This window comes from Bidens hawaiensis, unplaced genomic scaffold, assembly GCF_021521415.1.
Source record: "Bidens hawaiensis isolate Kalapana, Puna unplaced genomic scaffold, B.hawaiensis_p1.1 tig00010387_1, whole genome shotgun sequence".
NCBI lineage: Eukaryota > Viridiplantae > Streptophyta > Magnoliopsida > Asterales > Asteraceae > Bidens > Bidens hawaiensis.
Window position 1 is genome coordinate 13010 of NW_027491790.1, and position 60948 is coordinate 73957.

General features: G+C 38.1%; 4 protein-coding genes, 2 non-coding genes and 1 pseudogene across 7 annotated transcripts; 6 read left to right on the forward strand and 1 right to left on the reverse strand.

Annotated features, from left to right (window-relative positions):
* Positions 1-4076: 4076 nt before the first annotated feature.
* On the forward strand, positions 4077-5485 carry LOC143535134 (uncharacterized). Its single transcript, XM_077029478.1, has 4 exons — positions 4077-4268; positions 4355-4583; positions 4813-4864; positions 4957-5485. The coding sequence occupies exons 1-4, from the start codon at positions 4077-4079 to the stop codon at positions 5483-5485; spliced, it is 1002 nt and encodes a 333-aa protein (XP_076885593.1).
* An 18896-nt stretch (positions 5486-24381) lies between these two features.
* Positions 24382-25603, forward strand: LOC143535086 (protein TIFY 9-like). Its single transcript, XM_077029418.1, has 4 exons — positions 24382-24568; positions 24653-24991; positions 25095-25152; positions 25399-25603. Exons 1-4 carry the CDS (start codon positions 24499-24501, stop codon positions 25451-25453), a joined length of 522 nt encoding a protein of 173 aa, XP_076885533.1. The 5' UTR covers positions 24382-24498; the 3' UTR covers positions 25454-25603.
* Positions 25604-32417: 6814 nt separating this feature from the next.
* On the forward strand, positions 32418-32506 carry TRNAI-UAU (transfer RNA isoleucine (anticodon UAU)). The gene is given in 2 exon segments: positions 32418-32455; positions 32471-32506. It is a non-coding gene; the product is annotated as a tRNA-Ile (tRNA).
* A 68-nt stretch (positions 32507-32574) lies between these two features.
* Positions 32575-32647, reverse strand: TRNAE-CUC (transfer RNA glutamic acid (anticodon CUC)). The gene has a single exon. It is a non-coding gene; the product is annotated as a tRNA-Glu (tRNA).
* Positions 32648-38823: 6176 nt separating this feature from the next.
* LOC143535087 (putative pentatricopeptide repeat-containing protein At5g13230, mitochondrial pseudogene) lies at positions 38824-42789 on the forward strand (annotated as a pseudogene). Its single transcript, XR_013135657.1, has 2 exons — positions 38824-41345; positions 42762-42789. The product of XR_013135657.1 is annotated as a putative pentatricopeptide repeat-containing protein At5g13230, mitochondrial pseudogene (transcript).
* A 3030-nt stretch (positions 42790-45819) lies between these two features.
* Positions 45820-50388, forward strand: LOC143535105 (RNA polymerase II C-terminal domain phosphatase-like 3). The gene is made up of 12 exons (XM_077029441.1): positions 45820-46391; positions 46458-46590; positions 46682-46737; positions 46819-46879; positions 46968-48128; positions 48239-48763; positions 48861-49007; positions 49091-49350; positions 49428-49539; positions 49619-49876; positions 49951-49997; positions 50095-50388. Exons 1-12 carry the CDS (start codon positions 46048-46050, stop codon positions 50156-50158), a joined length of 3168 nt encoding a protein of 1055 aa, XP_076885556.1. The 5' UTR covers positions 45820-46047; the 3' UTR covers positions 50159-50388.
* Positions 50389-54750: 4362 nt separating this feature from the next.
* Positions 54751-59203, forward strand: LOC143535135 (uncharacterized). Its single transcript, XM_077029479.1, has 2 exons — positions 54751-54970; positions 58486-59203. Exons 1-2 carry the CDS (start codon positions 54751-54753, stop codon positions 59055-59057), a joined length of 792 nt encoding a protein of 263 aa, XP_076885594.1. The 3' UTR covers positions 59058-59203.
* The last annotated feature ends 1745 nt before the right edge of the window (positions 59204-60948 follow it).

Genomic DNA, 60948 nt, shown 5'->3' on the forward strand with positions numbered 1-60948 from the left:
AATATCTAGTCATATAAATAATTTTTTAAGTATGTGTTTTAATGTAATTATATTTGACATAGTCACCATCTATTACTCTAGTTAATACATGTGTACAAGTGTAAAACTTTATCCTATTCAAAATAAATGATTTCATACTTACTCTTGTCATGATTCAAAATTATGTTCATAATATAGGTATATCCTTTATAAAAATTACTCTAGTTATACAAATAATTATGCTAGTTATACAAATACATACACAAAACTTTATTATAATCAAAATAAGTCATTAATAAATACTCTAGTTATGTGAATTATGAAGTAATTGAATTTAGACAATTGATATTACACAATAGCCACCGCGTGAATTCATAATCTCAATCACTTTGTATGTTTTGCATGTTAAGTTTTTTCTTTAATGGCTAACTAACGTACTCTTAAATCATATATACCTGTACCCTGTTGAATCTGAACCATCCACCTACAAAATAGAAGGAAGGCACCGCCACCTCTCTAGGATTTGTATGTGTGTATGTGCGTGCGCTCGTGTGTCGACGAAATAATGAAATAACATTAAAAGTTGACAAGGTGCCAGAATTACATATTTACAATAATTCCAATTAGACTTGTACAACTTAGAAAGACAAGTATCTCTTATTTTGGCATTCACGTTAGAATTTTCATCTTTAATTCTTCATCTCAATCTTTATAATGTAACAACAAATCATCATTCTCTAAATTTATCTTTATATTTTGTTAACATGCCCCTTCAAATGCGTTAGTCACCTCTTTTTCACTCATAAACACTTACTTTTATTACTTTTTTTTAAATACTAGCCAACATTTATAAAGAATGAATAGTGATCTCTTTATTTGGATACTCAATGTTTATAAAACTCTAGATTTTTTAGATAGAGATAAAAGATGAATATTCTGGTCACGATACAAAATAAAGAGTCTAATTTTAAAGGGGACAAAGATGGAAATGCTACTCTTATTGCCCTTTTAGTTGTGGTTTTAAAAACTTTGACGTGATAAAAGTTGGTTTTTATATAATTATGATTTCATATGGAACATAACACTCAAAATTGATATCCTAGTGGTCTTTAAAGTTTTTTGTTTGGGTGACTAAATGATAATTTCTGAACATTTGGATGATTAATACATAGATTACTCTTAGGCATGTAAATAAACTGAAAGAACACGAATAAGGGCATGTTTGTGTTCATTCATTTAACTTTAAACAAACATGAAATCAAACAAATATTTGTATTAATGTTCGTTTGTTTAAAAAATGAGCATGTTCGGGTTCGTTTATGTTCCTTTGTTTAACATATAAAAGAAACTGTTCACGATCATATTTTGATAATTATAAACGACTATAAATGAAATATATATGAACAAACGTAATTAAACACAAACAAACATAAACTAACATAAATGAACACATGCAAACATTAAACAAAAACCGAACATAAATGAACAAACAAAATATATGTTCATATTCTTTTGTTTATTAAATATCCACAAATTTTATGCTCGTGTTTGTTCGTTTATTAAATAAATTAACATAAACTAATTTTCCGTCGAACTGTTCATGAACAGTTCATCGGACGTTTGAATCGTTTACAAGCCTAATTACTTCCATGTAAGAGGATCTTAAATTTCTTTTTTCAAAATGAGCCTTTTATAAAGTTATAAGAGCATTCACATCCCATCCCCTAAATTTATGTGAGGAAAGTATGTCAATTATAGGGTGAGGTTTTAGTGGTTGTGAGTGTAAATTATAGGGTGGAGAGAAAAATGTAGTGATTTTTTTGTAAATTTGGGGAAACTTTTGGGGAACATTGTTTGCCCCTATTTATTTTTTAATATTTGTTGGATTGGTTGTGAGTAGAGGAGAAAGAAAACTGCAATGATAAAGGTATAAAAAATATTATTTAATTGAACATGAGAGAGAAAAGTAGTGTTTATTAGTGTAATTATAGGGATAAGGATGAGGAATGTGATGAGAATGCTCTAATATACATGTAACATAGAATATATACCACGAGTCGTTTATAATATTAGACCGAGTAAACTGCGGTTTTCGTCCCTGTGGTTTGTCCAAATTTGCGATTTTAGTCCAATAGTTTCTGATTGTCTTTTTTTCGTCCCTGTGGTTTCATTTTGCTTTCAATTATATCCTAACCAACTTACCCCGTTAAATCCACCTGGTTATGTCCATCATCTTGAGGGGCAGTTGGTAATTGTACTCCCAAAAGAAACACCAACCAACCCTAAATCCCTGATTAAAAAACCATCCAGTTGTCTTTTTCAATTGTTTTGTTCGACACCACGATTCCAAACCCTAGAAGAACAATGAACCACAATTCCAAACTCTAGACGAACAAACAACGATGATTCACCACTAATATTTGATCATGGCGCTTAGTCTCTAGTGGCTTCGATCTCCACATGAAAAGTTTGACCCCGATGAATAATATCGTAAGTACCGATCTCTGTTTAACTGGTTTCTTTAAACTTTTTCCCATGATTGTCTGGATCAACAATAGTTATTAAATCTTTACTGATATTGTTTATTAAACAGGGGGTCACCCAAAGGTTTTCTCCATGAAGTTTAACTATGGTGGGAGATTCACAAAGCCTCCATGCAGAACCTATGTTAACGGAAAGGTAGGGTTTTTTGATATGGTTGACTCTTTCGAGTTTGGGTTCCACGAACTAGAATCTATGACAGATTGCTTAGATCTTCATGTAGGAGATGAAATACTTTATTACTATTTTAAGGTTTCAAACAGTGATCTTGATTATGGTTTAAGGGCTTTAACAAATGACACTGATTTTGATGAGTTGTTTAAGTATGTTGAGGAGTTTAAGGTTATTGAGGTATACACTGAGCTTGGATGCCAGGAAATAGGCACTACAGAAACTATCAATGAAAGTCAAGTAAGCCAAGTAGATAATGAGGTTAGGACTAAGGATCACATTGATGAAGATGAAAATGGGGATGGTGAGGGTGGTGACGAAGATAACACTAGGGATGGTGAGAGTGGTGACGAAGATAACAATGGGGATGGCGAGAGTAGCGATGAAGATGATTCTGAGGATTCTGATTTCTTTGTTGACAGTGATAATAGCTGTGATGATTTAGAAGTAGACATGAATGAATTTAGACCTGTGGTGGATATACCTGTTAATGAAGAACATCAACACTTCGCTAGTGAAGATCATAACAGTGATTTTGAAGTTGACATAGATGATTTTGATAGCATGGATGAAGATGAAACACCTTTAAGCAAGGCAATGAAAAAGGCTAGGAAGAAGAATAGAAAGGGCAAAGATCCAGTGTTTGCACCTTTTTATGTTGGACAACAGTTTTCAAATATGGATGAAGTTAGGGATCTAGTAAAGAAGTTTTGCATTGAGAGTAGAAGGCAACTTTACTTTAAAAGGAATGATAAAGAAAGAGTAAGGGTGTTATGTGCTGGAGTTACACATGTTGTTGGTGGGTCCAAAGAGGTAGTTGTGAAGAGTAAAGTTGGTGGGTCTCAAAAGGTGGATAAGTAAAAAAAAACAATGAAAGAACCAATGGAAGAGAAACTGATTCCCACTTGTCCTTTTGTCTTACATATCTCCAACCACAATAAATTATCCTCTTGGGTTGTGAAGACCTTTACTAATGAGCATACATGCCTTAATATAAGAAATGTCAAGTTGTGTACTGTGAGTTGGATTGCTAAAGAAGCTGAACAAATTGTTGCTTCGAACTACAACATACCAGTTAAAGCACTACAAGATCAATTCCAGAGGAAATATCAAATACAACTCTCAGAGACTAAAGTTTTCCGGGCGAGGGCCATGGCTAGGCAGAAGATTGATGGTAATTTCACTACTCAGTATGCACTTCTAAAGGACTATTGTAAGGAGCTAGTTAGAGCTAATCCGGGAACCTCTGTGGAGATTGAGGTAGAGAAAGAGTTTAACCCATCTAGTTTAACAAGGCAGTTCAAGAGGGTTTACATTTGTTTAGCTCCATTGAGGGAAGGGTTAAAGCTTGTGGTAGGAACCTATTGGGATTGGATGGCTACTTCATGAAAGGGCCTTTTCCTGGACAGATTCTAACTGCAGTGGGAGTAGACTCAAATAATTGCATATATCCCGTGGCATATGCTTTAGTCGAAGCTGAAACAACTGAATCATGGACTTGGTTCTTGGAGTGCCTAGGTCGTGATCTTGATCTTTATGCAAATTCCAATTTCACTTACATTAGTGATCGACAAAAGGTACATCCAAGTTTTAACTGTTCACGTATTGTGTTTACTATTTTTGTCATCACTTATTGTGTTTACTTGGGTTTATTATTAATCAGGGTATTATACCAGCTTTAAAGAAGACATATCCAAGTGCTGAACACAGATTTTGCTTGAGACACATTCATGAGAATATGAAGTCTAAGTGGAGGGGTCATGTGTTTAAAGATCTACTTTGGAAGTGTGCTACAGCAACTACTATTCCACAGTTTGAGAAGGCAATGACAGAAGTGAGGGTCCAAGATCAGGCTTTACATGATTGGCTACGTGATATCCACCAAAGCACTGGTCTAAAGCATACTTTAGTGGTACGATTCTTTAAAATTAAAAATATTACGTGTTCAGTGGTACGATTCTGGTTATTTTTTCGGGTTTCGGGTCGTTCGGGTCGGGTTATTCGGGTTTTGGGTTAAATGATTCTGGTAAATTAGGATCGGTATTCGGGTTAAAAAAGTTAAAATCTAAACTTATATTGAAAAACACACCCCTAATTATGTTATATATTGTGTCTTTGCAGGAAGGTCAACAAGTGATGTTCTCTTAAATAATCTATGCGAGGTGTACAACAGGCAACTGGTTGGCGGAAGAGACAAGCCCATTATAACCTGCGTGGAGTTTATTAGGGAATATTTGATGAAGAGAATTGTTTTAGTTCGTAAAGCATTTCCAAGTGTGACGGTCCTCTGACTCCGAAAGCAACAACACTGTTTGAAGGAATTAAAAAAGATGCATTATTGTACAAAGTCATATGGAATGGGATGAACAAGTACCAAGTAAGTGGGCCTTCACAAGATCAATGTGTAGTCGATGTTGACAAGAAGACTTGCTCATGCGGAATGTGGGAGTTGATTGCCATGCCATGCAAGCATGCAGTGGCAGTCAATTATAATATGGCCCAAAATGGCATGGATGTTGACATTCCAGAGGCTTGGATCTCTAAAGTCTACTTGCTTGATACATGGAAGAAGGTGTACGATCATACCATTGACCCAATCAACGGTGTTCAAATGTGGACGCCTTCAGAATGCCCAACAACTCTTAAGCCTCCAAAGCACCACAAACAAATTGGAAGGCCAAAGAAGAAACGAAAGAAAATTGCTGAGGAGTTGAGCGAACTTGCTAGGGAAGGGAAAATGCCAAGGTCTAGTAACACGGTCACGTGCAGGAATTGCAAAACACAGGGGGCATAATATAAGGTCTTGTACCGCGCCAAAGTTTTCATCACATCCTGAAAAGAAAAAGGGCACAGCCAAAGGGGGAAAAAGTTGTCACAAGTGGAAGGTTCAAAAAAGAAGGGCATCACCAAAGGGAAAGAAAAAGTGTCACAGGTGGGAGGTTCAAAAAAGAAAGGCACCACCAAAGGTCTTTGATTGAATGGTGTTTGTGTTGATTGTCTTTTGAAACTGTTAATATGTTTGATGGTTATCATGTTTTGGCATGTTTGACTTTTTAGTCGAACTTGCAATACTTTCCCAAACATAATCTAGTATTTATGTTTGATGGTTATCATGTTTTGTATATCAAGGCTTTGACTCTAGATGTTGCATGTTAGTTTTTATGTAATGAATGCTATGTTTTGGTTGAAGTATGGATGTTTTAGTATGCTTGTGATTATATGGTTGTTATTTGTTGGTATGTTTGACTTTATTGACAAATATGAGTTTTTCAAGGTAATTGTCTTTTTAAAATTCAGATTTTGACAAGTTGCATATTTTAGTATCTGATTGTCTTTTTAAAATCCAAGTACTTGTCTTTAGCATTTCCAAGTGATATCATGCTAACAGGTCACTGCAGTAAATATCTTTAATTAACAAGATAAGGTGTCAAATGACCTCTATTATTTGCTTAAAAAACGAAGAGCTGGTACATAAAATATTAGGTAAACTTTTCATACCCTAAACTAGTTGCAAGAATCCATTGAATTATACATTCTAGTGTCGGTAATTGACAAAAATGGTGGTCTTTGACCAACTCAGTTTTGACAAACAATGTTTCGTTTGTAACCTATTGTTATAATGCATAAGGTAATTAGGGGGTGCAAACGAGCCGAGCCAAGCCCAAGCTCGACTAGGCACAAGCTCGGCTCGTTTAACTTATACATAGCTCGAGCTCGAGCTTGGCTCGTTTCGAGCTCTATTAAACGAGCTTATTTTTAGGCTCGCGAGCTGGCTCGAGCTCGTAAGTAAAGCTCGGGCTCGGGCTCGTTTATTGAATGAGCTTGTTTTTAGGCTTGATCTCGGCTCATTTGCACCCCTAACGTTAATAAACCAAACTTATCGTATGGTAGCCAAAATACGAAATTTCATTAATAGTGATCATCAACAAAATTTGCAACATAGTGCATTTAATCACATCCTATAGTTAAGAGTACAACATAAAAACATAAAGCCAGTGACCTTTACAAGTTTCAGGTCATTTAAAAATCAAATACAACAAAAAAAACATCCAACTTAAACCTAAATAAATCTTCAGCCTTTTGTTTTGAATTGCATTAGCTCTTGCCATGGCTTCGTGATTATTGGCGGATCTCAATAGACCAGGAATGATTTCTTGAGCTCTTTGGCACAACGGGGAATCAACCCAATCAACAAAACCACATCTTGATGCCTGGTAAGATTTTGAAGTAATTAGGAAAAAAAACAAAATATAGTTTCAATATAAAAAAAACTTACACTCGTGTAACAGTGAAATCGTCTACCAGGATTGGCATCGGTCCAAGACGTGCGAATGGTTGTAACTGAACCACATGAGCAAAACACCATTCGATTGTTGGCTCGGCGACGAAGTGATTGTGTGTTAGAGGAGCTCGACGTTGTATATTCAAATGTTGTCTATCTTGGGATGAAGAAGATAATACAGACAACAAAAAGAATGAAAAAGAGGTCCGGGAATTAGGGATTTAGGGTTGGTTGGTGGATTTAACGGGGTTAGTTGGTTAGGATATAATTGAAAGCAAAATGAAACCACATGGATGAAAAAAGACAATCAGAAACTATTGGACTAAAATCACAAATTTGGACAAACCACAGGGACGAAAACCGCAGTTTACTCTATTAGACCTAACAATTCTAGAAAATACGGCGTTGATTGTTTTTATATAGCCACTAAAAGAAATCCAAAGATTTACATTTCAATGAAATTTCATATAGTTTTCTTTCTCACGTTTACACTACTTTTTTTTTTCATGTAGAGTTTATGTACTAAATATAATGTGCATATTAATGTACACGGTTTATTTAATTATGTTAAATCGTCGGTTCAAGCTATCAATTAAACAAACCACGTGATATTGGGTGCAAATGTTATAAATTGATAATAGAACAGGTAAGAACAGAAAGTATAATAGAAGAGAGACAAATGAATAATACAGCTACTAAGTAAATAATCCATAATCTGTGATTAATGTGTCGCTACACCATCTGTCATAATTTAGTCAGTTAAAGCGTCAAAAAATTGTCACGTAGACAGTGAGCTTTAACTAACCAACCATTTAACAAGGGTGTTGTGGTTTGTTTAATTATTAAAAAACAAGAAAAAAAATGATTGGCTTAAATGGAGGATAGAACGATCCTTTTAAGCATTTTGGTGTTACCTGGTTGGCGAAAGAAGAGGATGGAGAGTGGCGCATGTAGAGTATTATGGTTTTCAGAGCATGGTTAAAGATTGAGGTGGGGCGTAGGTGGGTCCCTCCAAATTCACAACACATGATCTTATAGAATAAGGTGTTATATGCCGGGTATTATTTATTTAGAATTTTATTGGCATTTAAAAATTGTGTGGCTAATGAATGAAATCAACTAATTATTATAACAACTAAGGCTGAGGGGTGCGGAGCGCGAGAAAGGGCGCAAGTGGCGAGGCGGTCGCGCCCCGGGGCGCGAGGACCACACCACCAAGGCGCTATAGGGGCGCGAGAGGGGCGCGAGCGCGGAAAAAGAGGCAGGCGCGGGTGGGCTAGCGGCTGGGGGGAGCGTGAATGAGGCTTGGGATGCGTGAAAAGAGCCGTTGGGTGGGTTTTTTATTAAAAAAAAAAATTTTCCTACTCTATATAAACATACCAATATCAACACAAAATCAAACACGATTTTTCTCTCTATTCAACCTATATCAAACCCAAACCAACACCAATATCACATACCAATATCACATACCACACCCAAAACCCAAAATCACCCCATCTTCCAAACCTTTTTTTAAAAACATGGCTGGAAATTGGTACCCAAACCTAGAATCAGATTACAGTTACGACGATTTATGGTCGGCACCGGACCAAGCGATGTTTTATTCGGGGTTGCAACAACCATCCGGCTTTCAACCATCCAACATACAACCGTCTCCTAACTTTGTAGTTCCAGAGACACAAGAACCAGAAGGTGAAGCTGCGGGACAAAGAAGACGCGTCCACCGGAAAAAACAAATTGCAACGGACGGGTCGGGTTCGGCTTCGACCGGAAGGACGAAACGGAAAATCACTCCGTGGTCATCGGATGAGAAGGAAGCCCTGTGTCGGGCTTGGATAGTCACTTCTGAGGATCGGCGTTGCGGTAATTGTTTTAACGTTTTTAAAAATGATTTTTAATAAAAAAGTTAAATAAAAAAGTTAAATGACTTACAAATTTATTTATGCATTTTGCAGCGGACTACCAAAAGAGCAAGGTCTTTTGGACAAAGGTTAGGGAGACGTTCTATTCGCTCGTTGGGAGTACAGAGCGGACCGCCGATATGATTTCGGGTCGGTGGACCGAAATCAGAAAATTTGTCGGCTTGTTTACTAATCTGTTCAACAGGAACGCCGGTCGTATGAGACCAAGTGGCAGTGACGATTTGGCGGTTTATAATTTCACTGTCGAAGAGTGGAGGCAGGAGTGCCTGCGGAGGTATGGGACGGTGAAGACGTGGGACGATGTAAAGGTGTGGGAGAGGTTGAGAAGGTGTTCTAAGTGGGTTGAGCTGGTGGCGCCGGACGTTGATGCGGAAGTAGGGCCGAAACGGACTAAAACTAGTTCGTCTGGAGCGTACAGCACTTCCGCCGGGTCGGATTGCCGGGTTGGATTCGACCTAAACGTTGCGGGGGAGGAAACGTCTTCACCGCCGAGGAGGCGGCCATTGGGAAGGGACGCCAGGGGCAAAAAACCGGCTGAGGGGGAAGCCGTAAACATCAACGATCTTGTTGAATCCCTCAATAAATTCAACAAAACCATGGAGGTGGTCTCTAATGACAAAAAGGAAAAAAAAAGAATGAGAGATTTGGACTTCCTTGCAAGAGACTTCAGCCACCTAAATCCGGTCGACCAAATGCTGATGGAAAAACAAAAGGAACGTATCCGGAAGAGGTTGATCGAAGAAGACCAAGCCGAAGAATAAGAATAATGTTTTTTTTTAGTACTTTAATTTTTTTTTTAGATATTAATGTGTTTTTTTAATTAATGTGTGTTTTTTTAAATAATTTATGAGTTTTTTTAATAATACGTTTTTTAATACATTTATAAAAAAATAAAAAAATAAACCGCTCGCGCCCCCTCTCGCGCCCCTCCACACCATGGCCCGGGGCGCTATCACCACTACCAACACCCATCTTATCAAGTTTCTCTCTCTACCACACGTCACAATATTATTGGCTGGCGCCCCCACTCACGCCCCCTCTCGCGCCCCCCACACCCCTCAGCCTAATAGTTAAATGATTAATTATTAATAAAATAAACCATGTTTTTCTATTTGTAAACGAGCTGCTCCCTGTATAGCGGCGGATGTCGGCAACAATGACGGATGGCTAACAAGTGGCAAACTATGGAGAGTTTGATTTGACTTTCATTCAATATTTTATGTTTTTTTAATCTTTTTAATTTGGTGTCGGTCGTTATCTCATAATATGTGGTGTTGGATTGGAGCAGACGACATGTTGTGACTTGTGGTTCAGATGTTTATCAACTTCTAGCGGCAAGTTGTGGATGTGTGAAGGTGATTTAAGTGGCACGAGTTATTTTTTAATTACTTTAGAGCCAAACACTTTCACGCGTTTTGTACTTTTAACAAGCAAACATTTCACACTTGAATTCAGTTGCTCTTTCTAAACAATTTTTACTTGCAAGTTGTGACTAATCACTAGCACACCATATTTAGTTTGTGTACCTAGAAATTAGCATCCTGTTTATAATAATATGGCACATAGAGTCTGAAGAAACACTAGGCGACCCAGGGCAGATTACGGATAATCTGGGGGTTAAGTAATGTTTTCCACGAGAATGAGGTCCAGCAGAGAAGGTTGTTCTTCAGGTGACCTGCAAAACAGACACCGTAAGCTCATCACTGAGAAGGGGGGGTTCCTCCTTGTGACCACCATCCGGTGTTAGAATCAGACTAGATTGCTCTGAATATAAGTGTATATTAAGAGATTGCTAGATAAGATAAGATAATGAGGTATCAGATGATGTCCTTACCATTCCAAGGTGTTGGAGTATTTATAGCCGAAGGTAGGTTTCCTAGAAGGTACAGCCGGCCGAATAGTATTCCTGTTCTACCAACAGTGGGCTACGCACAAGCCATGCTGGTTGGTGGATAGGCTGCGGCCGACAGTGACAAGGTCGGCTGTATACTGTTCCTTTACTGCCGGCTATGCACTGTTCCACCAACTGTAGGCTGCGCACGTCCCACAGTAAGGGTTGGTGAGTAGGCTGCGCACGTCCCACAGTAAGGGTTGGTGAGTAGGCAGCGGCTAATAGAGACAAACAGTACTAGAGGGTGCTCCTCCTCGTACTGTTGTCGGTGAGCTGTCACCCTGTGATTGGTTCATGGGCTGCTCTGGTCAGATCGTCTGTTTTGCCCATACCTTGGTAGGTATAGTACAAAAGATCTTCCAGAAGCATACGGACTGGCTCATTTGGGCGGAGTATTCCCGCCTTGCTCATTCCTTCAGGTGACTACTGAAGTAGCTAGTGCCTTGTGCGTGTAGCCTTGCTATCAGTGCGGGTAGCCTTCCCTGATGGCTTGTATCCGCAACTGCGGGAACAAGCGGGGTACTTCACCATTGGGAGGCTTTCCCTGCGGGTACAGCTGGCGTACTGCGCGTAAGGTCTTCTCTGAGCATGGTGGGTCCTGCGGAAGCAGTTGGTCGTTGCGCAGACGTCCCTGTTCAAGGTGAGTCTTGCGGGTCCAACTGGGCTCTGCTGGGACCTACCTCTTCAAGTCCCCCCAGTCCAATGTTCTTCTCATGAATTATTAATAAGTGAGGTGAACTTTTGGACTAGCAAGGGGTTTTGAAAAGGGTTTTTAGTTTTAAGGTTTTCCGTGGGGATTCTTCCCGCGGTTTTCCTAATGTCACGCAGAAATTCCCGACTTTTCTGCTTGATCTTTGGGTATGAAGCGGGTAGGTCTGTAACCTCCTCGCAAGTCAGGAGCGTTGAGTCCCACTTGTGTGGATTCTCCATGGGGTTTTGGTAGTTTTCAACATAGTGATCAATTATGTTAAAACCACCAATTCCATCTTGGAGTTTCAAACAATATAGTTCTCGACGTTCCCGCCATGCGGGGATGTTATTCCCGTTTCCGCAAGCATGGCCCAGAAGATCCTTCCTGGTTTGAATTCCCTGCGGAGTGCTAAGTATGTGAAGGGTTTTGCCTTGACACTGTACCCGCACTCGTCTTACGGTTATTTTACTTCCAAGGTATTCCTGGCGTCAATTCCCTGCGGGTGCTTAGTATGTGAAGGGTTTTGCCTTAACACTTTACTCGCACCTGTCTTATAGTTACTTGGTTGCCAAGGTAAGGGGTATTTTCCCGCTTTTGAATCTTTTTAAAATTTTGAAATTCGAAGAGTTGGTGAAAGGATAAGAACAGTCCAAACTATTGAAACGTCATCCGACGGTTTCTTCTGACAGTGTCAGGACGTGCAGGAAGTTATGGCGACGTGACAGTATATGGTCATTCCAGGCGCTTTTTCAGGCGCGTGGGCGCGAATTTTCGGGCGCGTGGCCGCGAAATTACTGGCACGCGTCCTTTCAACAGCTGTTGCCAGCTTGCTTTTTGCCACGTGTCATAGTTTCATTGCACCTGCGATTTCTCTCTCTTCCGCATTAAATTCACCGCATTAATTGCGATTAGTATATAAAGGGGGAGAGGGTCCTTTGTAATCCACACTTTCACTTTTCTCTTCATCTTCAAAACGATTTCCGGCGAATACTCACCTTTTCAGTCGAGCATTCTCCTGAAATCGTTCTCTTTTTCATACCTGCAAGATGTCTTCTGCTTACGATCTTGAGGGTACAGCCCAGGAGGCTGGGGTGCACGCCGAGCACCCGTCATCCACGTCCGACAAGAATGACAATAGTACTGCTGGCGAGTGCCAGTGTGCTCTGCCTGTCGATCTATATCAGTACATCGTCAGGAAATTCATGCTCGAGTCTCTCGAGCCTGAGTTTCCTGAACCTCATCAGACGGTGTATGATGCCCCCAGAGGCAAGATCGGGGTATATGCCGCATTCTTTGTCTATGGGAATCTTAGGTTCCCATTGACAAAGTTTGTGTACCGTGTCCTAGAGAGGCACGGTGTACACCTGACCGAGGTGCACCCGAGTGGGTGTGCCGGATTCTGGGCATTGAGCCCTTCGTCGACCGCCTGATGACCTTCTACTCTTGGAGGTGCATCCAGGGGTGGTATACTCTGATAACCCGTATAAAGGGTTTGAAGAATTGCGCAACCGAGCGCAGTCTTCGTTCGTGGAAGCGGGAGTTCTTTTTTATCTCCGCTCGCGCCATCCCCCTTGCCATGAAGTTCAAGAATGGGCAAGCACTCCCCAGCCTTCACGCCTCAAACTATCAGGAGGCGGAATGGTTCTCGAAGATATCCAGAGTCCAATCTCCGGTATACCGCTTTGCGGAGTCCGGGATGGTGATGCTCGGGATGTGCCGGGTGTGGAAGGATGCGGATGCGCAAAAGATCCCGATCGTCCTTGAATACGGTTTGAACTCTGTCCCTTACGGTACGGTCTGTCTTCATTGTTTATATTTGTTTGTCTTCTAACTGTTTGTCTTTTATTTCAGAGGGGAACGACTTGCAGTCGCTCCTGTATCCGCGGGAGGCTGATAGTCCCGCTCGGATGGGTACTCGTGCTCTAGATGAGAACGAGTTGCCCATCCTTGCACAGACGGCGGATCGGTTCGTGGAGGTCTACTCGCCAGGCCACGAGATCCTGAGCGCCAGGCGGCCAGGTAAGGCGTTATTCAACCCTCGACCCCTCAATGTTGAAACCTCTGCTTGAATTCCTCTAATCCTGTGTTCTGATGAGGAATCCGCAGATGGTCCTTCGTTGGTGCAGAAGAAGAAGGCTGCCGGCGGGAAGGGGAAGGCGAAGGTGGCCTCCACTGCCGATCCGGTGCCTCGGTCTGACTCAGAGACCGAGAGCGAGGAGTTGGCGGGGAACCCCGGTGGTGATAAGACCACTGCTCCGGAGGCTGCGACTGTCACCTCCGGAGAGCCCAGGATGACGACGGTGAGCGGCGCAAAGAGGCCGGCTCCATCGGGTTCGTCCCCGCCTGTCCGCACTTTTAGGCTCAAGAAAACCCGTAAGTGCAAACTTCCTTTATTTTTAACTTCATAGCTTTCCATCATTAATACTTATCTTCCTTGTGCAGGCGTGGATGCTACCGCATTCCAGGGTGGAGCGGGGAGGAGTACCTCCCCGCCCATGACGGTAGGTTTGGTCAACCTACCTGAGGCGACAACCCAGGCGGCTGCGCCTACGCCTGCTTCCGCTGGTTCAGTTGCTCACTCCGTTGAGCCAACTGTTCCAGCTGCGATGACATCACCGCCGGCTGTCAGTGCCATATTTACCGCATCTTTCACTGAGCCGGCGGTTACTTCTGCTGCGGACTCCGCAGCGGCGATCGCGGCGGCCGCGGCGGCCTTCACCATGCCTCCTCCGTCATCGGCAACGACGGCCGATCCTTCAGGTATGCATAGGGCTTCTCGCCAACCTCTGCCTCCTTCCCATCTACCTGACCTCTTGGACGGATTTCCCTTGGGTTCAGGTGATGGGTTTGGCGGCTATCGGCCTGTTATTGACCCTACAGGTGCGTAGGGTTCTTTTGGCCTATATTTTTTTATTTTATTTTTTTTTATATATCATCTTTTCCTAACTGCTTTTTGTTTTTTGCAGTGTCGGATTCCAATGAAGTGTATGTTCCACGATGGAACATCCGCCGAGGAACAACCCTTCGCACACCTGTGGAGTGCGTGGAGTGGGCTCGTCACGCAGCTCCCAGTGGTGCGTTGGGGGAAGCCATGGCTAGCTACCAGGAGGGTAGGCTAACCAATGAGCTTCGGGTTCTCCTGGCCCGGATGCAGCCGCGCGTCGAGCTGCTTTGTCGTGAAAACGACAAGTTAAAAGCAGCTCGCATTCAAGAAGTAGCTCAGGCGCGGGCTGTCCGGGAGGAGAATAGGAGGCTCTCCGCCGCGGCTGCAGAGAAGGAGAAGGCGTTCAATGCCCTTGAAGTTGAGGTTCAGGCCCGTCTCGAGGCCCGTTCCAAGGCTGCCCAAGCTGTTAACGAACAGCTTCGGCTGGCTAAGGAAACTGCTAGGAACGCAACTGAAAGGGCCACCAAGGCTGAAGCTGTTGCTGAGCCTCTACGCCTCGAGAATGAGGAACTTAAAGCTAAATTAGAGGCGCTCCAACAGGCTCATGATGCCTTGGCGATGGAAGACGCGAAGAAGCTCCAAGAGATCCTGGACCAGAGGGGCGTGCTAGACCACACTGAGCGGAAGCTAAAGGGCGTCGAAGAGGCTGCTGCAAAGGAAGTGTTGCTTGCCAACCTCAATAAAAGTGAAGCCGAACGCGCCTGTAACCAAGCTCAAGCCGCCCTCCAAGAAGCTCTGGTTGCCAAGGAATGGCTTCTTCGAGAAGCGTTGTCTCAGGTAAGCTTTTCATGTCTTTACGCTTTTCTTTGTAAATAGAAAAGGTTTTGATACTTGTATTTTTTTCTTTTTGTAGGTTGTGCATCGGGTCTTCACGGAGACGTCTTATGACGATGCTATGAGCACAGCCCTCAACGCTTCTCATGAGGATGGGGATAAGGCCGGCTTCCTGCATGGTCTAGGGTTTGTTGAGAAAGGCATCCCGCCTTCCAACTTCCCTTTGTATGATGTGGATACTGAAGCTGTTTATGACCAAGCAGTGAATCAGTATGCCGCCTTCCCGCATCCGGTGGTGGAGAAGGTAAACGAAGTCGCTGCTGCTGATGATGGGCTAGCTATCCTTAAAGCTTTCCTTGAACCGCCACACTCTACTGATGGTGCGGGTCCAAGTGGAAGTGGTCCTGAAGCATGATCCTGAAGATCCCTTTCCACCATTAGCGTAGATTTTTGTTTTTGTATAGCTTCTTTTGTATGCGGGTATGCACCCAGCAATCTTTGTAATATTTGAATTTTGATGGAATAAAGATTGTGTTAATTCCTTGCCTTGTTTATTTTACGCATGTTTTGATTTAACTTAGAAATTTCTTTAGTACTTAGATAAGTTAATCTTTTTAACGTGGCAAATTATAAGTTTGTTTCGCTTCCTCTTTCATGATTGTGCGGGTATGACCGTCACTTACACTTAGTAGGATGGCTAAACTTTACTTATATCTGACCTGCGTGGAAGTTTTCCTCATCTTTTCCTTTGAAATTTTCTAAGTGTTCAGAATAAGTTAACCTTTGAACGTGGTAGATAATAGGTTGAAGTTTTGCCTCCTTGTTCGTGATTGTGCGGGTAAGACCGTCACTTGCACTTAGTAGGATGGCTTAACTTTGCCTACATCTGACCTGCGTGGAGGTTTTCCTTAAAACTTGAAATTTTTACCGTTGTGTTTATGCGGGTTTTGCCGCCTTCCACACGTAACGACTTACTTCTTCCCCTATTTATGCGGTGAATACCGGCACATCAGTGTGGGAAGTTCATAAGTATTAAGGTAAGGCTATTAACACATTGTGAAAGGAGAATCATTTCCATTAGAAGTGGCTCTAGGCCTTTTCTTTACAAGTTTGGAATTGATCTACATATAACATTTGCGTAATTGAGCTCCATTCCATGTTCTTGGGATGGGAGTGCCATCGAGCCTTTCGAGCCGGTATGCGCCCTTTCCCAGAACTTCTTTGATAATGTATAGCCCTTCCCAGACCGGGGCCAGTTTTCCTAGGCGTTGTTGGTTCGAAGCCTCGTTGTTACGCAGTATGTAGTCTCCTACATTGAAGTTGCAGAGTTTTACCCGCGTGTTGTAGTACTTTTGCATTTGTCGCTTGTAGTTCTCTTCGCGCACTGCGGCTAAGTCTCTGCGTTCCTCGGTTAGCATAAGGTCTAACCGTCTTTCCACATCGTTGTCTTCTGGCTGAATCAAGACCCTTGGTGAGGGTAAACCAATTTCGACCGGGACCATGGCTTCAGTGCCATAAGTGAGACTGAACGGGGTTTCTCCCGTACTGGCCTTTTTCAGCGTTCTGTTTGCCCAAAGGACGTGCGGAAGCTCGTCCACCCAGCCGGATCTGTGTTCCAAGAGTCTTTTCTTTATGCCTTCGACGATGCTCTTATTTGCTCTTTCCACCTCACCATTACCTTGTGGGTGTGCCACTGAGGTAAAGGTGTGGGTGATTTGAAGTTCTTTCAGCCACTGTTGTAGCTTTTTGTCAGCAAAGTTGGTGCCGTTATCGCTCACCAAATTCTGTGGAAGTCTAAAACGACAAATAATAAATTCCCAAATAAATTTTTTGATATGTTTCGCGGTTGTTTGGGCTAAGGGTTTTGCTTCTATCCACTTGGTGAAGTAGTCGATGGCTACCACTAGGAACTGAACATTTCCTGCTGCTGTAGAAAATGGGCCTGTCACATCGATGGCCCACTTCTGAAATGGCCATGAAGAGGTGACAGGAACAAGTTCATTCTTCGGGCGGTGCGTGTTGGGTGCGTAGAGCTGACAGGACCTGCATTTTCTGATATATGCCAACGCATCCGTATGCATCCCCGGCCAAAAGTATCCCGCGTTGTTTAGCTTAGCTACAACAGCGCGTGGACCTGCGTGTACTCCACATATGCCTTCGTGTACTTCCCTTAGGAGGTAGTCAGCATCTTGGTTGTCCACGCATCTTAAGAGTGGGCCGAGAAAGTTACGTCTGTAAAGGATGTCATCGATGAGTTGATAATTCAGTGCTTTACAGCGTAGTTTTCTTGCCTGTGTTTTTGACTCTGGTAGTGTACCTGCCGCGAGGTATTTTGTTATTGGTGTCATCCACGTTTCTGTGCCGGTTTGGATGACACAAATTTCCTTGTGTGGGACCGAAGGTGCCTCTAGGAGTTCAATGCGGATGTCCTTTCCCAAGTGGGTGAAGGCTAATGATGCAAGCTTGCTTAACGCATCCACAGATTTGTTTTCACTACGCTTGACGTGTATGACTTTGCAATCGTTAAAATCGCGCATAAGGGTTTTTGCTTGTGCGAGGTACAGGGCCATTGTGTCGTTCACGGCCGTGTACGTCCCGTTGATTTGATTGGCTACTAACATGGAATCCACGTGAGCTTCCAAGTGTTTCACTCCCATCTTACGCGCAATTCTCAGCCCGGCCAAGAATGCTTCATACTCGGCTTCGTTATTCGTACTTGGAAAATCCAGTCGAATAGCGTAAGTGTATTCTTGGCCTGCTGGGTTGGTTAGTTTCAGCCCTGCGCCTGAACCCTCGTTACTGGCTGCTCCATCAGTGTAGAGTCGCCAGACATCATTGATGTCTTGTGCTGGAGAGGGTTGAGCCTCTTCCTGGCACTCTTTTTCCCGCGATGCAGGCACTTCCGCAATAAAGTCAGCCAATACCTGGCCTTTTATGGCTGGTCTTGGCTTATACTTTATCGCGTATTCCCCCAACTCAATTGCCCATTTGGCTAGGCGTCCCGATAACTCGGGTTTGCGTAGAACGTTTGCAAGTTTGAAGTTGGAGAGAATGGTGATTGGGTGACCCTGGAAATATCGTCTTAACCTGCGTGAAGCGTGTATAAGTGCTAAGACTAATTTTTCGAGGGTAGAGTACCGGGTTTCTACGTCTGTTAAGATACGGCTGACATAATAGATTGGCATCTGGATGCCTTTCCGCTCTACTAGCAGGACTGCCCCGGTTGCTCTATCTGTTGCGGAAAGGTATAGGATTAACTCCTCTCCCGCTTTTGGTGCTGTGAGCGTTGGGAGTTCGATCAAGCGTGATCGAATCTCCTGAAAAGCTGCTTCCGCTTCTGGTGTCCAGCGGAAGTGCGTTTTCTTTAAACAGTTTCTCAACGTTGACACGAAAGGAAACGACTTATCCGCGTGGTTTGCCAAAAAGCGATTAAGTGCCACTAGTCGTCCATTCAGTGTCTGAGCCTGTTTGATGGTAGTAGGTGATTCCATTTTGATAATGGCTTCGACCTTTTCAGGGTTCGCTCTGAAGCCATCTTTAGTGACGATGACCCCCAAGAACTTCCCTTCTTCCATTCCAAAGGCACACTTGCTCGGGTTGAGTTTCATGTTTATCTTCCTAAGCGTGTTGAAAGTTTCTTCGATGTCTTTCAACATCGCTTCTGCGTCAGGGCTTTTGATGACTAAGTCATCCATGTAGACTTCCAAGTTCCTCCCGATTTGGGCATGAAACTGGTTGTCCATCAGGCGTTGGTATGTGGACCCCGGCATTCTTAAGTCCAAATGGCATCATTTGGTAACAAAATGTGCCATCGGGCGTCCGAAAAGCGGTTTTGTCCTGATCATCAACGGCCATGTGGATTTGATGGTACCCCTTATACGCATCCAGGAAGCATTTAAGGCGAAACGGTGCTAACGAATCCACCTTAAGATCAATTTCGGGTAACGGATAACAATCTTTGGGGCATGCTTTGTTCAAGTCCTTGAAATCTATGCACATGTGCCATTGTTTGTTATTCTTCGGTACCATAACGGGATTTGCAACCCATGTTTGATATTTGCTAACGCGTACGATGCCTGCGTCAAGGAGTTCCTTGACTTGGGTTCTACACGCGTTAGTTTGTTCTGGCCCCATTACTCTGCGCTTTTGTACGACTGGCGTAACAGCCGGATCGCACTTGAGCTTATGCTCTGCCTTACTTCGGGGTACACCAGTCATGTCAGCTGGTGTCCACGCGAAGATGCCAGCGTTTTTCTGTAATAAGCGTTTGAGTAAGGTGCGTGTGGGATCGACAACTGTTGGGCCAATAGTAACGGCCTGGTCCGGGTATTTGCCGTTGAAGGCCCATCTTTCCGGTTCGGTGATGGTTGGTTTAACCATCTTTGGTTTGGGTTTAGATGAGACAGATGCGATGCATACCTGGGGAATGCCGGTGATCATCGCTACACCCTCAGCTGTTGGCCATCCCATCATGCCGTGGACTGAAGATACCACGGCGTTGAATCTTGCCATCCCGTCTCTTCCGAAGAGAATGTCGTATGTGTGGTGTGGCTTCCTCATCACGACAAAATCCACGTCTTCCGTGCGTGAGTGATTCCCGTCCGTAAGAGTGACGGGGAAAGATAGGATACCCAGGGGGGTGTTTGTGCTGCCATCGAACCCTTCCATCGAGGCGTAGATCGTTTCCAGGCGTTCCTTGTCTTCGTCATCCAGCTTGTCGAAGAACTTCCTGTACATCACCGTTGACGAGGCGCCGTTGTCAGCAAGAGTGCGAGAAGTGATGTAGTGCCCCAGCTGGCTTTTGATGATGATAGGGTTTTCTTTGCTGGGTCCTCCTGGCACTCGCGGGAAGCGCACCTCAGCTTCCTTCCACGCGCATGGTTCTGTCGCTCGCCTTTTTCTTCCTCTGATCTTACCATGGACCATGTTGATGCTGATGTCAACGGGCTTCCGTCCGTTGCCTCTGTACCGGTTATCATTCCTTCCTCCCTTCTTGATTGATGCCACAAGGTGTGCAAGTCTTCCATCCTTGACGAATGTTTCAACAATATCCTCCAAGGATGTACACTCTTCCGTACTATGACCTTTTGTCCCGTGGAAGTCACAGGATTTGCTCTGATCCGCATTAGGTCGCTGCCGGATCATTGGAGCTTTTGGCCATGGTAGTTTTTCGGTGGCAAATATTTCCGTGACGCTTTTGGTGAGTGGCGTCCACCGGTGTTTTCGACTTGAAGGGTGTGTGTTATCTCTTCCGCCAACAAGAGGGTGAGAGCTGGATGAGGTGTCAAAGTTTACCCTTGACTGCCAAATACCTAGCTTCCTCTTTTTGTTCTGCCGGGCGATCCGAACATTGTTTTCTCTAGTCCTTTGCGTGTAGAGGTGTGTACTCTGGGGAAGATCCCTTCCCAGTTGCTTCTCCGTCTCGGCAAAGCGCTTGGCCGCCGTCATGATGGCATCCCATGTGGATGGCATGCCGTCCTTACCCGTCAATGTGCGGATAAGCTCTGGGTATTCGGCGCCCTGGATGAAAGCTGCGCGAACAAGATCTTCATTTATGTTGCCCAGACTTAGCTTTTTGGAGTTGAAGCGAGTGATGAAGTCTAGTAAAGATTCATCCTCCTCTCTCACGCAGTTGAGGATCGTCCACTGTTCTTCAGTATATTTCCTTTGTTGGCTGAAGTGTTGGCTGAACTTGTTTTGAAAGTCCGCCCAATCATAGATGTAGTGGACTGGTAAACGATCGAACCATGCCCTGGCCGCTCCAACCAGAGTCATCTGGAACATATAACACCACGTGGGTTCCGTCCAATTACTGACGGTTGCCCCCGCAATGAATCTGTTCAAGTGGTCGTCTGGGTCGGATAGACCATCATAAGTGCCGATGTTGGACATTTGTTTGGCACTTCTCGGGGCGATTGCTTCCGCAATGTCCCTTGCAAACTTTGACTTTCCTGCATTCGCAGCAGTTGGTCTAAAGGTTTCGGAGAAGTCACGCGGGTTTCTCTCCGCATTCGTTGGTTTAAAGGTTTCTCCAAAATTCCTTGTCGGTTGGAAGTTCGTTTCCTTACGCTTCCCTTTTGCCTTATGGCGAGGGTTTGCGTCGGTATCGGATTCTTCCCGCTCATCGTCTGAGTACTCGCACTCACTGTTCATATTGAGATGTTGGCGAGTACTGCCGAATTCGTCAGCCTGTTGAAGTGAACGCAAGCGTTCATCCAACTCAGCTTGGAACTCTTTCTGACGTGCTTCGGCCCACGCCTTAACTTGATCTAGTGTTTGGCGAGGGACCCTCGTCCGTTTCTACAACTGGGCATCAGTGAACCCCAGTGAAATATTGTTTACTGCACTTGTCCCGGCTTGGGTAACCGGGGTAGTGTTCGTAAAATTTGTATAACCGCCGGTGTTCCCAGTTGCTGGGGTTGTGGTCACCGGGGTTTCTTGGTCACTTACTGGCCTTGGGACCGGAGTAACGTTAACCATTTCTTCAGAAATTTTGAAAAAACTAAGAATTAGTTCTAGCTTTTATGCACGGATGGCGCCAATGAAGAAACACTAGGCGACCCAGGGCAGATTACGGATAATCTGGGGGTTAAGTAATGTTTCCCACGAGGATGAGGTCCAGCAGAGAAGGTTGTTCTTCAGGTGACCTGCAAAACAGACACCGTAAGCTCGTCACTGAGAAGGGGGGGGGGGTTCCTCCTTGTGACCACCCTCCGGTGTGAGAATCAGACTACATTGCTCTGAATATAAGTGTATATTAAGAGATTGCTAGATAAGATAAGATAATGAGGTATCAGATGATGTCCTTACCATTCCAATGTGTTGGAGTATTTATAGCCGAAGGTAGGTTTCCTAGAAGGTACAGCCGGCCGAATAGTATTCCTGTTCTACCAACAGTGGGCTACGCACAAGCCATGCTGGTTGGTGGATAGGCTGCGGCCGACAGTGACAAGGTCGGCTGTATACTGTTCCTTTACTGCAGTACTAGACCACCTCGGCTGTATACTGTTCCTTTACTGCAGTCACTGAGAAGGGGGGGGGGGGTTCCTCCTTGTGACCACCCTCCGGCTGTATACTGTTCCTTTACTGCAGTAGTATTCCTGTTCCTTTACTGCAGTACTAGAGGGTGCTCCTCCTCGTACTGTTGTCGGTGAGCTGTCACCCTGTGATTGGTTCATGGGCTGCTCTGGTTAGATCGTCTGTTTTGCCCATACCTTGGTAGGTATAGTACAAAAGATCTTCAAGAAGCATACGGACTGGCTCATTTGGGCGGGAGTATTCCCGCCTTGCTCATTCCTTCAGGTGACTACTGAAGTAGCTAGTGCCTTGTGCGTGTAGCCTTGCTATCAGTGCGGGTAGCCTTCCCTGATGGCTTGTATCCGCAACTGCGGGAACAAGCGGGGTACTTCACCATTGGGAGGCTTTCCCTGCGGGTACAGCTGGCATACTGCGCGTAAGGTCTTCTCTGAGCATGGTGGGTCCTGCGGAAGCAGTTGGTCGTTGCGCAGACGTCCCTGTTCAAGGTGAGTCTTGCGGGTCCAACTGGGCTCTGCTGGGACCTACCTCTTCAGAGTCTAACCACAAGTCATGGTGATGCTCCAACAACCTAACACTAGAAACTAAAACATGGCTATCTTACTATTTGGAAACCATAATTAACTTTAAATCAAGTTGGGAGGTGTGGAACACATATTTGTTCAATTTTTTTATGGGTTTGGTAACTTAAAGGGGTTCCGATGGGCATCACCCCTAGTGAGTCACGGACAGTCCCTAACAGGGCGAGGGGTAACCACTTGTGAGGTCAGAGGAGCAACACCCCTGCTTGTGGTCCGCAAAGAAAGTTGGCTAGAAGTTTACATTAATGATGCTTCATTGGGAACGCTTTGTATTGGTATGGATAGCTAAAAGTTGCATGAAAATGATATTTGAAAATTACTGGACTTAAGTAACGAGATGCTACTACTTGGTAGCAATTTAGTTATTGAAGTCCGGTAGCAGCTTTGAAGTTCGACAGTAAGCGATACTAAATATAAACAATTTTTTTGACATACAATATCAACTTAATTTAAGAGTGACAATTGAACTAAGTAGCAACTAAGAGCATCTACAACAATAAACTTTTATAAACCGTCACATCAGCTCCACGTCATATTTCAAACTTTTCTCAAAAACCATCATTTATTCCACAACAACAAACCTCTACAAACCTCATTAAAATAATATATAATTATGTATATAATATATTGATATGTGTATGTGAGAGCAAAAGAGAGAAAGTTGCCACTAGTTTGCATAAACTTTGGTCCAAGGACTTTGCTCCACAACAAGGAAGTTTGTAGCCACCTCGTCTTTCGTACGCCACGTAGATCCAGATCTTGGGTATCATACGACCATACCCCGTTGCGGATGCTCTTAGATGCAATAGCAAGTAGCAACTTGTAATTCATTAGGATCTTAGAACTTATGTAACTATACTGAGTTTGCAACCAGATTGAGTTAGCATAGAACATTTTATGTCATGTCTGATTATTAATGATACGCTAAATGCAACATTGAAGATCCATTGATTAGAAGTATGGTCTACGGTTCTTGAACTTAGCTTCACTGTAATGTAATCAGAATTTACTGTGTTTGCATCCAGCTTACAATTCTAATACCATGATAAGAAGAAAAAAAACAGATTCTATAAAAAATATAAAGATGATTTATTTTCTACTTTTTTAAATTCCTTGAACATAAGATGATGTCATCCTCTATACGTTACCCTAATGAAACTGATACCACTTATTTACGTAACATTTACATATTCCTAACTTAACCAAAAAACCCGGATACTATGATCCAGATCCAGTTCATGTATAGCGACAGATAAATATATTTTTAAAATAAAATAAAACAATATTGGCTGTTTGTCCCTACACCTAACATTTAATAATATCCTTAAATTATATCACCATGTGCATATATCTTATTTTGATTACTTGCAAACCAACCTCATTATTCAGACCGAATCAAACACGTGTTCTGCTCTTTCTTTAACTTTTCCTTTTTTTAATTTATTATTATTATTTATTATTATTATTACAAAATAATTAAAAGAATGCGTGTTTGAAAGTGTGTAAGGTAGGCAGCTTGAAACAAACACTCACGGCAACACATTTAACGCGTGCATAATAATATACTTTATTAGTAACCTATTAACACATCAATTATCCTCACAAGTCACAAACATCACAACAACAATATTTTCATATTCTCTCTAAATCAAATCAAGAGCTTCATCATATTATTCGAATAATCATGTCGGAATCATCCACTGTCGAAATCGATTTCTTTCGTCTCGAAGACCGAAAGCTTTCGGATCGTCGAGGTACGTTTATTTGATCAATTTGTTAAGTTAACATTTTGTATGTGATAATAATATTTATGTAACCTTTATTTAATGAATATGTAGATATTCAAGGGGTGATATCGAAAATAAACCCGGAGATTCTGAAAACTGCGATTGCTTCAGCGTCTGCTAACACGAGTTTCGTGACGGATAACTCGTTTTCGTATTCTCTCCAACTTCAAACACCAGCGGTTAACACGGTTGAAGCAACAGCAACTGTTGCTCCAATGACTATTTTCTACAACGGTTCAGTTTCTGTTTTTGACGTGACACTTGACCAGGCGGAGAGTATTATAAAACTTGCTGAAAGTGTGAACTCGGGTTCTAAAAGTGGTGAATCAACATTACTTGTGAAGTCTGAAAGCAATCAAAACCAAGGCATGTGTCGAGTTCTTGGCAATGGTACGTGGTACAATATGTGCAAAAACTTTTGATTATGATATTTTTTTGTCGGTTTTAATAGAGTTATACCGATTGTTAATGTTTATTTGTTCATCTTGCTCAGATCTACCATTGTCGAGGAAGAAATCGTTGAAGAGGTTCTTGGAGAAGCGTAAAGAAAGGTTAGTATACGATAACTAAATCGTCGTCTCATTCATATCCATTCGTTTTAAATACGTACAAGTATTTACTGGGTTCTTGTAGTTATTTACTGTTTTGGATTCAACGCTCTTTTGTAATAAACCGTTAAAATATAGAAAATATGGTTTAAACTTTTTAACTTTTAAGAAACATTTTTTTACTATATCTGGGAAAAGGTACTTAAAAAATATTTATTAAAATTAATAATAATTTATATATTTTTGCAGGCACGTAGCAATTTCTCCATACGCGTGTTCACAAGGAAGCACATCTTCACATTGAAGAAAAGTTGAGACATAAAAGTGGAACTAGAAGAAGATATTAATGTAGTCAATACTTTGATCTAAAGACATGTTTTTATTTTACTTTTGATTTTGTTTTGTTATTGGTGGTGTTAGGCATGATACAGAAATTATTTTTTATTTTGTACTATATAGTTGGTCGACATATGACCAAATTGTTTTGTTTATTATTCAAAAGGTGACCTAAATTGACTAATTTATATTTAGTGTATGCTTAGCTGTAAACATTTTTTTGTTGTTAATTAAACATTTTTGTAGCTGGGCAAGCAATGAAAAGGGTTGAAACGAAGAAGTTGGAGAAACATGCTAAAGCCTAGAGATGATCAAAAAAACCGGTTCCGGAACCGGAACCGGACCCGAACCGGTTCCTACCCGATTTTTGTAGGAACCGGACCCTATCTGATTCAACCCGATGATCCGTGACCGGTTCTTGCATTTCTGAGTGGGGGCGGGTAGGAACCGGAACCGGTTAAGAACCGGTTCCATCCGGAACCGGTTAGGAACCGGTTCTAGCCGTTGGAAATCGTTTTTTTGGCCATTTTTTGACCGTTGGGGTCAAAAATAGCCGTTTTTGGCTCCCCCAAGCACCCCACTACTAGTATAAATAGGTATTTGGTGTCATGGGTTCATCACAACACTCAAAACGCAAACCCGAACGCAAAAAAATACAAAAAAACGCTATTACAACGTTTTGAGTTCTCTAATCTCTTGTTTTCTCTTCTTCTATATTCATATTTGTTGTTATGGCTGCCTCACAATCATCGGTTGGTCAAGGTTCCAACGCCGAACCAAGTTTCGTTCGTATTGTACCTCATAATCGTAATCAAGAGATTTGGTGCAATTGGGATTTGGTTGAATTGAGTGACCATTCATTGAAGGCTCGGTGCAAGTTTTGTGGGGTTTATTTAAACCCACTTTCGAATTCAAATTTGAAGAAACACATCGAAAAACCGTATTGCAAGGCGTTGAAAAAGAACGTCGATTCGCAACAAACGCAAATGGATAGTGAAGGCGGAATATTTACATACCAAATTGATCGAGTTCAAGATCGTATGGCGAAGTTTGTGATTCAAGAAGCTTTGCCGTTTAGCCACTTCGACAACCCTCGCTTAACCGCCATGATTCGAGATACGCTTCAACCACAATACACTCACGTAAGTCGTCATACTCTTAAACGTTATTGTTTAAAATTGTGGAAGAAGGCCAAAGAGGTACTAATTGCATATTTTGAAAATATAAATACGGGAATAAACTTAACTAGTGATGTTTGGTCGGCTCCACATGGTCTACCCGAATCTTATCTTTGTGTCACCGCTCATTGGGTAGACCCGTCATCGTGGGAAATGATGAAACGCACCATTGCTTTCGAACTCTTTGAGTATCCACATACGGAGATAATTTGTTTGAAATTTTAGATCATGTTATAAAAACTTATAAACTAGAAAATAAAATATTTTCAATGGCATTTGATAACGCGTCGAATAATACATCGGCGGTTGATAAATTAAAATTAAAATATATGCCGAGTTGCAATGGTGTATTTTTTCACTCAAGGTGTGTTGCACATATCATTAATTTAATCGTGCAAGACGGACTTGCTTCGGATGAGGTTACATCGGTTATAAACGATTTTAGACTAATGATACATGAAGTTTTTAAGAAAAGTAAAAAAAGACAAATGGATTATAGAAAATTTTGTAAAGATACGGGAAGAAAAGCTTTGGGAACTAATTGGGATGTACCTCATCGATGGAATTCCACTTGCATAATGTTTCAAAGTGCTTTGGAACAAAGAGAAACTTTACAAATGTTTCATTCTAGTCTTGCCGAGAATGATTTGGCAATCCCCTTTTCAAATGAGAAATGGGAAATTATCAATGACTTATCGACTTTTCTTGAAGTTTTTAAAACATCAACTACGAAACTATCGGGAACGTATTATCCGACAAGTCCCTTGGTTCTTTCGGAGTTATTTTTAATGGTTAACAATCTTAAAGAATTTGAAAATAAAAGTCCAATATTTTCAAACATCATATTACCAATGAAGTTTAAATTAAAAAAATACTTTCTTGAATTGCCACCGGTTTTTACTTGCGCCGCCGCTTTAAACCCAATGTTAAATGTTACGGGGGTTGAATGTGTGATAGACGAAATTTTTTCAGCCATAGATATGCATGAAATTGACCCAAACTTTTCAACAGAGGCAAAAAATTATTTTAACTTGAATTTTAAATTCATGTATGACTTTTATTTAAATAAATATGGGTCAAACATACACATGCCTATGCCGGGGGGGTCTTCATCAAGTTCAAGTGCTACTAGAGTACGAGATCCCATGATTAGCCTTATGAACACCGTTCGCAACGTAACGGCTAAAAAACAAAGGGGTAACACCCCTTCAAGCGAACTAGGAAGGTATAGTGCAAATGATTACTCTACCGGTTTATCCGAAGAGGAATATGTCACTTTTGATGTTTTGGCTTGGTGGAAGGTAAAGGAAACCGAGTTTCCGATTCTTGCCACCATGGCCCGTGATTTACTAACCGTCCAAGCTTCTACGGTAGCTTCGGAATCCGCTTTTTCTCTTAGTGGCAGGGTAATATCGGTGAGAAGAACAAGACTAAATTCGGAGTCGGTGGAGATGTGCATTTGCTTAAAGGATCACTTTGACTCAATCGATCGTATTCAACACTTAACCACTCTCGAAGATGAAACACCACTTGATGTTCGAGTGCACGACGAACAAGAAGGCATTTCTACAAGTAATTCCGAGGAAGAAGTCGCCGCTCAATGATTACGACGAACAAGAAGGCTTTACTAGAAACAATATGTCACAACTTTATATTTATAAGTTTAATGTTTTGTTAGTTTGTTTTTGAAGATTTTAAAACATGTAACCTTTTTTTTTTGAACTTCTTAAAGTAAATAAAATGAATTTTATGTTAATTGTTTTGTTTATTTTTCATGCTATACAAATACGAATCGTAGTTTAGAATCCAATTCACAAACGAAAAACGAAAAAAATAATAATATTTTTTTATACTGTAACCGGTTGGAACCGGTAAGAACCGGTTCCATAGGTTAGGGGTCCGAGGGTGGGAGAACCGGTTCGGTTCCCTAACCGGTTCGAGCCTAGAACCGGTTTCAAAGGGGGTTTTGAATATAGGAACCGGTTAGGAACCGGTTCCGGTTCCTAGTCCCAAACCGTTTTGAACATCTCTACTAAAGCCTGCGAAGAGAACCAACATGTTTTTGTCCCTCTGGCTTTTGATACCTTTGGCTCCTTGGCACCGGAAGCTATCCGTTTCCTAACCAGGGTCCAACGGGTTGTGCATAACCATGTGTTGACTCCAAAGGGGAAGGGGTATGTCTTTAGCAGGTTAGGGTTTGCAATTCAGAAATGGGTGGCGGCGCAGCTTGTTGCCCGCTTATCTGCTATGTTGATGTAATATCTATGTTTTTAAATGATATGAATTTTGGTTAAAAAAAATTAATATTTCTTGTTAGAATGAAAAATTATACAAACTCTGACCATAAATATTTTGCATAAATTTTAAATCCTTTTGTTAATTACTATATCTCTTTGTAGTTTAATTTTAATATAGATGTACAGTCAAACTTATAAGTGTATCTATAAACTTAATTAATTTTTATTTAATAGTTAATAACACCTAAAGTATCTGAACTGTAAAGTAATTGCACAAAGCATGCCATCTAATGCTATTAACAAAACTAACATTCTGGACTTTCTATCACAAAACCTTATAATCATTAGCTATGACACATGTAGTTTTGTTATTCTGGATCATCGAGCCGATCCATGAGACCCGATAAACATGCATGCTCGTCAAGTATGAGTCGTGGAATGGATATAGTCGAGTAACGTGATGATGGAGGTGCATTCATTAGGTTTGAGCCATTAAGCATGTCCATGAAGAAGCTTGAAATTAGTTGTGAAACTTGAAACTTTAGTGAGTTTAGATATGTACTTCAGTACTTGTTCTTGATTTTAACTTTACTTTACTGAAGATTTAGTTGTTCGTTCTTAAATATATTGTTATAAGTTGAACATATGGATTATCGAACGATTTATAAAAAGAAAACTACCAATATTTGATTCAGCATTCAAAGAGTATACTGTATACATGGAATCATTCATACAGAAACCGATCTCTTCCTATCATTCTAATAAGAAAATGTAACTAAATAAACATATTTGATTAACGGTCATGTCAACTGAAAAAAGATTTCTTTGCGAATGTTTCGGTCAAAGATCTAATAGATCATTTTAAAATACGAATACGAAAACACGTGGGAAAAAACGATACTTGGCAATGTTTTTTTTTCATTTACAAATGAAGTGCATTTTTGTTACGTATTTCTAAAATAAAATATATTTTAATTCATATAAATTTATTTATTATGTAATCCAACGCGACCGAAAATTCTAAGATAGAGTTAATTTCTATCCGACACTACGCGTGCCGATAAAAGAGGAATCATCATCAGTCTTGCATGGCGGGCTTGCAGGTGAAGACTTAGGACGTGGTCCATTGCACCCTTTAAGAGTTTTAAGTCCTACCAAGTTGTTTCATTTTATGATATTTATGAATATGAAAAAAGGTGTCACTGAATTGCCCCGAATATAGTTAGTTGTCCCTACCAAATTATCATTGAATTGGACTCTTAACTCATTTGATCCGTTACTCAATAAGACTCAATTCATTTTTGACAAACCAAATATAGTGGAATTCTTAAAGGAAGCAAATTTAGGTGGGATTTCTTTTATGCACGTTTTATAGTGTACGTTTTATCTTTAACAGTTTATGAATTCGAATGGCATTATTATGGTAGTTTATCCCAAAATAAAAAATAAAAATAAAAAACTATGTGTTGGAAAAATTATGAGTTTAGCATCATAAATGGTATTACATCAAGCCTGACCACAAATTCGGGTCAAAAGGCCCGCTTGTCAAGTCCGGTCGTGAAATGAATCGTGCTTGGCTAGACTTGTTTTGACTTGTGGGAGCTCGAGCTTGGTTTATGAATTATTTGAATCTAGGCTTGGTTAGTTACTATTATTAATTACTTTATATACATTTTTAATTATTTTTATATATTTTGAGAAAAACCTTAATCGATCCTAATGTCAAATAGTAATCTCTCTAACTCGTGTGCGGCTCTTAGAATCCTTCTGAGATCAGCCTTTTACCTAACACTTGTAACCAGTGGCGGAACTTGGACATTTATAATGAGGGGGCCGAACAACATATTGACAAAAATTATTCGTGATAAAATTATAAATAAATAATTTATAGTAATATATATATTTAGAATTTTTATAATAAAATATACTAAATATTGAAAATACTTTTGTCTAATGGTGTTTCATGAGTGCACTTCAATAACTTCTTATACACATCCTATATAGCTCTATTTATAAAAATAGGTTGTAGACTAGCTTTTGACTTTTGAATGTGTGTATAATAATTAATATTATATATATATATATATTACATTCATCTTCTTCATCTAAAAGACCATAGTGACAATCAGAGCATGCCTGAGTTATTCAAAGAATAGAAAAAAATTAGCTATAATGCAATCTATATTCATTTTTTTGCTACTTATAAGCCCGAAAACAGGAGGGGCCACAACCCCTCCCCGCCCCAAAAGGATCCGCTCGTGCTTGTAACGATTATAACAACTTATGTGAAATGTGCGAGGCTTTTAGTATAGTTACAAGTATGTATAGCTCATTAGCTTGTAAGTGTTTGGGTCATCACAAATAAGTGCCATGATCACCTATTTGCTATTTCACATAATTCATAATTAAGAGATTTCTACTTACAATATCTATAATATTTTATAGAATCCTTCTAGCCCTTTCATACTTAACTAGAAGTTTTCTCCAAGTTCATCTTTAATAACGATCTTAAATTACGCATATTAGAAGCTTCCATCTAGGCTTATTCTGGGCTAGAATGAGCTTGTACTCGTTTTTATTCCCACCTATTTGGCTGAAAGTAAGGCCGACACATCGGCTGAGCAAGGGTCCCAACACGTGAGATAGGTGGTTTTGGCCGGCCCAAGTGGCTTTATTAAGTTGGTTGTGGTTGTGGGCTTAATGGGTTTTTAAGAGTTTTTCTTAACGATCAAGTTAGAGTTAATGAGATTACTTGTTGCATAATCGAGTCTAGGGTCATGTAGGAGAGTTTAAACTTGTATCAAGGTTTCAGGAGTTATATTATCTTGACAATAATATTGGGAGTTAACCAGTTTCTTGTTTATTTGATTTTTTTGGTTTTCATATTCTTATTTGTTTATTCTTTAGACAATCACAAATGTTTAAACATCAAAATGCCAAATGTTTGATTAAACTGGTTCATTGTGCATAAGCCCATTTTCAATGTGGACGATTCTTTTTTTTTCAATAAAGATCACATCATCAATATAATTTTGACCCAAAATTTGAATCTTGTAGCCTCATAACAATAAACATCAGATTCTGAACTAATCTACCGAAATAAGCATTCATATGACCAGTAAGCAAATGGTATCACTGTAGTGAATCTACACCGGCTAAACAAGTCAGTTCTAACTTTTAAATAAGATATCATGTTCAGTTTTGTTGCGTGATCATTTGACTTGAGCATGAAGATCTGAACTTCAATCTGGTATAATACTTTCAAAAACAGAAAACTTCACGTATAGCGTACCAAACCAAGTTTTCGCTCATGAACCATAGCTCGAATGAACAAAAAGAAAGGTATGCTTGTAATGTTGATTAATTTTCCCAATCTCCTGCATCCCCATGTCTCCTCTACTGCTTTTGAAGCTTTATTCAGACCTGAAAACATAATTTTTCGATCATCCCGGTCGCATTTTCAACGTGGATACCCTCTACCTTATATTTATTTTCTGACAAAACGTTGGCATCACTTAGGGTGGTGGCGCAGTTGGCTAGCGCGTAGGTCTTATAGCAAAATGTTGAGTGATCCTGAGGTCGAGAGTTCGAGCCTCTCTCACCCCATATCTTTTTTTTTATAAATTTTTTGGCAGCTCAACAAAATATAAAATGATTAAAAATTAAAAAATATGTTCCGTTGCCGGGACTTGAACCCGGGTCTCTCGGGTGAGAGCCGAGTATCCTAACCAACTAGACTACAACGGAGGATGTAATATGTTTGTAAAATAGTTTTCTCAAATCTTCAAAGTAACATTTATGAATAAAAAATGAGCTATTTAAAAGTTATTAATTGTTGAATACCTCATGATATAAACAACCATATCCGATGAATCTTAAAACTGATACAATGAGTAAGCTGTATCCATAAATCCTGGTCAAACGATTAATCTCGTAGCGATTTGTACACACCTGGCTTGCTTTTACCGCTAGAGGGTCAAAACTTAAAAGTCAAAATGAGTTATAAGCGGATCAATGTAGATTAACTATTGAAAAATGTTACAGTTAACTAATTTTGAATAGTTAAACTAGTAAACGTCTTCGCGCGCTGCAACGAAAGCGTTGATACATGTAGACTTGCACGTCACGATGGAGATGTTAATAAATATAATGTAAATAAAGTTCGTTCTAGTAAACATCCCCATGCATTGCACCGCGAGCAACCGTTGATACATGTAAACCCGCACATCACAATGAGGACGATAATAAAACATTAAGTTAATAAAGTCTGTCAGTGTGTTACAACTACTCTATTTTGAAGAAAGTTAATGTAGTTAAAGTACATATGAAAAATGAATCGAAAATTACTACTAAGAGATATTTAAGTCAAATATTAGTTATAGTCGTATAATAATCAATCTATAATATATATAAACGAAAACACAAAAATCTTAGGTGTCACGATGTGGTCGCTTCCCCTTTTTTAGAGTCACCAGATTTGCTTGGTTTTTAATTGGTGACCTGTCATTGATTTAACCCCGGTTTATGCTTTAATTACCATCTTTCAACTCCCTCACATCCCCACTCCAAAAGCATTTTCCATCTGCCGAACTACAGCTGGAGTTCCCCCTTTTCATGCTCCGTCTCTGTTTTCAAGGGTTTTCTTTGTTTTTGTTTCTATAAATTAAATATCTCGTGATTCAACTGGCTCTACAATTTATATATGGTTTAGATTGATTTTCAATTTTGTGATTTGGGTATTACATGAATTTGAATTTTGATGAAATGCAATTATTTACTTTGTGCACAACAACTGTTTGATGAAATGCCTAGCAAAGGTGATTTTGGAGTGATTAACGAAGAATGAGATGACGATGTTTTTGAATTTTCTTGATATGTGATTGTTACTGATTTGAATAGTAATTAGATTGATTAATTAATTAAGTTTAGATTCCATTTTGTTTATGTATTCATGAACAAGGAGATGATGATGATGATGTTTTTCCCAATTTCCTTGAACTCTTGCAAGATGCATATTTGTTATTAAAGTGGCCACATGGATTTAGTACATGTATATGATCTTATGTTATGGGTTTGGGTCGGGTCAAAACAGATTATGTCACACTTCTTCGTTGTAATTTCACTTTTAAGTTTGTTATGTATAACTTGTAATGTATTTTTAATTGATAGATGGTGAAGAGGAATTGAAATCAGTATCTAGGAGCAATCTTCCATAGTTATATACTGCTATATTATTGTATTAATTTCTTCAAAGTTTACTAGATTTGATTTAGAAAATAAAATGGTAAATATTTCTAAATTATGTTTATTATATTGATCATAGTATTTTTAATTCTTAAACTTGTCCTAAATCATGTTATTCAATTACTTATATTATAACTGAAGTTAATATAAAAGAAACTCACAATTCATGTATTGTCAGGTATTTTAATTGGATTTTATGAGGGAGTGTGGGATGTAAGTAATTAGGTTATTTCTACAGATTAGGCAGTTTTGAATTTGTTTCATATGGTTGTAGATTATGAGCACAACTTCATTCCCATCCAACAAGACATGCAATTGAATCAGAAAGGAGGCTTTTAGTTTTGATAACTTTTTAAGTTTGATTTAATAATTATTTGAATGGATTGCTATGATGAAGCCCTAGCTTTTTTCACTTTGGTGGGTTAGTTGTGATTACACTGATTATCTTTCTATCTAACGGAGTTGGAGAACCCACAAACTAAGCATACTTCAGGAAAAGAAAAGCATCAGCATTGGATTAGATCAATGGTTTCATAAAGAAGTCGCCAATCAACGGGGATATTTAAGCAGGAGTGGATTTGTATATTTGCTATGAATGTGTTTTGAGAGGTTAAGCTTAAGTATTTATATTATAATTAGATGCAGTTTTCTTTTCTTAAGATTTTGTATGACCTTTTAGGTATAACTTTTTGTGCCTATGTACGAAAGTCTAAATTTAATGATTATTAATGAAACTATATAACTTATTACTACTTATTTGTGTATGTGTTAATTTCTATAATTAACTTTTACATTAGTAACTATTGATAAGACTCTTAACAACAATTAAAGCAATGGTCTAAATTTTAATGCTATTCAACTAGGATCCATTCATAAGGTTGCCTCTCCACGGGTATACTGATGGGTTTGGATCGGGTCAATGGATTATATCACATCGGCTATAATCATTCTTGAAAAACCTAATCTCCCCTGTGAATACGAAATCCGCCACCACACTTCCGTCCTAATCTGGCCGACGTTCTCTTCACGACTGCTCTTTTGAGACAACATCGTTTTAAAAGTTATCCTATTCGGTTCTCCCAATCTATATGTCCAGTCTGATCGGCCCAATTCGTTCAGTTTCGTGTGAATTGAGGTTGAGGATGTCGTAATTATGAATCGGTGAGATTTTCTACTTTGAACTGACCTAAAAGCCTTCACAAACAGTTGGAGATTTTCAGGTTAATTTGATTGATTCATAATGAAGTGTGAATGATTTGATTTGGTGTTCGTTAATTAAGATTAAAATTGGTTAATTGCATCACTGAATTGGAAGTTTGTGTGTTTGTAGGGCAAATTATTGCTGGTTTTAGGTTATTAATTTGTTCAGAGTGAATGCAGAAAGAATCCATATGATATTACACCCTAACCATCCTAAGTTATATGTTAATTATAATTGTTCATGTTATTTTGCGAGTTGAAAAAAATAAATAAATAAATTTTTGTTTCATGTTTAAATTATTGATATACATGTGTTGTATAAAACTTAATTTATCGGATCGTTCAAAGTCAATCAGTATCCGAACTTGCAATATGCCCTTATGCATCTTGAAGAAAATAGTATCATAATTTAGGTTCAGTATAAGCACTTTCAGTTAGTCGTATTTTATTTTCAATTAGTTTGTGTATTAACTTCATTAGTGGTATTATGTAATGATTAACAATTGTTGATTGATGATGAATCTATTATTTTCCCTAGACACAACATCCTTCATTGGTGAAATATCATGTGATACTATGGTCACCTACAAAGAAACAAATAAAATGTTTGAACCTAAGTTGTCAAAAGCCCTTCGTGCGTACCCCTTTTGGTTGCTCTTATTAAGAACTTTCTTTTGGGCTTGCTTTCGTTTCCATTTTTTTAGGTTCCGTGTTTAGGGTAGGATTTGAAAATGATTGTGTGATACTATTACTAAATGATGAATGATAAGATGCAAATAAGCAGCAATGGCTAAATAGTAAAGAATCTATTAAAGACAAATTGAATAGCTTCTTTCTAATAAAAATCTAGCTACAAGCCTACAAGACAAGTTGAAATTTGTATTACAATTTGTGAGTCTTCTTGTATATACGAGCATTATCTTTAAAAGAGTGATTTTAAAAATATACGTCCATCAAATTTGTACATGTAACATGTAGCAGCTTCGAAGATTGGCGGGATCACACAAGGAATTGGGTTGTATAAGGTTCAACTGCCTATTGGCGGTACAATGCGACTATGTGTTTTTCTTGACACTCTTGGACATGAGGTAATACATTGGATTCTTATGGATTTAGGTACAATCAAAGTCCCTACATGTATTTCTAATACAGGTCAGAAGTCAAAAAATGTATTTTGAGTCAACTAAAAAAATGCCATTTTGACCCATTGAAACAGGTTATGATTTTAGAGTAATTTAACCTTGATATGTAACTCTCACTTAGCCATAACAAATACTTATGAATGAAACAAAACTAAAAAGTGTTCCCATATGAAATATTTGCAAGAAGCAAATATGTTTTAGCCGTTTGTCGTGTAACTGAATAACATGACTTTTCGAAATAGTTTAACTCGCTTTGATCATCATAATTTTGGTATAGATGAGACTGTTGTGGGCTCAAGAGAGTCAAAATATGAGAGACTAATTCCCTAGAAAATGCAGGATTCAGGAACACAAGTCAATGCATTACATTAAAAAGACAAGAGCAAGTAAAGTTGATCAAAGAAACAAGTGACATAGTCTAGCTGGTATTCTTATTGTTCATTCGTTAAACGAATATTACTATTTTATCTCCATGTTTTATTTTGGACTTGCGTTTGTCAAAATATTAACCAAGCCCTAAAATTTTGTTTATATATTAACGTGTTAATTAAAGATTTTTCTTTTTTCATTCCAAACAAATTATAAGGTTATTAAGTCTCCTTATTTTTAATTATTGTGTAGGTTAAAACTTAAAAAGGTACTAAGAGACGAAACCCCATCACCAATAATTGGCAATGAGTAACACTTGGTGTTTTATTTGCTATTTGCCAAAATAATAATAATACTAAGATATGGATGAGGATGCAAATTGTTCTAAATCTTTCATTTTTTTTGTTCATCTACTTACGATTTTTGTTGCTAGCAGTCGTCTTCCATGCCTGTACACGTATTTAGTGGTTTATTAAAAACCACATTTTTTACAAAAGAAAATTTGATGGACAATTATAAGAAAATCAAAACACATATAATACAAATATGTGTTTTTGTTAATATGAAGCAAAATCAAACCTAATAACACAAAAGATCTCCAAATTTAAAAAATAAATGTGTTTCCTTAGACAATGCAGTGTGGTTCCGCCAAGCCAAGGGAAGGGTCCGACGTGGCACACCGTTCATGCAAAGAGTTCCTTGAAACACCACGCGTGGCCCTTTTCCTTTCACGTGTGACGGGACCGTCATGCTCGTCCTTCACCTCCTTTTTGACCGTTGGAGCCCGACGACACTATTTAAAAGATTATTAATTTATTTATTATTATTATTATAAATACACATATATAAACAAACACTTCTCAAATCATTTTAACAAACCCATTTCAATAAAAACTAAAATACAATGAAACTTTAAAATTATCAATACCTCAAAACTCATTTAAAAATTATAATCTTGATAGTTGATAAAATGAAAAATAGACAAACAAAAACAACAAACATTAAACAGTTACTTATACATGAAATTAAACTCCACCCTAACAACAAATCCCATCTCGATCGGTAGGAAAAAATTACAACCAAAATGACAATAAAAATGACAGTCATAATCCATGTAAATTAATTAAATAAATATAACAAATTATATATTAAAAAATATTAAATAAGCCTTAAATAAACCCGCATGTCTAAAAACTAGTAGAATAATAAAAATAATAAAATCATATTCAAGATAATCTTGTAAATCATTAAATGCATCAACATAGCACCACACAATTAATTGATTGCAATACCCAAATAACTAAATTGACACACATGTTTAAAGCTAAATGGTTAATCTCATGAATAATAGTTTTTGTGAGATAACCAATACTTGGTTTTTAATATATATATATAATATCTTGGATATTCAGCAAGTATTTTTGTCATATCCTTTTGACCATATATGTCCATATTCCAACAACTTTTCAGTCATTTCATTGTTATTCTAGAGTGCACCACTCCGTAGCGACACAAACTATCCAGCTCTTAACTATGTTTTCATGCAAATTCCAATAGCTACAAGGGCATTTGTAGCAGTGGCGAAGCCGGGGGACTCAAAATGTATAAAAAAATTATAAAGGAGGAGGGGGCTCAAATTTTCGGTCAAAACTGGTAAATTCACATCACGTATAAAAATTTACAGACGAAAAAACGGCTAAATTTACCACTACTGCAAGAAAAAACAGGGGGCCGTTAATGTTTGATGTGCAATGTGAAATTTACAAAAAGCCCTAAAACGTCAAACTTGAAAATACACAATGCTCGTTAATGCTTGACGAGCATAATCGAGCTTCTCATACAAACCTTGAGCTCGGACACAATATCTAAACACACTTTATTCGAGGCTCAGGCTTGATTCAAACTCGAAAAAGCTTAGCCCGTTTTAAGCTTTTTATCAATTCGAGAGTGAGCCATCGACCAAGCGACTCAAGCAACCAGAGTACCAGACGTTCATGATAAGATTATACACATACACTCGGTACAGAAGGTTGTCATCGACCAATTTGCTATCAAAATGTTGGGTTTCTTTACCCATATCCACCTGCACACAATTAGCTCAAGAACAATCAAATTATATCCCACAAACTCTCAATTTAGATGCTCATATAGCTGCCAACTTAATCCAAAATTGCATTATCAAAAACGATATAGTTTCAGGAAAGACCCTTCATTGTCACATCTTGAAGACTGGTAATGGTTTAGACTTGTTTGGATGGAACATACTCTTGAATTTATACGTAAAGTCCGAGTTTTTAAAAGATGCACGCCACCTGTTCGACGAAATGCCTAGCAGAAACACAGTTTCTTTTGTCACATTAATTCAAGGGTTTTTGGACTTCCCGGATGCCGAATGTACCAAATTGTTTGTTCGGTTACATCGAGAAGGTCACGAGGTTAACGCGTATGCGTTTACGACCATTTTGAAGGTGTTTGTGAACATGGAGTGTGGTGAGTTGGCTACAAATGTTCATGGGCTTGTTTATAAACTAGGTCATCATTCCAATGCTTTTGTTGGTACCGCATTGCTTGATGCTTATTCGTCTTGCGGGTGTGTTGTTATGGCACGAGAAGTTTTTGATTGTATTTCGTGTAAGGATATGGTATCGTGGACCGGGATGATTACGTGTTATGCGGAAAATGATTGTTTCGAAGAAGCTTTCGGTTTCTTTTCTCAAATGCGTGTGCTCGGGTTTAATCCTAACAACTTTACGCTTTCTGGTTTGTTCAAGGCTTGTTTTGGCCTTGAGGCGGTTAAAGTGGGTAAGAGTCTTCACGCGTGTGCGGTTAAAACTTGTTACCAGATCGATCCTTATGTCAGTGTTTCATTACTTGATTTGTACACCAAGTCTGGTGATATCGAAGCCGCACGTCACGTATTTGATGAAATACCCAAAAAAGATGTGATCCCTTGGAGTTTCATGATCGCAAGATATTCTCAAAGTGACCGATGTGAAGAGGCTGTGAGACTATTTTGTAGGATGAGACGTGAACCCATTGTTCCTAACCAGTTTACTTTTGCTAGCGTCCTGCAAGCATGTGCAACAATGGAGAACTTAACCTTGGGGAAGCAGATTCATTGCCATGCACAAAAGGTCGGTCTTGATTTGTTTGTACACGTGTCAAACGCCCTTATGGATGTTTATGCTAAATGTGGATTGATAAACAACTCGGTTGAACTGTTTACAGAATCACAAAACAAGAATGAGGTTTCTTGGAACACATTAATTGTTGGTTATGCGAATTTAGGGAATTGGGATGTTGCACTAACAATATTCTCTGATATGTTAAAAGATCAACTTCAGTTAACCGAGGTGACATACTCGAGTGTTCTTCGTGCGTGTGCTAACTTAACGGTTTTGGAAGCCGGAGCTCAAATACATTCTTTAACAATCAAAACCCTTTTTGAAAATAATGTTACTGTCGCGAACGCGCTAATAGACATGTATGCCAAATGTGGCAATATTAAGCATGCCCGTTTAGCGTTCAACATGATTAGCCAGAAAGACGTGGTGTCATGGAATGCAATGATTTCAGGTTATTCAATGCACGGCCTTGGTAACGAGGCGTTAGTTATGTTTAAAATGATGTGTGAAACCGATGTTAAACCTGATCAGTTAACATTTGTTGGTGTCCTTTCAGCTTGCAGCAATATAGGTTTGTTAAGTGAAGGAGAAACGTATTTTACTTCCATGGTTAAAGATTATTCTATTGAACCGTGTATGGAGCATTATACATGTATGGTGTCACTGTTTGGGAAACTTGGTCAATTAGTCAAAGCTATGAATTTGATTGACCAAATTCCTGGTGAACCGAGTGTAATGGTGTGGCGTGCTTTACTTGGAGCATGTGTGATCCACAAAGATCTTGAGTTGGGTGAATTATCTGCCAAACGTGTTCTTGAAATGGAACCGCAAGATGAGTCAACGTACGTGTTGTTATCAAACATGTATGCGAGTGCAAAAAGGTGGGATAATGTAGCTTTGGTTAGGAAAAATATGAAGAAAAAAAGAGTGAAAAAGGAGCCCGGTTTAAGTTGGATTGAGAGTCAAGGAATAGTTCATTATTTTACAGTTGGTGATTGCTCACATGATGACATTAGATTAATATATGGAATGTTGGAGTGGTTAAATTTGAAAGTCAAGAAAGCAGGTTATGTGTGTAATCGTGATGTCATATTACTCGATGTGGAAGATGATGAAAAAGCGCGGTTATTGTGGGTACATAGTGAGCGGTTAGCTTTGGCTTTTGGGTTGGTTAGTACACCATCGGGACGCCCAATTCGTATTATGAAAAATCTTAGAATATGTTTGGATTGCCATGCTGTTTTTAAGTTTGTATCAAAGATTGTGAAGCGGGAAATCGTTATTAGAGACATAAATCGGTTTCATCACTTTGAAGACGGGGTTTGCTCTTGTGGTGATTATTGGTAATTCCAAAAGCATCTACAGGTAAACACCATTTTTCATTTCTTTATTTGGTTTTTATAAAGTTCTATTGCTTTATGAAATGATCATTCTACTATTCTAGCATTGATGTCTTGTGGGAAATTTTTCTATGCTGATATTAAGTAGCTAAAACAGAAGGCAATGCTCAACTTGTTTTTTATTGCCTTTACACCTGACAATTATGATCCATTCAACAAGAAATGGGTTATTTTGGGTAAAATTTTGGTTATGGTTCCATTTATTTCTACTCAAATGACACAACGGGTCAATTTGGGTCTAATCATTCTACGCAAAGGGTCGAAACGGGTTGATCTTATAGAGATTGTTAATTTAAAATGGGTCCAAATGGGTGAGCGACCCACCACCATTATCTGTCACCACCACCTACTACCACTCCTCCCACCTCCAGCCCCAGCCCCACTCCCACACCCGGCCGCCACCTCATCCGCCACCACAGCTTTCACTGCTGCCGCACGTCTTTACCGCCACCGCCCTGGCGTTTCCAGGTCTGCTGCATAATATAGTTTTTTGGCTTAAAATAAAAATGTAGCGGAAAACGCAGCGGGTATAAAAGACGGCTCTGTCGCTACTGTCTCTCCGTCATCACCAAGCCAATATCGAGTCCGCCACAGTCGCCAACACCTCCACTACCACTCCCACCCCCTCCAGCACCTGCAAGTTTGCTGTAATAATAGATATATCAAATAGCGGGTGAGCTCACTTGAATACTTTTTTTTCGTTGTTAAAGTGACTTGTTTTATAGGCGAACAAATTTTGGTCACAGCCCGTTTTAGCGGGTATAAAAGACGGCTCTGTCGCTACTGTCTCTCCGTCATCACCACGCCAATATCGAGTCCGCCACAGTCGCCAACACCTCCACTACCACTCCCACCCCCTCCAGCACCCGCAAGTTTGCTGTAATAATAGATATATCAAATAGCGGGTTAGCTCACTTGAATACTTTTTTTTCGTTGTTAAAGTGACTTGTTTTATAGGCGAACAAATTTTGGTCACAGCCCGTTTTGAACCGAAACCAAATTAATGTTTTTTAGAAAACGGCCCATTCTGACTCAAAACTCTTTTTGACCAGAACCCGTTCTGACCCAACCTCAGACTGGCGGATCCGAACCAGTCTTGACCGTTACCTGACCTGCTCGTTTCGACAGGCTTATTTTGTATTGTCTATGGTAGGATGTTCATGTCCGATTCAGGCGGGTTTGATGTGATTTTCAGGCCAAACCAGTAACTACGGTTTCTGGAAAATGTAAATCTAGCCGACTGGGTGGGCCGGTCAGGCTGAAAGTGGTTAGGTTTAGGCTGTTTGGTGGTTTGGGCCATTTTTTTTTATAATTTTATTTTTTCTTTAAGTTTTTATTTTTATTAAAAGTGTGTAGAATCATTAAAAATTAAATTTTGCAGAATCCAAATTCAAACCATGAATAGTTGGCCATGGGACACACTTCAAGTACTGCAGCAGGGATTCTGTAGACTATGCAAATGTAGGAGCTGCCATGGTTGTTGCTAATAATATTAATTCTGTGAGAGTATAGTTGCACAGGCTCAAGTTCTTCCTGCATGATATGTTGATTACATGGAATTGGTAGAGATTAAAAGGTATTTAAATTCAACTTCTTTCTCAATTGCAACTGCCCGTTACAGAGGATTCGTGCCTGGGACAAAAACAGATCCGGAGATGTCCGCTTTCTTTACACGGGGGGCTAACTTTGCATGTCCTGGAATCATAAAGCCAGACATGATTGGACTGGGCGTTGAGGTAGTTGCAGCTTGAAATGGGCCGGTCGACTACCAGAGACAAACCAAAACAACATTTAACGTAGTGCGTGGCACATCAATGGCTTTAGGGAGCAAAAACAAAAACGATGCCAAAATCCGGAGGTGAAGCCGTGAGGGAGAAAACTGAATTTTTGGACTCCAAAATCAACCGACTACTCGTTTCTGGGAGCAAAAACAAAAGGATGCCGGACTAGAAATCATTGCGAAAGACATCTGCCATTTAACAGGGTGTGCTGATGAACTCTACGAAAAAAGAAAAATATGACATTTAAATTTAGTATCATCGTGTTGTGTCGTATTTCTATCTGTTTTCATATTTTCAAGTATTTTCCTTTTAATTAGTTTTAACTTTTTTTTATTAATTTTTAATTTATTAATTTTGTGTTGTTTTTTTATTGATCTGGTGTTGAAACAATTAAAATAAATTAGCAAAAAGAAAAAAAAAAACAATGATTAGTAAATGACTGAGAAACACCATTACACTCGTTAAAGGGTTTAGTTATGATGAAATGTTTATTCTTCCCTTGTACTTAGTGAGAAAAGATTTTGATTTTTTCAATTTTGTTGTATAAAATTTTGTGAAATTTTTAATAAATTGTGGCGATATACTTTACTGTATCTAATATAAGTTCTTTTTATTACAAAGTGAGTTCTAACATAATTTATCATTCTCTAACTCTCTAAGCATACTTATATTTGGATTGTTTGGAATACAATTTCCATACACATTCCCTGTATATTAGAAACTAGTTTGAGGCCCGTGTATTACACGAGTAGTTTTTGAAAATACAGTATTTAATAAATAATTAGTATATAAGAAACAATAAATCCGTTAAACACTATTAATACAGCCGTTGCACAATAGTCTTTAAAACAATTTTAAAGTAAAAAATAATTATAAATATCAAATGCTTGAAAAACAAATAGGAAGTAAATATTAAATTAACAAATTTTGAAACATAAATTTTAAGGATTGTAACTATTATTTTACTATTATAAATTTGTTAAAAATGGTGGGGTTTAATGTAGGAGTGACAAATGACAAAATTATAGCCTTTTATTAGAGTATAGATCAATTTCTTTACCCTCACTAAAATATTGTTCCTTCGGTATAAACTGAATTTTGTGGATTATAGGAAGGGGATAAACACACACACACGCACACAAACACACGTGGAAGATTGGTTTCCGACCGCGTTAGGTATCTTGGTGGAAAGAACTCGATAAAAATAGTGACATTGTATTAGCCGAATATAACTCGTTTCAGATCATTCTTCGTCGAGTTTCTATCATTCCAAAGGTTTACTCCTTAGGTAAATAAATTAACCGTATAGGAACTTAAATTAACGGTATAAGAACTTTAGATTAACAAGTGTTACACCAACAATAACCTCCAAAACACTTGATCCACTTCGTTCACTCCACTATACCCGCCACTAGTTCTCTACACAGCTGCTCAACCGAACCATACAAATGAAATTTAGTGCCAAAAACCCCTATTGATAGCGCAACGTAAAAAGTGGTGGGACATGATCTCAACTCTCAAAAGGTGTTGCAAAAATCGCTAGGCGCTAGTCAGATTACTTGGATTGGAATTTATTTGTAAATTTTTAAATATATATATATACTGGTTTTTATCCCCCGTATTACAGGGGCTGTTTTACATTACTCGTTTTTAATATTTATATACTTTTTTGAGTTTAATTTTATTTATTGTAATGAAATTATAATATACTTAGAGTTTGATGATAAAAAGATCTCACAAATAACTAAGATGTTATAACCCGGTTTAAAAGTTATCTGGGTTTGGTAAGACCCAAGACCCGCTTATTTTTTTTACTATAAAATTGTTTCTTAATTATAAATAATATTTTCAAAAAAAATCATATAATATTTTTTAGTATATCCTATTTTATAGGATTTTCACATCAATAATTTGGTGAAAATAATTTTTAATTTAATGAGATGTTATAACGAACCGTTTAAGGAATATTTGGGTTTGGTAAGACTCATACCCGTGAATCCGGGTCAAATGCATGAGAAGCCTCCATTTAAAAATCAAGTAAATCTGATGACTCCAAAAAAAGGGGGGGGGGGCGACCACATCGCGACATGTAGAATTTTTATGTTTTCGTTTATATTATATATAAAATCTTCAATTTTCAATTTTGACCGATTTTGGACAAATGAGGATTAATCGGCTTCAAAATTGGTGGGATAACGACTATTAATTAATTGAGTATGAATCGATGCTTAATCGGAATTTTTACAAAACTGATTTCTAAGTGTTATTTTGATGTAAAATTATTCTCTCCCCATGGATAGCAGCAGCAGCAGTCGCCGGCCAACAATGTGTTTTTTGAAGGATTAATCTTGATAAAGGGTTTAAAGAGTTTAAGTTTGAGTTGATCTAGTTTATAAAATTAGGAATAAGTTTTGATTATTATTATTAATTTATTTGGTTTCATAATTTGAGTCTAATTAGGTTTCTTGATGAGCAAGTCATAGTTTTAGTATAAATAAATGGTTTATGGTTATTGTATTTTTTGTGGTTTTCATTCTTAATAATATTGAAAGAGTCGTAAAGAGTTCTTATAAAATTATCTGTATTTTTTTTGTTGCTCGGTCCAATTAAGTCCAACATTTTTTAGGGTACGTAATGCAAATGGTATGAAGACAGTTGTTATATAATAATAACAATAATAATAATATTCGGTACGTTAGCTGATTATTATTAACATTCGATTCAAATCTGATGTAGGTATTAAACCTAAACGGATAGTAGTTTAAGGATTCGGATTCGGATTCGGATTCGGATTCGGATTCGGTTGAAGAGATCAGTGCAGAAGCTTTTGCTGCTAAGTCAAATCCATCGGTTGACAAATCCAAACAGCAGAAGCAGGTGTGGACGATGAGTGATCTGGTTTTGTACCCGAACACGTATCAGTTGGCTCGGAACTACGCGCCGGAGCTGTATAACTTTGCGTGGGCGCAGGCGGTGCAGAATAAGCCTCTGGATGATTATTTGACAGTTACGAATACCGGTACTGGTACGGATAATAACGCGGATGATATTAAGTTGGAGCGATTGGATAATAAGATTGTAGTGGACTTAAGTGATGATGATAGTGAGAAGGAGGATGGGGAGTTAGAGGAAGGCGAGATTGTTGGTAAAGAGGTGGAGAGTATGATTGAGAAGTGGATTGATGTCATTCGTGTCGGGTTGGAGGGTATAACGTTGAATGGTGCTAATAAGTAAGTGTGGGATTACTCATAAGTTAAGCAAAACTAGGTAACTAATTGATTGGTTTAATGTTGTAGATCGTTTAACGGAGTCTGTACGAGACTTGAGGATATGCTGGATAGTTTGTCGACCTTGCTTTCGGAAAATGCTGTATCGAACAAAGATGATTTGGTTCGGTTGGCGTTTTCCGCCATTCAACTAGTTAATTCAGTAAGATAATATTGAGAATTTGTTAGTTTAGATTAATAACCATCCCGAACTGTATTTTGTTGCAAGTGGCTTAAAAACTGTTTGATTGCAGGTATTTTGTTCCATGAACAAAAGTCAACAGGAACTGAGTAGGCACATAATATCAAGGTCTTAATTTCCTTTTGTTTGGATTTTATGTGTTACGATTCGTTAATGCTGTATGACATGGTTGTTTTACGCCTGGTACAGGATGCTGTCTAATGTGAAAAGTCATGTGTCTGTTATGTTCTCTCCTGAACCACTGAAGGAGGTGTGGTTTAAACTTTTAAGCATTCAACTCGAATTTGAGTATCTTATAGTGACCATAATATGATATATATATATTTTTGTTTTGTTAGTTAGAAAACATGTTACTGTTATGTAACTCTACTGATGCTTGTTCAAGTACCAAAGCTGATGATAAGGAAAAAGATTTACCGAATCGTGTCGATCAGGAAGTGGCTTCTGTAAATGAGGAATCTGTCTTAGACGCAATGACAATTGCTTCTTTACATCAAAACTCGAAACAATCTGAATCTTTGAGAACACAAACGTCTACTACCAAAAACAGAGTATTGCTTCCACTTCTTGATCTTCATAAGGATCATGATATTGACAGTCTTCCATCACCAACACAGGAAACAGCAAATGCTTTACCTTTAACCAAAGTACTCGTTGGGGATGCCGAAATAAGACCAGAATGGCCCACACCAACCCTATGTGCGGTCCCACATCGTTATGAAACCGACGCTTTAAAAGCTGTTTCTACCTACCAACAGAAATTTAGTCAAAGTTCATTTATGTCACATGATCTTCCAAGCCCAACACCTTCTGAAGAAAGTGATGATGCAAGTGGTGATTGTACCGTAGAGGTTTCTAGTATTCCAGATGTTCAGAATTCAAATTCTTTAGCTTCTGAAGCAAGACCTAATGTGCAATTACATGCAAATGTTGTTTATTCCACAACTAGTTCTGTGACTAGGTATTCAAACAAAATCAGGGACCCTAGACTTCGGTTAGCCAATCCTGCAAGCTCTTTGGAAGTCAACCAAGTCAAGATACCATTGACCAGTAAACAACCTGCAATCCAGCCACTTGATGGATTACTAGGTTCAAGAAAGCAGAAGACTTTTGATAAGCCTGTTTTGGTAGACGGTCCTGCAACAAAAAGACTAAAAATTGACTTTTTAGATTCTGGTGACTCTAGGAACATTATGACTCTCCCTCAAACTAGAGGCTTAGAAAATGTTCTAACTACCACTGCTTTACCTGGTACTGGTGTCAATCGCACCTCAGCATCCATGCAATCGGTTATAAAAGGTACTACAGTAAATCCTACTCAGCGGATGAATAGTGTTAGTAAAGAACAACATAAGTCAGTTGATCCTGCAAACCATGTTACACAAATAAACCAAGGTTCTGTTCTGGGCTCTACGTCAATGACTACAAGTGTCTCTCAATCATTGATGGTTGGGGAAAGATCAACATGCGAGATGCAAAAGTCGCATACATCTTCCATGGTCAGCAATTTTTAAATAAGACTTTTAAACCAATAATGCGTGGTTATTTGAAACTTTTATGTTGTATATTCAGTATGCATTTATGTTACTTATTATTTGATGTCTTGCAGGATCACCCTGTGAAATTAAGAATGAAACCTCGTGATCCGCGCCGTGCTCTGCACAGCAAGTCATTACGAAAACAAGAACCAACCACTAATTTAGCAACCGCTGTGGGCAAGAAGGGAATTTTAAAGCAAACTGATCCAAGAACACCTGATATCACCCGTCAATCCACCAAAAATATGAAAAATGTTGCTGATATTGTTTCTACAACCCCAAGTGCATCTGTTCAAATGCCTACATCACAAGTCCATTCAAGTTTTGTAAATATAAAAGGATCGTCTTCACATCTGGGCCGCGTTCAGAATGGGACTGGGCCCGGACCTGAAGAAGTTACTCCTGACCTTGGCCCGTCTCAATCACATAATGCGTGGGGAGATGTTGAACAGTTATTTGGAAGGTTTGATGACGAAGAACGGGCTGCTATTCAGAGGGAAAGGTCAAGAAGAATGGAAGAGCAGAAAAAGATGTTTGCTGACCGCAAATTATGCCTCGTGTTAGATCTTGATCACACTCTTCTGAATTCTGCTAAGGTATTTTTTTTATTTTTATATTTATATTATTATTTGTTGATTTTCTAAGTTAACATACCGAGAGTTCTGTATTTAATATATACACTAATTCTTTCAGTTTTCTGAAATCGACCCTGTGCATGATGAAATGTTGAGAAGGAAGGAAGAGCAAGACCGGGACAAGCCACATAGACATCTCTTTAGATTTACTCACATGGGTATGTGGACCAAACTTTGGCCCGGGGTTTGGAACTTTTTACGGAAGGTAAACATTTTATTTAATAAAAAATAATTACTTAGTTCAGAAACTGTCTGTGTTTATAGTTAACTAATTAAAATGAACCTCAGGCTAGTAAGCTTTATGAACTTCATCTTTACACAATGGGAAACAAAGTGTACGCTAAAGAAATGGCCAAACTGCTTGATCCAAAAGGAGTTTTATTTAAGGGTCGAGTTATATCACGAGGCGATTCTGGTGATAATGTTGATGGGGATCCCAAAATCAAGGATTTGGACGGGGTTTTGGGTATGGAATCTGCTGTTGTAATTATAGATGATTCTATACGAGTCTGGCCTCATAATAAACTCAACTTGATAGTTGTAGAAAGGTATACCGTTTACAGTATACATGCCTGGTTTAAAAACATAGCTTGTTCGTTTCTTAATATCTATATTTGCATTGCAGATATATATTTTTTCCATGTAGTAGGCGACAATTTGGACTTTCGGGCCCTTCACTTCTCGAGATTGACCATGACGAGAGACCAGAAGACGGGTCTCTGGCGTCTTCTTTGGTGGTAAACACTTACAATTCAATTTCTTTCAAAAAAAATATTCTATTGTGTCTGGTCTAACAACTTGCTGGCTGAAATATAGGTTATCGAGAAAATACATAAATTATTTTTCATGGAAAAATCTTTAGATGAAGCCGATGCTAGAAACATACTAGCATCAGAGCAGAGGAAGATTTTAGGTGGGTGTCGGATATTATTCAGCCGGGTGATTCCAATGGGCGATGCTAGCCCTCACTTGCATCCGTTATGGCAAACGGCTGAGCAATTCGGTGCTGTTTGCACCAATCAAATTGATGATCAGGTGACACACGTGGTTGCTAATTCTCTTGGCACCGATAAGGTACATTGTCAGTTTTTACAGACTATATTATCGCAGTGGATATGTGAAGCTTGATCTTTGTGTTTTCATATCAGGTTAATTGGGCACTTGCTACAGGTAGACCGGTTGTGTATCCTGGCTGGTATGAAAATCTTTTAAGAAAAAGAAGTTTGTTACAGTTGATTTTGGTGGTGCTGAACATTTGAAATGAATTTTGACGTGCGTTTTTGTTAACACAGGTTGGAGGCATCAGCGTTGCTTTACCGGAGAGCCAATGAACATAATTTTGCTGTCAAACCTTAATACCTTTTTTGGTCATTAAAGTTTAAAAAAAAAGGTGACTAATCACTTAATATTAGACAATCACAACCACACCATAGGCTAAGCCATCATCAACTAAAGGTGCAAGTAAAAAAGATGGCCTGGGAGGGGCCAATAATAGTATTAAAATCAAAATGCACAAATAAGAGTGCATGTTTTAAATGTGAAATTCAAAGTAAAAAAGATAATTTTGGAAATGGTTTTTGGTTAAGTAAAAGAATGGGTACAATATAGATCAGTCTTGTTTTCAATAATCATTTAGAAGACCAGTTTGTGTTCTTACAAAATATATGTTTCTGATTAACACATACAAGGCAACTAAAACCAAAATTGCAAGCTGATGGTTAGAGGTCAAACTGAGACTTGATCACTAGAATTAGGACATCAAAATTGAATTTGTCAGATAAATAGATAATTGAAGGATGACCAGCTTTTGCATATATCAAATAAACTGATTTTATCACAAGGAGTTTGAATTTCTTCAAGTCAATACAAAACAAAATAAAATACGGAAATTTTCGAATCATATTTCTTCGTTTAGAATCCCTTGCAAAGTGAAGGATATAATGTTATTATTATAGATAGAATGTTTTGATATTATTATTTTAAAAAATCACACGGTCGTCTTGTGATGATTTCAAGGTTTCACAAGGTCACAAAAGTTACTGATTTCGTGTTGCCATTGACACATAACGGGAGGGGTCATAAGTGACCAATTATTGTTATCCGGATTTGCAAGCACTTCCGGGACAAACACTTTTCAAATCGATGAAGCTCTCCTCGTTGAGAGTTGGGATTTAAAGTTCTGGCTCAAAGTGAATGGATAAATCATCAAACATTTAGAACTAACGTCGCATTCTCTCTTCACCAAACTATACATGTGCCCGTCTTATGTCTACAAATTCCCCCGTTGAAGTTGTGACCAAGCACCCCAAATAGAATGTGACAAGGAGGTCTGTTATCCTTTTTTGACGTTCAGGTTCATGCCTTGTGTGTTAGTCTTTATACACCCATCTCATACGTGACCATGTAAAACATGATAAGCTAGAACCTACACTAGTTTTCTTGAAACCTCAAACCATGCATGTCGTCTTTAAGCATGATTGCCCTACTTTTATAGCCGAGTTGAAGTAAAGCCATCAGTTGTGAGTCCTGAGACACCTTGCGTTGTTAACTTTCGGAGATACCCACAAAATCAACCAACCAAATTGACTTTAATTTTGATCTATTTCTACCACCATTGTTTAGAGCATTCACATTCCACACTCCATTCTATTTATGATGATGATCATTGGTTTCGTCCCTTTGTGGATTCAGCGGTTTTGCAAGATGTGCAAGCACTTCTAAGACACGTATACTTTCCAAACCGTTGATGCTCTTCATGTTGAGAACCATGATATGCAGTAAACCCAAACACTCGAGCACAAAAAATAAGTATTTGTGATCATCTATCACTCGGATTACACTTGAAACTTAAAACCAATCCTAGGATGTTTAGGGTAACACCCTCATTTGTAGAAAGTGGTTGAATAAAGACCCAGGGATCTTCTCCAAGAACCACATCAAGCATATTAAGATTCCAATATGATAGTTTAGCAACAAAAATGTCAAAAAACACCAAAGGAAAACACTGTTTGTGGGTGATATACCAACTAAAACATGAAAGAGCGTATGAGAACAAATTCAAGACCATTTATAAGTTAAGGGGTAACTTAACGTACAATAATCGCTTAACGTACATTATGTACGAGAAGTACGTTCAAGGTTAAAAACACTAACACGTTCAAGCTAAATTCCAACCCTAAAACGTTCAAGGTTAAACCTTTAAACGTTCAGGTTTAAAATCTAAAACGTTCATGCGAAAAAACTTAATCGTTCAGGCTTAAATCTTGATACATTCAAGGTTAAAACCCATTATTTAAATCTCAAAAATTCATTGGTTGAAGTTCAAATTGATGATTAATTGAATTGGTTTCAAGATTAATTGATCAATTAGATTCAACAATTTCAATTTCAATTACTCAATTTGACAACTGACCTGTGAACAACGATTGATGGTCACGACGGAAGAAGATGGTGTTCACAGAAGATGATGGTAGCGACGTCGTACGGAATCGTTTAACGATGATGGTGAAGGTGGACGGAATCAATGGGAGAAGAGGTGGACGAAGACCGGCTCACATAATTGTGATTTTAGGGTTAGCGTGGTTATTAAAGATTGACGTTCCAAAGTACCGCATACCTATTATACGATAAATTATTAATGTATCGGATCCTTTATCTATAAGTTTAAATGCTGAAAATATCATTTGTTTTTTCTCCCTCGTAAAACCCGTAACTTATCATAAAAATATCTCTTGAATTAGACCTTCATTATATTGAACGTGAATCCATAATTCAAATATATACAATGACTCTATATATAACATGTATTTTTGATTTAGGAAGGAAAGTAAGTTTTTATATGTATAAATAGAAATATTTTAATTATATAGTTAAGTGTATTGTTAAGGGTGTATGACATGTAATAACTTAATATGGAGGCAACCTACACAACTCCTCATTTCTTCTCACACACGCGCGGGGGGAGAGAGAGAGCGCGCTATAATTTGGTAATCGAGCTTTGCAAAGTGTTTCTCGTGGTTTTTCATCGGTGGATCTAACTAGTAACAGCTCGAATCACCTCCAAAGATCCAACTGAAGCTGGTACTCGTTTTGAGAAATCAGATCAGGAATATTTACATGTATCAATTAACTACTACTACTCATATCGTATTTCTATCTTTATATAACCCACAACGGACGGAGGTCTGGGGGCAGCGCCCCTGGCAGCGGGGTTCTAGGGGCGGCAGCCCCTAGCGGGGTCCAAGGGGCAGAGCCCCTGGCTAGGGTTAAGCTGCTAGGTCAGCTTGGAAAAATTTTATTTTCATTAACTGTCTTAACACATTTTCCTTTAACATTTTAAATTATTTTCTAAGTTGAGCTTATTTGTTTAGATAGGTTATAGGCTTAGGTCAGGCCCATATGTCCATTAAAGCACATAGACCCAACTGGGGTCAGGCCCAAACAGAACTGGATCAGCCGAGAACTCTTGGCAGAGAACTCCTGTCTGACCGAGAACTCGATTCTTGACCGAGAACTCAATGGCCGAGAACCCCGTGGCCGAGAATCTTATGACCGAGAACCTGGTCACCAAGAACTCTCGTTGACCGAGAACTCATATTGACCGGGTTCTCCTGTTGACCGAAAACCCAAGGCGGGTCCAGGTCACCGAGAACCCATGTCTGATGCCTTCAGCACCTGTTTTCTATCTTTAGATCCGTTCTAGGCTTATTTAACGGTTACGATTCACAATCACACTTTTAATCCCCTAAAACCCAACCTCCTCAACCGTTTTATGTTCGTTATCACTTCATTGCCAAGACCCAACCCGTTTCTAGCATAAAGCTTGAACCTTTGAGCATAAAAACGTCTATTAAGCTAAATCTAGGGTTTCCTTCATGAACCGACTCTAACCATGAGTCCGTTTCGTCCATTTTAATCATCAAGTTGTCAACTTTATGCTCTATCTAGACCCGATCTACTCTATGTTCAAGTTTCATGGTTAATCGTTCATAAAAACGTAAGCTTTAAACGTAAGAACATACCTTATGATGTTTCTAGGCTACGACTAACTTGAGTTATGGACCTTGATCTTGTATTTAGCTTGTATCACAAGGATCTATCAATAAAAGGCTTGATTTGATCTCGGATTCTTGTTCTTGCTTGCGGCCGTAAATAGGGTGTTTGGGTGTGTGTGGTTTGAGTGTGGAGAGAATAAGATGAATAATATGGATGGAAATGGAAAGAATTAGGGTTTAAGGGGTATTTATACTCCCCTAAGCCCATGGACCTAACCTAAGGCCCATCTTTCCTTATTAGTTTATGATTAATTCCATTTAATTAGCCTACTTACCTTTCCCTTTTACCATTTTACTAGTTATTTATTAACTTAAGTAAACTTTTCCGTCATAACGAGTCGATATGCAATATTATTATTATTCGAAATTTTGGGATGTTACAATCCAATTTTGGTAAGCCCATGGACCAAAAATTATTGTTTGATTATGTAAGAGTTTCACAAATAAATAAGATGTTAAAAGTTATAACTCATTTAAGGATTATCCTGGTTTTGTGAGACTTATACCCACGAATTCAGATCAAATGCATGCAAACCTAAAATCACAACTTAAACAATCTAGTTGCTTGAAAGGAAGTGAGGAGCTAAGAGAGTGACATATTGAATATTTTGACAAAAATTTATATAGATAGATAGATATGAAGGTGATAGGAAAGCAAAATAATTTACTATTTAAGGACCAAGCTAACCTCTAGCTAGGTATCACAAGCTAACCTATAGCTAGGTATCACTATAGTACCATTCAAATCCCGCAGCCTCTTCTATATGTGACTTCTTATATATATACACACATCATCTCGTGTTGCTACTGACAACCACAAGTTATTTCATCATCCCTGCCACCTTCTTCGATAGTAACTTCATTTCAATAATATTAATCACTCGGGGAAGACACATGGATAATCATCATCAACAAGCAACACCAATTGATGATGAAAGCCAAAGTAGTAATATTAATATCTATAGAGACGAGTATTCCAACCCTAACTTTCATCCTACAGCTGATGTTTACGGTAATTTCATCCCTCCATATTCAACGTTAACTCCTCCGTCGATGATGATGATGATTCCGCAATCGCATAATCAGCAACCACCAGATGATCATCGTCAACAAGGTACGCCATGATCCATGCTCTTATAAGTTATATTATATTTTCTATATCTATTCGTCTAGTGTATATTATTATATTATTGCCAACAAAATAACAAGTACTAACAATTTTTAATCGTTTGTTAAAACTGTTTATTAATTCTGTGATGTATAGAATATACACGTATGCATCATCTCTTTCAACGACTAACGATTTGCATATATGTTGCAAGTTGCATGTATACCTAGGTTCAATGCACTTGTTGCCTAGCTAGTGTATAGCTTTTCTCTCTCTTGTCTCTCTGAGAGAGAGAGAAGAGAGAGAGAGAGTAATATCGGCATCTTGTTCCATCAATATTGTTCGGTTTTTTACAAGGAACTTACAGATTTGTATTCAGTTGAGAGAGTGGAGACTAATTCCTAAGATATACCCTTCCTATTAATATTTTCACTCGAGCACTTCTAACTATGAAGTGCTATTATACCGCAACTATTTCATCCAAAACACATAAATAGTGGTATTTAGGACGAGACAACTTTTTAGTGTCTGACATTTCTTCTATATATTGATAAAACAATACTTAACAATATAGGATTTGTTTAAGGTGTTACACTATATATAAATATAAATACATGTGTATATAATAAGATAACGCAGATTATAATTACTCAATTTAATTTTCATGCTTTATAGCATTTAACATTATAATGTTGAAATGCGATATTTGTTTTTTTTGTAAATCAAAAACATTTAAAATTAGTTGAAATATATGAAGTATTTGGTTATTTCTTTTCAAAATTAAAAACATCTAAAATTTGTTGAATTGAAGTATTTGGTTATTTCTTTTGAGAATTAAAAAGTATGATTAAATTGTGTTCATATATAATAATACTACACATGAGTAGGTTACATTATTTACATATACATATATTCTACACACACATATAGATAAATGATTAAAGGTGAAAAATATATAAACAGACTAGTTTGTTATTTATTCTTACAATCTTTTTAAAAACAGTTGAGCTATTATTAAAAGATTAAACGATTACAAATATTTTATTCTTTTCTCGTAAGAATTTATTTATACATATTTCTCTCATACACATTCTCCCATGTTTATCACAAAAATCTTGGTTAAGATTTAATGATTTAACTTAAAATAGTAATTCACGTGGCAAAATCTTATTTGCAATCTTTTTTCTTCTTTACAATCTTTACTTTAATGGGGAAAAAATAGTTTCACGTAACAATAGCGAAATGATTTCAATTCATGGTAAAACTTGTTTGTTTTTAATCAAAACCTAATGCTAGAGTTATTTCTGTATAATTAATTCATTAAATTTATTTATAGATCGTAAACATTTACCAAGGAACGTACTATTTAAAACATGTATGAAATATAAACTGATTATGTATATTTTCGATCATAATAGGTAAAGATATCAAACCGTCGATATTTTGTGAGTTAAAATTTCGTGAGAAAACCAATTAACGTAGTTAATGTTATACTCCCCCATCCATTTGAAAGTGTCCATATTTCATTTTTAGTTTGTCACATTACAAATGCTTACTTTCAAAATTTATTAATTAATTTTCAAATTTACTCTTAAAAGTGCAATCATTCAACTTTCTTAAATTTTGTCTTTTTATATATATTAAGGACATCAAAGTCATTTGTTAAGAAAAAAATGCAATCATTCAAACTTTCTTAAAGTTTGTGTTTTTCAAACTATGACATTTGTAAAGGAACAGAGGGTGTAGTTAGTTTCATGTTGATAACTTGATATATGAAGATGAAGATGTATTGTTTATTTGTTTGTACTATATATCTAAAGCTAGAGTACTGCAATATGTGGGGTCGGTGCCACATGTGTTTTGCCACCATTTGGGTTTGAATGACATTAATCTTGATACATTTCACCTACACAATATTCTTCAAATTTTAAAACAATGATCACTCGATTCATCATTACCTTGTTTAGTCACTTTCTATCTGTCATGACATTTGTCCATCACCTTTTTGATCAATGGCCCCCACTTTTTTTGTGTTTTTTCTTTCTTTTTTTATTTTTACTTTAAAAAAAAAATTGGTGTTGTTTATATGACAGGTATCAGGCCATTTCTAGTTAATGAAATCCTTTCAACAATAAAATTTATTGTATGAAATTTCTATAAAAAGTGTAAATATATTTCTCATAAAAAGTGTAAATAAAACCAGTTTATAGTAAATGACCACATTTGGTCTTATAATAATTAATATATATATTTATTTTTTTTTTTGAAAAACAAGTTTGAATAAAAAAAACACCCCCGGTTAGAAAAGCCTAATCGGCTAGGGGCAAGAACAAAATTATTATAAGTAACGGGTTTTTAAGCCACGTTATCCAATTCATACGAAAATTACAATTATGAGACGATGACCACAAACAAAAAACCGACACAATCAAATCAAACAGAGAATCTTTGTATTCGATTTGTGAGCCAAAAATCGTCTCATTCTGAGCTCTCCAAATAATCCACCAAGTAGTAAAAATGATCGCGTCAACAACCTCTTTTTTCTTCTTCACTCATCGAGTCGAATCCAACCAATTAATAATATTCTTAGGACCCTTATTAATCGGGAGCTCCACATCCCACCAACGACTTATCGATTTCCGAATGTAAGAAGCCAAATAACAACCTCCAAAAACATGATCCAAAACTTCCACCAAAGAAGAACAGAGAGGGCATAGAATAGAAGGAGCATCTATACCTTTATAACTTAAGTTAAATCTTGTCGGAATACGATCCAAAAGCAACCTCCAACTTAAAATATTAACCTTCCTAGGCATATATTTGTTCCATCTCGTAGCAAAAGAAGTTCCCATAAACTCTCGCCGATCCATGTGCAATCTAATACTTTTATCCGAAAAGGTATCATCCTGTTCAAAAACTCTAATGCACTTATCATCTTCGTCGATTAAGGAAACATTTGAAAGAAAAAAATTCCAATACATTTAGTTGTCCCCGCCCCCCCCCCCCCCCCCCCTCCTTTGACATCGCCTCCAATTCCACACCCGATTCGAATCAATCAACCTCTCATTTATTAAACACTCTTTTTTAACCTCCAGGTTAAATAATCTAGGAAAATGAGATCATTCCTCTTAATTTCAGTAATTAATATATTTAATTTGGTTAGATTAATTAGTTATAGCATGTTTCTTTTAAATTACATCATGCTCATTTGTCTTCTTGGTTTGGCCATATCTTTTCATACTTTCTGTCCACTTTATATTGAAAAGAAGATGACAAGATTAATCTTTAGCAGCCATAGAAGAAAGATTGTAAAACACTGCTAATGTGAAAAATGTGTGGTTAATCAAAATATAATATTATGATTACAAATATATTTGATTACTCATTTTAGTTTCTATTTTGACCCTTTGCATCATTGCATGCAAGCATGATTTAATTTATAACAATACTCAAATAAATTTGAATATCATATGAATTAAGCCAACACGTTTTTCTTCATTCATTGTATGCATGATCTAAAGAAACAACAACTAAAAGACATTACAGAGGCGTAAGGCAAAGACCATGGGGGAAATGGGCAGCCGAGATTCGTGATCCCAACAAAGCTGCCCGTGTTTGGTTGGGTACCTTTGAAACAGCCGAGGCTGCAGCCGAGGCCTATGATCAAGCCGCACTTAAGTTCAAAGGTTCAAAGGCAAAACTTAATTTCCCAGAACGGGTTCAAGGCCGCTCTAAGCTTCGTTATATAACAACTAGTTCTACACAACCACCGGCTGCCACCTCATCACAACCGCCAAATCCTACGTCGTATGATCAATCTATAGCCACCAGTTATCCAGACTTACTTCAGTATGCACAACTTCTTTCCAACAATGAAGCTCAATTGCATTACTTCACTTCAAATCAATACCCTCATCATAATATTATTAATAATGCCGACGTTACCAGTCATCAACAACAATATTCTGAATATGCTTCCGGCCAACATTCAAGCATAGGATCATCGTCAATGTCGTATGAACCACACTACGATGATCAACATGTAAATTGGGATAAGTGGAAGGATGGTTTTGATGATCCCAGTAGGAAGTGACGAGTTAAGCGAATCAAATTATGCGCGCTAAGGATGTATTCTTGTATTTGGAATTATGAATCAATTGAGTATGTATATGTTTTTGTGGGTGATTAATTAGTTAAAGAAGTTTGAGATTTTTGGTTGCATTATTTAAGCTAGCAAAGCTCCTTTCAAGAGTCAAGACCATGAAGATATAAGTGAAAATATTAATTTCATTGTTTTCTAGGCAATGCAACACTTGTTAGGATTGTAATATGAATTCGGTTATTTTTTGTAATAATTGTGTGGTTATTCACTTATTTGAGTTATGTTTGATAATGCACAAATCTTAGAATATTTTTTGCATGTACATATATGGCTGCTATATACCATAAAGACTATCTCTAACAAGGTTGTTCATCAAAGCCCTTTGTAAATGTATTTTTTTTTAACATAATGAATTTATGACACCGGATATTATCAATTTTATATTTATAATGTACATTTGTTATATTATAATAGAGAGTTAGTATCATTTCAGAACTCAGCAAAAGTTAATAACTTTTACAATAACGACGAAACATATTTTTAATTTTTTTATATATTAACATTATTTAAACTAGTTTGGTCATATTTAAAAAAAAAAGTTTGATCACATATTTATATATGTGTAAAAAAAACATAGATATATGTAAAAACTAATTTTCATAATTGTAATCATAAATATAGATCTAGAAAGTGATAAAACGACACTCCAATAAAATTAACATACAAATTTTTTTATTAAAAACATCATTTATTAAGAGTTTCTTAAAATTTTTAAATAATTTAAGAGTTTTGTAATAATACTCGTCTATTACATTATTATTATCCAAAACTGCTTAATTTAAAAAAAAAATCGAAGTATTCTCCCTGTGCATGTATCACAAGGAGTTGATCCGGTAAGCCAAAAATAAAACATTGAGATAAAAAGATTAGTTATTATTCAACTAAATTGTTTTGTTTTATTCGTTAGGTTTATTTGGTTCATTTGCTTTCATTGTTTAATAGTGTTGGTATTAAACTAGGATTAGTCTAATGGTTTGGTATAAATTTAGGGTTATGCAATTAGTTTTGATGCGTCAAGTTTATTAACTAGTTTATAGCCCCTGTGTTGCAGGGATTTATTTAGATTTTTGTGTTTATTCGTTTTGTTGTGGTGGTGTTAGTGGTATGAGTGATGAAGATGAAAATGGGATGACTCGGATAGTCGGATAGGGTTTCATAAATAAAAGAAGAGGTAGGTGGCAACCAAATCTAAATTGATGGCCAATTGACCGGTGTTCATTCGGCGATTTAGGAGAAATTCAACAAAAAGGGGGCGGTTGATGTAGGTAACGATTGTAGGTGATAATCGGAGGTTAACTGGTGATGGAGAGGATAGGGCGGTGACTGAGACCATGTAGATGAGAAAACTTAAATTAGGGTGTGATGATAAAAGGGTTTCACAAATAATTCAGATGTTATAACCCGTTTAAGGGTTATCTTTTTTGGTGAGACTCATAACCCGCATAAGTTATTGTTTGATGATAAAAGAGTTTCACAAATAAAATAATCCATTTAATGATTATTCGCGTTTGGTGAGACTCATACCCGCAATTTCTGATCAAATGCATGATAAACTTCCAAATCATAAATCAAACAAACTGGTGGCTTGAGAGGAGGGTGGAGAGCAACTAGAGAACGCCATCTAGTATTTTCAGAGAGTCAATTATATAGATTACATATAATAAAGTGTTCAGATATGAGTCAATTCCCAAATCTCTTGTGATTGTTTTGTTCTTGATCAAGATAATAAAGTGTTCAGATATGAGTCAATCCCCAAAAATCAGCTGGAGGAATTTTATTATCAATCTTTCTAACTCAAACAAACTGGTGGCTTGAGAGGAGG

What these genes read in the sequence shown, in the direction of transcription:
- LOC143535134 (XM_077029478.1), top strand. Translation starts at nt 4,077, where the DNA reads ATGAAAGGGCCTTTTCCTGGACAGATTCTAACTGCAGTGGGAGTAGAC. An exon ending in ACATTAGTGATCGACAAAAG is followed by an intron (nt 4,269 to 4,354) that starts GTACATCCAAGT and finishes ATTATTAATCAG; the next exon opens with GGTATTATACCAGCTTTAAA. An exon ending in CTATGCGAGGTGTACAACAG is followed by an intron (nt 4,865 to 4,956) that starts GCAACTGGTTGG and finishes TAGTTCGTAAAG; the next exon opens with CATTTCCAAGTGTGACGGTC.
- LOC143535086 (XM_077029418.1), top strand. Translation starts at nt 24,499, where the DNA reads ATGTCGGAATCATCCACTGTCGAAATCGATTTCTTTCGTCTCGAAGAC. An exon ending in AAAGCTTTCGGATCGTCGAG is followed by an intron (nt 24,569 to 24,652) that starts GTACGTTTATTT and finishes ATGAATATGTAG; the next exon opens with ATATTCAAGGGGTGATATCG. An exon ending in TTGGAGAAGCGTAAAGAAAG is followed by an intron (nt 25,153 to 25,398) that starts GTTAGTATACGA and finishes ATATTTTTGCAG; the next exon opens with GCACGTAGCAATTTCTCCAT.
- LOC143535105 (XM_077029441.1), top strand. Translation starts at nt 46,048, where the DNA reads ATGAGTGATCTGGTTTTGTACCCGAACACGTATCAGTTGGCTCGGAAC. An exon ending in CTCCTGAACCACTGAAGGAG is followed by an intron (nt 46,880 to 46,967) that starts GTGTGGTTTAAA and finishes TTGTTTTGTTAG; the next exon opens with TTAGAAAACATGTTACTGTT. An exon ending in ATTCTCTTGGCACCGATAAG is followed by an intron (nt 49,877 to 49,950) that starts GTACATTGTCAG and finishes TTTTCATATCAG; the next exon opens with GTTAATTGGGCACTTGCTAC.
- LOC143535135 (XM_077029479.1), top strand. Translation starts at nt 54,751, where the DNA reads ATGGATAATCATCATCAACAAGCAACACCAATTGATGATGAAAGCCAA. An exon ending in AGATGATCATCGTCAACAAG is followed by an intron (nt 54,971 to 58,485) that starts GTACGCCATGAT and finishes CATGATCTAAAG; the next exon opens with AAACAACAACTAAAAGACAT.